This window comes from Pseudophryne corroboree, chromosome 2 (genome assembly GCF_028390025.1).
Source record: "Pseudophryne corroboree isolate aPseCor3 chromosome 2, aPseCor3.hap2, whole genome shotgun sequence".
Taxonomy (NCBI): domain Eukaryota; kingdom Metazoa; phylum Chordata; class Amphibia; order Anura; family Myobatrachidae; genus Pseudophryne; species Pseudophryne corroboree.
The window spans coordinates 26,194,476-26,266,564 of record NC_086445.1 but is presented as its reverse complement, the minus strand read 5'-3'; the positions used below and the strand labels follow the sequence as shown (position 1 = coordinate 26,266,564).

Here is a 72,089-nt window from a genome sequence, read left to right as displayed (position 1 = left end):
TTACACCACACAGTAGTATCCGTTATTTACATTATACTGCACAGTAGTGTCCATTATTCACATTACACCGCGCAGTAGTGTGCGTTATTCACATTACACAGCACAGTAGTGTCCGTTTTTCACATTAAACCGCACAGTAGTGTCTGTTATTCACATTACACCGCACAGTAGTGTCTATTATTCACATTACACCGCACAGTAGTGTCCGTTAATCACATTACACCGCACAGTAGTATCCGTCAGTCACATTACACCGCACAGTAGTGTCCATTATTCACATTAAACCACACAGTAGTGTCCGTTTTTCACGTTACACTGCACAGTAGTATCCATTTTTCACATTATACTGCACAGTAGTGTCCGTTAGGCACATTACACCGCACAGTAGTTTCCGTTATTCACATTACACTGCACAGTAGTGTCCGTTATTCACATTACACTGCACAGTAGTGTCCATTTTTCATGTTGCACAGCACAGTAGTATCCATTTTTCACATTATACCGCACAGTAGTGTCCGTTATTCACATTACACCGCACAGTAGAATCCGTTATTTACATTATACTGCACAGTAGTGTCCATTATTCACATTACACCGCACAGTAGTGTCTGTTATTCATGTTACACAGCACAGTAGTGTCTGTTATTCACATTACACCGCACAGTAGTGTCCGTTATTCACATTACACCGCACAGTAGTGTCCGTTATTCACATTACACCGCACGGTAGTGTCCGTTATTCACATTACAACGCACAGTAGTGTCCGTTATTAACATTACTCCACACAGTAGTATCCATTTTCACATTACACCACACTGTAGTGTCTGTTATTCACATTACATCGCACAGTAGTGTCCATTATTCATGTTACACCGCACAGTATTGTCCGTTATTCATGTTACACCGCACAGTAGTTTCTGTTATTCACATTACACTGCACAGTAGTGTCCGTTATTCACATTATACTACACAGTAGTGTAGTATAGCTGTCCCTGCTATAATCATCCAGAAAATCACTTTTAAATAGAATTGCTTTGGCAGGGATTATTATAGCAGAGAGATAACATATAATAAATACAACCCTCTTTATTTTCCCACTACCCTGCACAGTAGTATTCATTTTTCACATTATACTGCAAAGTAGTGTCCGTTAGGCACATTACACCGCACAGTAGTTTCCATTATTCACATTACACTGCACAGTAGTGTCCGTTATTCACATTACACCGCACAGTAATGTCCGTTTTTCATGTTGCACAGCACAGTAGTATCCGTTTTTCACATTATACCGCACAGTAGTGTCCGTTATTCACATTACACCGCACAGTAGTATCCGTTATTTACATTATACTGCACAGTAGTGTCCATTATTCACATTACACCGCACAGTAGTGTCTGTTATTCATGTTACACAGCGCAGTAGTGACCGTTATTCACATTACACCGCACAGTAGTGTCCGTTATTCACATTACACCGCACAGTAGTGTCCGTTATTCACATTACAATTGTGGAACAGTATCGTTTGAAAAATACGAAATCTATTCTTTTAAAAATGCCATTGTGTCTGAAGAAGACCGTCTAATCTCCTGGGTGAGACAAGAGAAACACGTGTACTAAAAATACGCATGTCGGGGTATTACATAAAAGTGACTGGGCCAGGAAAGAGGTGACAGGGACAGAATAAGGATAGAGGTGACAGGATCAGGAGGGAGAGGCCATGACAGGGATGACAGGGCCAGTGCTAAGATGACAAGGACAGTACAGTGCCGCCAGGAGAGAGGAGACTTGCCGAAGACGGAGGGGACAGGAAAAGAACAGAGTGGACAGCAGAGGTGGGCTACAAGACCAGGAAGGAGTTGAGAGAACCAGGACAGAAGTGGCAGGGACAGGACAGTAGGGACAGGACAGTAGTGGCAGAGATGGGAAAAGGACATAGGTGACAGGTCCAGGAGAGAAGTGACAGGGACAAGATTAAATTGACAGGGCCAGAAAAGGGGTGACAGGGACAGGACAGGGGTGACAGGGACAGGACAGAAGTGACAGGGACAGGACCGTAGTGGCAGGGATGGGACAAGGACATAGGAGACAGATCCAGGAGAGAAGTGACAGGGACAGACTGAAGTGACAAAACCAGGACAGAGGTGACAGGGACAGGAACAGAAGGGACATGAGAGAACGGTGACAGGGCCAGTACAGGGGTGACAGGGACAGTACAGGGGTGACAGGGACAGGACAGAGGTGACAGGGCCAGGACAGGGGTGACAGGGCCAGGACAGGGGTGACAGGGCCAGGACAGGGGTGACAGGGACAGGACAGGGGTGACAGGGACAGGACAGAGGTGACAGGGACAGGATAGAAGTGACAGGGACAGGACATAGGTGACAGGGCCAGGACAGTGGGTACAGGGATGGAACAGAAGGGACATGAGAGAACGGTGACAGGGACAGGACAGGGGTGACAGGGACAGTACAGGGGTGACAGGGCCAGGACAGAGGTGACAGGGCCAGGACAGGGGTGACAGGGCCAGGACAGAGGTGACAGGGCCAGGACAGGGGTGACAGGGCCAGGACAGAAGTGACAGGGACAGGACAGAGGTGACAGGGACAGGACAGAAGTGACAGGGACAGGACATAGGTGACAGGGCCAGGACAGTGGGTACAGGGATGGAACAGAAGGGACATGAGAGAACGGTGACAGGGACAGGACAGGGCTGACAGGGACAGTACAGGGGTGACAGGGCCAGGACAGAACCGAGGGGAAAGGAGAGAGGGGTGTTAGGGACAGGACCAGCACAGAGATTACAGGGACAGCACAGTGGGCAAGAACAGGAATGACAGGGCAGGACAGAGGTGATAGGGCAGGACAGAGGTGACAGGATCAGGAGGGAGAGGCCATGACAGGAATGACAGGGCAGGACAGTGTTGACTTGACCAAGATAGAAGTGACTGACTGGAGTCACTGCTGCCGGCTGCTGCTGTCTCACTCCGACCTGGAGGTACCTGACTCTGTGCTGGGGGCTGGACTGCTCCTGGGATGGCTCTCTCAGGGGTATATTTATATAAAAACCTGAAAACTGCATTTTTCACACTATTGTCATAACATGTAAGAATCTGCGGGATGTATTAAAATCATATTGGTGGAGTTTTAAAAAAAATCTCCTCCATGACTTCAAAACGCATGTTCTTTTGGATTATTACCTCACCTCCCATTACTGTTAAGGGAATTGGCCAATGGGGGTCATTCTGACCCAATCATACACTGCAGTTGTTCACAGCGCAACGATCGGGTCAGAATTGCGCATGCGCCGGCACCGCAGTGCGCCGGCGCATGCCAGGCGGCCGAAGGCCGTAGTTACCTAGCGATTGCCTCTGCCTGATTGACAGGCAGAGGCGTTCGCTGGGCGGGAGGGGGTGACACGGCAGCGTTCAGCCGCCGTTTTCGGGGCGCAGTCTGGCCAATGCAGGCGTGGCTGGTCAATGCGGGGGGCGGGCCGCAGCAGCTGCGTGACATCACACGCAGCCGCTGCGACCCGGGGCAGCGACGAATAACTCCTGGCCAGCCGCAGGAGCTGCACTGGCCGGGAGTTACTCAAGTACAAAAGCATCGCCGCTGATGCTTTTGTACATGTGCGGTGGGGGGGGGGGGCGGACTGACATGCGGGGCGTTCTAGCCCTGTGCTGGGCGTCCCCCCGCATGTCTGGGAAGAAGATCGTAGCTGTGCTAAATTTAGCAATGCTTACGATTAACTCGGAATGACCCCCAATATATCATGGTTCAATAATGATCTTTTTTTGGAAGTGGCTTATGCCATTTTCAGATGGTGTTAGCAGATACTTTCTTCTGAATCTGCACTTCGCTGGACCCTGCAAAGGCAAATTTACTTTTTTTTTAAGTGTAAACAATTTTATGACCCCCCGACCCCTCAACATGTCAGCTCTCCGCAGCACACCCTGATCAGTTGCTGCTAGAACACAGAGCAGAAGATGGCAGAGCTTTAGTGTTCCAGCAATGCAGAGCAACGGGCAGTGCTGTAGCTAACAGCAGTGAGGCTGGGCAGAGTGCAGGTTCTGCCAGCTGGTTCTCCTACCAAAGAGCATATGCACTGTGTGCCAGGCACCAACCTAGTTATAGACAAAAAAAGGAAAACTGTGTATCGGTGCTGTTCACTGTGGATACAAAATCTTCTATCTTCAGCAGTGCTTATATACTGTATCAGAGGAAGGTCCCAATTGGGTCCACACTTACATTAGGATTCTCACCCGTAGGCACCAAAAGGTATCTTTTTAACCCCTTCAATATAGACAGAGAGACGATGAATCACTTAAAAAGTTATAACTTACATAGTATTTCACACTCGCGTTCCCATAAAGGTATTTTTCCGTTGCCCCTGAAAAACAGCTGTCCAAACTCCTGGAACGTTTTTTGAGCAGGATTGGTATTTAATAATAAAATGGTATACAGGTTAAAAGGTCACGGGTACACAGCCCAGCAGAAAACAGCACACATGGAGAACTTCACTAGCGGCACAGTCCGGCTGCAGTCACGGGCTGATGGTAGATGATGTGCCGCGGCGGTACTTGATTCCCGATGTGCTGGTATACTGATGCTGTCCACGGATCACGGCAGGCTCTAACGCGTTTCGGAGATCACTGTCCCCTTTGTCAAAGAGTGCCGTGTGTTCCTAGGTGTCTCATCTTTAACCGTCGGGTCCTCCGACCATGTGATCAATCTGGCCAATCATAGCATTCACACCGCACCAGAGGTATAATTAATCATATACCTCTGGCTACATAGACATCAGATCTCACTTCCGGTGTTAATGAACTATTTCAGACCTGATCTACACGGCTATAGATACATACACTATTATAGACCTATCCATCAAAGACAAATATATATAATAACATGAAAATACATATATAAACATTTAATACATATACAGATGGAGCCCTCCTCATCTATCGCTTTCATAGGAATAATTGAGCCAGGGCAGTCAGACTTAATCCCCTGTGGTAATGACTTAATCCCCTGCTGTATTGTTCTCTCTGTATTGTATTGCAGCTGAGAACAATAGATGAAAGGCTTGTGCTAATAAGCCTTGGTGCACCTAGGTGCAGCAGAGAAGGCTAGATGAGCGAGGCTCCATCTGTATCAATAAAAATATAAAAAGGGGAACTATGAAGTTACAACAATCTGATTATTTAAATAAACGCATGCCGGTAGATTACCAGATTAAGTAGAAAGTATATCTAATATAAAGGGCAGATAAATAATTATAATGCTAACAAACATGATGTGCTTATATTCTCTCATAATTTCATGAATAGAATAGGAGAGAAAAGAAGGATATTAGTGGATGGGTAACAACAACCCAGATAACAGAAAATATGGTTAAATGACAAAGGGCCCGATTCAGGCCTGATCCCTAGGCTACGTTTTCGCACAGCGGGCGATCAGGTCTGAACTGCGCATGTGTATGCACCGCAATGCGCAGGTGCGTCGGTTCGCAGTGACCGGGAGTGCCGGTCAGCGAAAAGATAGTGCGAGAAAAGCGATCGCATGGGTGTTTGCAAGGTGACTGACAGGAAGAGGCCATTTGTGGGTGGCAACTGACCGTTTCAGGGAGTGTACAGAAAAACGCAGGAGGGACCAGGCGTATGGAGGGAGGGTTTCTGACGTCAGCTCCGGCCCCGATCATCACACTGGAAGAGTAAGTCCTGGGCTGTGCAGAGGCTGCACAAACTTCTGTTTGTGCAGCTCTCCTGCACGTACAATCGCACCCCTGCACAGCGATTTCCCCACAGCGGTTGGGGTTAGGTTGTGGGGGAGGGAGGATTAGGTTTAGGCTGTTAGGGGAAGTTTAAGGTTAGGCTGCAGTGCGGGAGTTAGGGTTAGGCTGTCGGGGAGGGATTGTTAGGTTTAGGCTGTTGGGGGAAGGTTAGGGTTAGGCTGCAGTGGGAGGGGGGAATTCAAGGATAGGCTGTGTGGGAGGGAGGGTTAGGTTAAGGCTGCTGGGATTGAAGGTTGGGGTTAGGCTGTGGGGGAGGAAGGATTAGGTTTAGGATGCTGGGATGGAAGGTTGGGGTTAGACTGTGGGGGAGGAAGGGTTAGGTTTAGGATGTTGGGGGAAGATTAGGGTAAGGCTGCAGTGGGTTGGAGGTTAGGGTAAGGCTGTGGGATAGGGAGGGTTAAGGTTAGGCTGCACTGGGGGGGGTTGGGTTAGGCTGTGGGGGAGGGAGGGTTAGGTTTAAGCTGCTGGGATGGAAGGTTAGGGTTAGGCTGTGGGGGAGGAAAGGTAATGTTTAGGATGTTGGGGGAAGGTTAGGCTGTAGTGGGGGGGTTATGGTTAGGCTGTTGGGGAGGGAAAGTTAGGTTTAGGCTGCTGGGATGGAAGGTTTTGGTTAGGCTGTGGGGAAGGAATAGTTAGGTTTAGGCTGTTGGGGGAAGGTTAGGGTTAGGCTGCAGTGAAGTGGAGGTTAGGGTTAGGTTGTGGGGTAGGGAGGGTTAGGTTTAGGCTGCTGGGATGGAAGGTTGGGGTTAGGCTGTGGGGGAGGAAGGGTTAGGTTTAGGCTGCTGGGATGGAAGTTAGGCTGTGGGGGAAGAAGGGTTAAGTTTAGGCTGTTGGGAAAAGGTTAGGGTTAGGCTGACTTGGGGGGGGGGGTTGGGGGGGTTAGGGTTAGGCTGTGGGGGAGGGAGGGTTAGGTTTAGACTGTTGAGGGAAGGTTAGGCTGAAGTGGGAGGGAGGTTAGGGTTAGGCTGTGGGGGAGGGAGGGTTAGGTTTAGGCTGCTGGGATGGAAGGTTGGGGTTAGGCTCTGGGGGAGAAAGGGTTAAGTTTAGTCTGCTGGGATGGAATGTTGGGGTTAGGCTGTGGGGAAGGAAGGGTTACATTTAGGGTGTTGGGAGAAGCTTAGGGTTAGGCTGCAGTGGAGGGGAGGTTAGGGTTAGGCTGTGGGGGAGGGAGGGTTAGGTTTAGGCTGCTGGGATGAAGGTTGGGGTTAGGCTGTGGGAAAGGAATGGTTAGGTTTAGGCTGCTGGGATGGAAGGTTCGGGTTAGGCTGTGGGGGTGGAAGGGTTACGTTTAGGCTGCTGGGATGGAAGGTTGTGGTTAGGCTGTGGGTGAGGAAGGGTTAGGTTTAGGCTGCTAGAATGGAAGGTTGGGGTTAGGCTGTGGGGGAGGAAGGGTTAGGTTTATGCTGTTGGGGGAAGGTTAGGGTTATTCTGCAGTGGGGGGAGGTTAGGGTTAGGCTGTGGGGGAGGAAGGGTTAGGTTTTGGCTGCTGGTATGGAAGGTTAGGGTTAGGCTGCAGTGGGGGGGTTAGGGTTAGGCTGTGGGGGAGGGAGGGTTAGGTTTAGGCTGCAGGTATGGAAGGTTAGGGTTAGGCTGCAGTGGGGGGGTTAGGGTTAGGCTGTGGGTGAGGAAGGGTTAGGTTTAGGCTGCTAGGATGGAAGGTTGGGGTTAGGCTGTGGGGGAGGAAGGGTTAGGTTTATGCTGTTGGGGGAAGGTTAGGGTTATTCTGCAGTGGGGGGAGGTTAGGGTTAGGCTGTGGGGGAGGAAGGGTTAGGTTTTGGCTGCTGGTATGGAAGGTTAGGGTTAGGCTGCAGTGGGGGGGTTAGGGTTAGGCTGTGGGGGAGGGAGGGTTAGGTTTAGGCTGCAGGTATGGAAGGTTAGGGTTAGGCTGCAGTGGGGGGGGTTAGGGTTAGGCTGTGGGGGAGGGAGGGTTAGGTTTAGGCTGCTGGGATGGAAGGTTGGGGTTAGGCTGCAGTGGGGGGGTTAGGGTTAGGCTGTGGGGGAGGGAGGGTTAGGTTTATGCTGTTGGGCGAAGGTTAGGGTTATTCTGCAGTAAGGGGAGGTTAGGGTTAGGCTGTGGGTGAGGAAGGGTTAAGTTTAGGCTGCTGGTATGGAAGGTTAGGGTTAGGCTGCAGTGGGGGGAGGTTAGGGTTAGGCTGTGGGGGAGGAAGGGTTAGGTTTAGGCTGCTAGGATGGAAGGTTGGGGTTAGGCTGTGGGGGAGGAAGGGTTAGGTTTATGCTGTTGGGGGAAGGTTAGGGTTATACTGCAGTGGGGGGAGGTAAGGGTTAGGCTGTCGGGGAGGGAGGGTTAGGTTTAGGCTGCTGGGATGGAAGGTTGGGGTTAGGCTGCGGGGGTTAGGGAGGGTTAGGTTTAGGCTGCGAGAAAGGTGGGTTAGGGGGGTTGAGTCAAAGTTCGCTTCCTCAATTAGTCTATTTTGGTATTTTAATCACCAGGATGCGACTGTCAGTATTTAGACAGCCGGCATCCCAACCGCCGACATCCCAATACTAACCCAATAAGACAATTGTTTAGTATAATATTTGCTGTTATATTGATGTACTGTACTGTATTGTTAACTTCAACATATAATAAAAAACCTTTGTATCTCTCCTGTTATGGTACACCCGTATATATTAGAGATGTGCGTGACCCCCGTGTATTGGGTTTGGATCTGTATTAACTTCATGTTTTAGTTTTGGTTATGCCAAAACTGCCCTCACGTGTGTTGTATTTTGTATTTTATTTTTACATTTACAAAAACAGCTAAAATCACATAATTTGGGCCCTTTTTTGTTCCTACAGTATTATTAACCTCAATAACATTAATTTCTATTGATTTCCACTCAGTTTTGACCACCTCACAGCTCACAATGGGGGTCATTCCGAGTTGTTCGCTCGCTAGCTGCTTTTAGCAGCATTGCACACGCTAGGCCGCCGCCCTCTGGGAGTGTATCTTAGCTTAGCTCTAAATATCGATAGACAAAGCCTTTTAATGGAAAAAATAAAAGACAGGAATAATGAGAATCTCAATTGGTCTTTTATTAGTAAATATAACTCGCATCATAAAGAGATTGAATCAGTTTTTAGAAGGAACTGGAAACTCCTTAAACAGGATCCAGTTATTGGTCAAAACTCCCTGTGAACCCCAGTTTTATATATAGGCGTGCTCCATCTTTAAAGGATAAACTTGTTAATAGTGCCATAGATGAAGTCAAGAGGACGAGCATTAGAACTATTGGATTCCACAGATGTGGACTCTGTACTATATGTAAATTAGTCAAAGGTCCAAGCAAAATTAAAGAGTTTTGTGTTAAGGACAAATCCTATCCAATAAAAGAGTTTTTGACCTGTAACACAAAAAATGTTGTATACGGTCTTGAGTGTAGATGTGGCCTTGTTTACATAGGGAAGACTAGCCGTAATTTAAAAGTAAGGTTGGCGGAACACACTTACAACATTAGAAAAGGATTGGAGAGTCACACTGTGTCCGCACATTTTAAGAAGGTCCACAACTGTAATCCTGCTGCTATTAAGGCTTTCTGGGGTATAGAAGGCATCTCCTCATCTTGGAAAAATAAAGATGTTGAAAGTAGACTAGCAAAATCCGAGATGAAGTGGATTTTTATGTTAAAAACTCTAACTCCAGAAGGTTTAAATGGGGAATTTGAATTGAAGTGGTTCCTTTAATTTTATATTCCTGCTGCTATTTTTAAATTCTTTATTATTATTTTTGCTGTATTGCTGCTATCTTGTATTTTTGCTGCTATCTTGAATGTTCTGGCTGCTAATTTTTTAAAATGTGAATTTTATAGTAGTATATTGATATTATATATTTTTTTTTCTTTGATTACATGTGGAAATACATTTACTTGGACTGATTTGGACTACTAAATGTCCGATTTGGGAGTGTGGAACTCTAATACCATTCTATGGACTCCCGTTTGTGAATATCCGTATTTGGAACGCACAGTGAACTTCCGGATCTTAGCGGTGGAACGCATCACAACTTCCGCTTCCGGTCAACGCCACTTCCGGTTGCGGACGTGCGTCCGGCTGTTTGGGGCGGAGAAAGCTGCCCACATGGACATTATTGTGTCATTAAATCTAGGTATAAATATATTCTCTTTTGCTGTACACCTTTATGCTCCTGAGGAAGGACCAGAGCGTCCGAAACGCGTTGAGCAATTGGTGTTCTCTTCTGACTGTGGGTGACCTGACACTGGACTTCATTTATCCTATCCGGCTTTCGTGGTATCCGGAACCACGAGCGGAGCCCTTACCATCTGGGAGGGTAACTTTGGAATACCAGTCACGCCAGCACCCCCTTCACTTTTACCCTGAGTGGTGATATGCTTTTTTAATCTGTATAAATTGTGAGTTTTCCTTGTAAATAAAGTCTTGGTCCCCTAAAAAGTTGATCTGCACCATGATCTGTTTCTGTTTGTCAAGTTAAGGATTTTGACCATAGGATCAAAGGTTGCACGGACAACGGGACCCTTACAACACAGGACTCATTACACCTGGAATTGATAAGGATATTTCATGTAAGGCCTATTGGTAGTTGCGCCACTATTCAATTTTCTTTTATAATGTCTATTTTCTTGGAATTTTTGTGAAGGTTCCTTATTACGTAGTTGGCTGCATTATACCTAGCAGCGCATTTATTCATTCATTGTTTTCTGTTGTATCTTAGCTTAGCAGAATAGCGAACGAAAGGATAGCAGATTTGCTATTACATATTTCTTTCCAGTTTCTGAGTAGCTCCGGACCTACTCACAGATTGCGATCTGCTCAGTCCGTTTAGTTCCTGGTTTGACGTCACAAACACGCCCTGCGCTCGGCCAGACACTCCCCCGTTTCTCCAGCCACTTCCGCGTTTTTCCCTGGCACGCCTGCGTTTTTTGCAAACGCCGTGAAAACGCTGAGTTGCCGCCCAGAAACACCCACTTCCTGTCAATCACACTACGATCACTCGAGCGTTGAAAAAACTTTGCTCGAGCTTGTGTAAATCTATTAAGTTTTTAGTTAAATTACTAAGCGCATGCGCTGTGCGTACCATGCGCATGCGCAGTTACCAGCAAATCGCAGCATAGCGAAAATCGTCAATGAGCGAACAACTCGGAATGACCCCATTATTGTTTTCATCCAGTTTAGGCCAAATGGTTGCATCGAGGTAGCTGGGTGACTAAGCCGAGCGACAGCAGTGGGTGGTACAAACATGTGGCGCTTAAACTTCCAACATGGCACATCTAGGAAACAGAATGGCACTGCAGTGGCAGACAGGGTGGCAGTTTAATCAACTATATGACTCCATAGAAAGTAACCTAGAATGTTTTCATTAATCAAGAACTACAGTAGCTCAGAGGGCAGTACAGGGAAATGGAGGTGGAGTATATAGTGGAAGGTAGGTAAAAGAATGATTGATTGATTGATTGATTGATTGATAATAAAAAAAAATTGAGAAGTGGACTATATCGACCTTCTGTGTTGCAGCAAGTCACGAGAAAAAGGGCCATAAAAGAATACGTATGATTGATTGATTGATTGATTGATTGATTGATTAAAATTAACATGTGTGAGGCATAGATCAAGGGCTGTAGGCTGTTCTACAAGGGGGAGACATAAAATATAAGAATGATTGATCGATTGATTAATTAAAATGAATGTGTGTGGGACTAGATCAAGAGCAGTAGGTTGTTCTGCAGGGGGGGAGACCATAAAATACATGAATGATCGATTGATTGATTGATTGATTGATTGATTGATTGACTGACTGATTGATTCATTCATTCATTAAAATTAACATGTGAGGTACCGCATAATTTCTTGTTAAAAATGTGTTGCAAATTAGTAATGCGAAGACCACAATGCACCCCAAAATTATAGCCCATTATAAAAAGAAAAGTGGTGCAAGACAACATTATCCTCCACTTTTATGCAGGACATGCACAGTTTAAGAAACCAAGCACTTCAGTGTTAGGGACTGCCACTTTTGTGTTTGAAGTGCTTGGTTTGTTTATGCCCCCACAAACCAATTTTTTGGAAGGACTACCTCTGATCACTAATGAGGATGTTGATGATGAGGGTATTAATTACAAGTTATTATAATTTTGCAAAAAAAATTCATGGACTCACTGCAAATGACATAACAGTGATGAAGTGCCTAGATGGTTAACATCCCTACGTCTACTAACTTTGGCGTCACAAATGTAGCAGATGCCTTCACAAACATTGTCAGGATTTGGGTAAAAATAATCCCACACCCAAGAGGTGGCTTTTTTGGTTTTATGCCAGTGTAGCAGATAGACTAGAAGTAGTTACAAGAAATTATATTTCTTTTAAGTGTATGTATAAAACAATTGTATTCTATGGACCTAGGTGTGACCAGATGTTGTGTAAAAAAAAATGGCTGAAATGCTGTGTCCTGCATATGACCTATCTACATGCCTGAAAGAAGAACAGTTTATGGCAGTGGTTCTCAAACTTTTTTGAATCACGGCACCCTAGAGTATCAGAATTTTTGTTCACTGCACCCCTAGGCCAAAAATTTCTTATTGATAAATTTTGAAAGAAATATTAAATTAAGTAGACTGTGTTTATATGTCATCCTTAGGCTCAATTGTGGGGTGAGGGACAAGATTTGCTTCTGTTTGTCACCATATTTTATGACTGACAGCCACCAGCACTTATTTTTCCTATTATACTGACCATAAATAATTTGAATTGGCCCTGGACCATCAATCCAAGGCACCCCTGCAAGTGTCCCGAGGCACCCCAGGGAGCCACGGCACACAGTTTGGGAACCACTGGTTTATGGGGGTTTTTAAGTGAAAGAAGTGAGATAACGTTCTTATACCAGCCATAAAGATTTGTTTGTGTAAGATAGCTGCTCAGTCGTGGCCAGTCCAACAATTAAATCTCAAAAAAGGTTATGACATAGGGTAGAGAAGTGTCCCAAGGTTCACTGGGGCACCTCTAAAAGGAATTTTGTGTCCATTTGGACTGTCCCAGCCCCCTATCTACTGAGAGATAGTTAGGTAGGATTGACTGACTCACTCATTATTCTGCAGCAACAAGAGAGTAAATAAAAAGAAGGGTGGGGAACCTAGAAGCTGTATGAGGATAAGTGTGAAGTACTGTACAGCCAGCTTCATGCATGCATTACCTGAAGTAAAGTCCTGGAAATTAGTTATGAGTTGAAAGTTCTAATGTGACTCCTTTCATGATAAAAGATTCTAAATTACGTGATGTTAGGACTCTGGGTTTGTTTGTTTGTTTGTTTGTTTGTTTGTTTTATTTCCATGTTTGTTATTTTCATCAAATCTGCCCATATTTGTAATATTCCATTTTTGTAACAAAACTTTGGAACTTTTTTGTGGATTAAAATACACTTTAATCTAGCATGTTTCCCGAGTCTCTCTTTCTGTTTTTTTCTGGAATAAAATAAACTTTTATCTAGCATGTTCTCTGTGTCTCTTCTGGAACTCACAAGCTTCATAATTTACCTATGTGTAAGTAAGTATGAAACATTAATATTTGGGCGGAAAACATAAAGACCCCATTAAAGTATATTTGACCAAAGTATATGTGACCAAAGTGTGCACACGTCATGACCTAGCTGTAATAGTTTGCAGTATCTGAGTGCAGGCTAGTATTGTGACACCCAGGCATCACAATGGCTTTCTTTTTATCATGGGCAATAACTGCTGCCACTGGTTGCTGATTTACACAAACATCATCAACATCCTCATCATCCTCATTAGTGTCAGATAGTACAAAAATATGCTCATCCTGTTCTATTTCCACAGTAGCAGCCTCAATTTCTACTATGTGATCATCACCATCTTTACTTGTAATGCTTATCCTCCCATGTGCACATAGTGCAGAAATGGTGGAAGGTGACTTCTCTATAAGTGCAGCCTGAGAAATGTCATGTAGCTAATGTGGACACCCCTCGACTCTCCTCAGGGATTTGTGAACACACAATTTGTTCTTTAGCCTTAGTCAGGGGTTTTTGGGCACTGACTTGTCAGTTTTTAATGTGACACCTCTACCCCTTTTTTAACAGTGTGAAAGATTTTGATTGAAGGAGCACTTTCCTAAACTTTTTACCCCCTAGATCACCTTTAGTAAATGTTGCAGTACTATCATGATTCGCAGCAGCCACAGCACTAGTACTTGGTTGCTGAAGGGTTAACTCTTCTGTGCTTTGTAAATATTACTTTTTATATGATCAATTTCCTTATAATAGTTACAGTGCAAAAGTGAATATTTCTACTTCCCTAATGAAGGGTTAAAACATGCTATATGAACTGTTATGTGTTTGCATAGATACGTACTACCCTGTGCCGGGTACCTTTGTCTGCTCATACAAATACCAGGCTTGTATGAGCCTGGTTTTCAAGGGCAGTTCCATACCAGATCAAACCTGTTATTTCTACTTCTGTGTGTTACCAAATGTCCTGTGTTACAGACTTTGATAAATGTTTTGAGAAACTTGTAGAAAACCCATATATGGACATCCGCCTTATACATTCTGCCTGGTAACTACTAACGAGCCAATAAGAGTGTAACAACATGTCAGTTACACCCATATACGTTGTCTTTTATACTTTTGTTAAACGAACAATAAACAGTGTGAATCTTTGCTGCTTGTGTTGTGCATGTGACTTGTGGCTAAAGGTTTACACTCACGGACGTCTGAGAGGCCATCACATCGAGGGTTAAAGAATAGAGGGGCAATCCTTTCAAGTGGGGGCTCCGTCCGCGATTCAGTGGTCGTCCCCGGATGGTAAGATAGAGAATTTATTGTCTGTCTTTGCCATACGGGATTGCGGTCATACACTGAAGCTGAATCCGTGTCAGTGTTCTGGGAACACGTGACCAAACATCTTTAATGTCTGGGACTTAAAGATACGTCTGAGAAGGGACCAGGGGTCCAAGCGCAATTCTCCAAAGACGTTAGTATCTGGGATACTTAAAATAGACCTGGGAGTCTATACATAACGTGACATTAGTATCTGGGATACTTAAAATAGACCTGGGAGTCTATACGTAACGTAGAGAATACCTCGATTTGATCGTCTATATATTCTTGTATGTTTGTAGTGAGATAAGTTCTTATATTTGGTCAGACGGCTGGTAAGTTTTCGTCTGCCAGATATCTTTACTCAAACACTTTTCCTGCTTCCTGTTTAAAACGCTGTATTTTTCTGACATCTTGTACGAATGGTAAGTATCGTACACGTCAAAAGATTTCATGTTCTCACTATACAGATAATATTGTGATATTGTCAATGACTAATTAACTGGTTAGCTGATGCATGTATAGTAGAGTGTTGTAAATTTTAGATATTTTCTTTTAAAGTTGTACTGATGATTTATATTACTGTCTGACAATGGGCTCTAGTCAGAGTAAAAAAAACTACATATCCCCCGCCCCTCCCTGGTGAGACATGCAAGATGTATGTCGCCCGCAACTCTACCTCAGAGTATTACTTAGTTAACCCATGGGTGGATAATTTAGCGGGATGGACAGAGAAAGCAGGACAGGACCCATTCCTACGGGAAGGCAGTAATTACCCTTTCTATATGGAGGATTAAAAATGTCAGTTCCCAACAGCACAGAAGCGAAGAAGTGAGAAACTGTAAATCTTTGAAAACCCTCTCCCTCCCCCTTACATTCCAATATATCCTGCGCTCGGAGACACAGATCTCTTGGCAGCAGTAACCCTTTCACACCAGATGGGATCGCCTCCAGCTCCACTGCTAGAAAATGCGTCCACTAGCTCTATCCCTAACGCACCAGTAACCCAGAGTTTAGATAATAGTAAAACACTGTCCCAAGCCCACCATTACCCCCGATGGCTGTATATCCTATTTGCGCAAAGCTTACAAAGGACGCAGCTATACACATATGAAGGAAGTCTTTAAAACCCGTGCTCCTTTGCCTGTGTTTTTTTGCCTGTCGCTGTAGCTTGTAAACAGAAACCTTCGGAGTCTGTTACTGAGTTTTGGAAAAGGTTTAAGGACTGCTGGACAGATGACGCTGGCTTACCTTTGCTTAACTCAGAAAGCTTACTCATTTCCACCTTCATTAACAACCTTCTACCTTCTGTCATAGTCTCTGTTAAGCAAAACGTCTCTTCCTGGACTTCTGATAGTACGATAGATTTAAAAAAGAAAAACATTTATATGAGAAAGAGGCTGCAGGGTGTTTTTGATGTAAAGAAACCTGCACTCACTCATAACTATCAGAACTCCAGACGCTTTGACAGACAGAACCAACCCCGCAGTCAGGGAAAGATTCACCTCTGCTGCCACTTATTATAAATGGAAGTAAAGTTCCCTTTTTTGTGGACAGCGGTGCAACAACCAGTGTTTTGTGTTCTGACCTATATGATGGTGATTTGGAAAAGACTGCTCCTTCAATGGGAGTCAATGGGATACCCACCAATGCCTGACTTAGCTCAAGTAAACCCCGCTCTTTGGTCGGAAGGTCCATATGACACTGGCCTAATCTCATGCACATCATATAAGGCCAATCTCAAACCCGACTCACAACCTGTTTATAGAAGGTCTCATACAGCAATTCTTACAACAGGGTATTCTCAGACATATTGTATCACCATACTGTACTCCTGTGAACCCTGTTGCCAAAGCTGATGGCAGTATAAGATTTGTACAGGATCTCAGAGCGATCAATCAGTTAATTGTCCCAATTGCACTAATTGTTCCAGATGTAAACTCACTCATTTCTGCAATCCCTGCAGATGCTGCGTTCTTCTCTGTAATTGATTTGAAGAATGCCTTTTTCAGCATACCTGTAGATTCACAGACACAATTACTTTTTGCCTTTTCTTTTGAGGGTAAACAACTTACCTGGTGCAGATTATTGACGCACCTGTTGTCTCCAGGCCACATTGGGGCCCTGGCAACCTCACCATGGTTCAGTCCTGCTACAGTATGCAGATGATCTGCTGCTCTGTAGTCAAACTGAGGAGGCCTGCCGAGAGGATGGTGTTTCATTACTAAACTGGCTTTGTGAATGTGGACACAAGGTGTCCAAAACAAAAATGCAATGGTGTAAAAAGCATGTTGATTACTTAGGTTTTGTACTCACTCAGGGAGAGAGGAAAATCAGTCCACAACGCATACAGTCTGTATTGGGCCTGGTCACCCCAACTACCCAGAAGGAACTACTGTCCTTCCTGGGTATGGTAAACTACTGCAGACAGTGGATTTCTGATTGCTCCTATTATGATAACATTTTGAGACAAGCCACACTGAAGGACAAACCTAAAACTGTACAATGGTCACAAGAAATGTTAACTGCATATGAAAGTTTAAAATGTATGTTGATGAAAAGTCCGGCACTTGGCCTCCCCAATTATGTACTACCTTTCCATCTATATGCAAGGGACAATTGTAAAACCATGGCGGGGGTGCTCACACAGTTTCATGGAGGGAAGTTGCGCCCCGTGGCATTTTTTTCCAAAGTCATGCCAGTGTCTGTGCAAGGTATGCCTGCCTGCCTCAGGGCTTTGGCAGCCTGTGCAATGGTTGCAGAAATGGCCACTACCCTCACTTTAGGCCACATCACAGTACTCCACACCACACATGATGTCCTGGCAATACTTAAAGGCTTACACACACAGCACATGTCAGCACAACGCCTTAGTGGATATGAAGTACTCCTTTTGAGTAACCCTACCCTTACCATTAAGTACACTGCTAGTTCTTCTGGCCCTGCACCCATTCTCAATGCCCTTTTAGGCTTGAAAGGTCCCGAGGATGAACCACCCAACCTACATGACTGTGCTGCTTCCATTGAAGCTGAAACTTCTCCCAGACTTGACATGTCTCCCGTTCCCATACCAGGCGCAGACATAGTTTTTGTTGACGGCTCCTGCAGTAGGCCCAATGACAATACATACCAAGCTGACTATGCCATTGTCACCCTCCCTGACACTGTATTGGAAGCCCTGCCAATACCTTATCAGTCCGCGCAAGCTGCAGAACTCATTGCACTCACTAGAGCATGTCAGCTCTACCAGAACAAGCCTGTTACCATTTGCACTGACTCCCACGGCGTTGTTCATGACCATGGGGTCATTTGGCAACGCCATGGCTTTCTCGGGGCAGATGGTACGGGTATCTCGCATGCGCAGCTCATCTCTGATCTGTTACATGCCATTACCCTCCCTTCTGACATTGCCATTATCCACTGCAAGGCACATACTGGCGGCAAGGATAATATCTCCCTTGGCAACGCCCTTGCAGACACTACTGCTAAACAAGCCTACTGCCCATTCTCACATGGCAGTCATGGCCCCTCCCTCCCTTGACAACGTCCATCTGCTCACTCAACTTCAAGCTGCTGCGACTAATACTGATCTCTCCGACTGGACTTACCCAATTCTGCAGAAAAAATCCTAAATCAGGATTAATCTGCAAAGAGGGGAAACCCTGTATACCCCAGTCCAGTGCCCCTTTGCTCGTTGCCCAGTGCCGTGGTGTTGGTCACCGTGGTGAAGCCACAACACTCCTCCTACTAACCAATGATTTTTATGTTACTAATGCCAAATCACTTGTGGACCAGTATGTTAGCAGATGCATCACTTGCCTCAGGAATAACCCTAACAACCCCAATAAAGCGAAACACCAGCATCTTGAATACCCCACCACCCCTTTTACACACTTACAAATTGATTTTACCCATATCCCTGGTACAGGTAAACAAGAATATGCCCTGGTCATTGTAGATATGTTCTCTCGCTGGCCAGAAGTATTCCTAACTAAGTCAGAGGATGCCAAGACAGTAGCAAGAATCCTAACACAGAAAATCATCCCTAGATGGGGGTGCCCCCTGCAAATAAATAGTGATAAAGGCTCAGCCTTTACAGCCAAAATCACACAGGCCTTAGTAAAAGCTCTACAGGTGGAGTGGAAGTTTCACATCCCGTACCACCTGCAGAGTTCAGGGGTCGTAGGAAGAATGAATAGGACCCTCAAAGACAAACTAAGGAAGGCCACAGGAGGTACCTTCCACAAATGGAAGCAGGTCCTTCCCATTGTCCTAGCAGAAATCAGAATACCCCACAGAAAACTCTAGGATACTCACCCTTTGAAATACTAATGGGTAGACCCTTTTCCTACACCCTGGGCTAAGAAACCACTAGTAATACAGGAAGGAGATCTAGAACTCATCAGAGAAGAGTATGTCAGGTCCCTGATAACAAAACTGAATGAAATTGAACATGAGGTTGTTTGTAAAAACCCTTTGAATCCACAGGAACCTACACACCCCTTTAAAGTCGGAGACAGAGTCGTGGTGAAGGTGCTCCCCAGGAACAAGAGCCCAGGAGACTTCACCTATGGTCCAGAGACAGAGGTCGTAGCAGTTACCCGAACAGCAGTCCTGACAGAGGAAAGTCCTACCTGGATCCATACATCCCGAGTAAAAAAGGTTCCTAGACCAGACCTAGAGAGGGAAGCAAGTGATTCCAGTGAGGTACGAACCGGGGCAGACAGCCCTGACCTCCCACCTAGCGAAGACAGAAGAACAGAAAACAATGAAGAACCTGCCCCCTATCTCTATCCTGGGGACTATCTCGATAGCCCTACTGGCCCTCATTCACCTCACAATATGTGAAGTCGACATCACACAAACAGATGGGGTCCCCACCTTGTGGTACAATTCCTCCAATACACACGTAGCCACATACATCCTTGATTATTTCATGTTCCCTAAACTTGCTGACAACAAACAAACCTTTAAAGCCCCATATTGCCACTTCTAAAGATATGGTGGCTATTACTAACCCTACCTTTGAAGACACCCTAGCTATTGAAACTGGTTTCTCTGACATTAATTTTTGGTTGGAATGGATGAAGTATAGTGCTAACAAACACAATAAAAGCAACTGTTATGTCTGTGGCAAATCTAGGCCCCACCTAGGTACAGTGCCCCTTAATATACCCCTAGAACAGGAAAATTGTTTTTTCAGCCTTTTTAATGACACCAAAACAAATGACAGTCAGTGCGAAATGTGGAAAAGGGAATATCCCATATTGTCAAAAAATCCCAACCCAGGAAGCACCATAACCATATATCCTGGAAACTATACCTGTTATACATCTAACACCACCACAGGGAGAAATTTAAAAACCTTCCCACCAGGGTATTGTGCAAATAAAAGAACAACTGTTTTAGTCAACCAAACTAGATCATTAGGCGACATTTATTACATATGTGGGGATATGAAGCTTAGAATTAAATTAGACACACCATGGTATGGTGAGTGTGCCCTGGCCAAAGTCATAATGCCACTCCTAATGATCACCGATGACCCCACTCCTCCCTCTAATACTCCTGCTAATCGAAAGAAAAGAGCACTCCCAGGAGGTAGCTTTGACCCCCACGTATACATTGATGCTATAGGGGTCCCAAGAGGTGTTCCAAATGAGTTCAAAGCTAGAGATGAGGTGGCTGCGGGTTTTGAGTCATTGTTTCCTATAGTAACTGTAAATAAAAACGTAGCCTGGATTAATTATATATATTATAATCAACAAAGATTTGTTAATGATACCAAAGATGCTCTTAAAGGTATAGCTGAACAGCTAGAAGCCACTTCCCAAATGACATTCCAAAATAGAATGGCCCTTGACATGATTCTAGCAGAAAAAGGCGGTACATGTGTTTACATTAGTAAGGTGGAAGGCTGTTGTACATATATTCCTGACAACACTGGTCCCAATGGTAAGGTTACTTTAGCCATAAACAAGTTAGAAACCTTATCCATAGAACTTAAGAAAAATTCAGGTATTGACAACCCATGGAGCCAATATTTTGGGTGGTTTGAAAATTGGAAACAGGCTCTTGTGCAAATAAGCATATTCATACTTGTAACTTTAATTCTTGTAGGCATTATAGTTTATTGTGTAATTCCCTGTGGAAAGAAACTTACCTCCAAAGGCATTGTTAAGGCCCTGATGTACTATGATATAACCACCAGTCCTGTCACCTCCTCTGATAGTAAGGGACCCGACGATTATGTCCAATATCTTAAGAACTGGAGGAACAAGAAAGGAGCCTCACCCAAGAATCATGTTATATAACAATCATGATTCTAAGAGGGGATTGAAGGGTTAACTCTTCTGTGCTTTGTAAATATTACTTTTTATATGATCAATTTCCTTATAATAGTTACAGTGCAAAAGTGAATATTTCTACTTCCCTAATGAAGGGTTAAAACATGCTATATGAACTGTTATGTGTTTGCATAGATACGTACTACCCTGTGCCAGGTACCTTTGTCTGCTCATACAAATACCAGGCTTGTATGAGCCTGGTATTCAAGGGCAGTTCCATACCAGATCAAACCTGTTATTTCTACTTCTGTGTGTTACCAAATGTCCTGTGTTACAGACTTTGATAAATGTTTTGAGAAACTTGTAGAAAACCCATATATGGACATCCGCCTTATACATTCTGCCTGGTAACTACTAACGAGCCAATAAGAGTGTAACAACATGTCAGTTACACCCATATACGTTGTCTTTTATACTTTTGTTAAACGAACAATAAACAGTGTGAATCTTTGCTGCTTGTGTTGTGCATGTTACTTGTGGCTAAAGGTTTACACTCACGGACGTCTGAGAGGCCATCACATCGAGGGTTAAAGAATAGAGGGGCAATCCTTTCAGTTGCTGCTCCTGCTCTTCTATCAACTGATCGTGATACATATCGACTTAGTGATTATATATTACTATAACATAGTAACATAGTTTCTGAAGTTGAAAAAAGACAATTTATCTATCGAGTTCAACCTATTAGTGGTCTCCTACACTGTATTATTTTTAGGACAATTTTATCTGTTGTGAATGTTGGCCGTTATGTTTATTCCTTTTTTTTTAACTGTAGCGTGTGATCTACCCACCATAACCCTGTATATCTTTATCCATTAGGAATTTATCTAGCCCATTCTTAAAAGTAATGACTCAGTTCGCCATTATTATTCTCTCAGGCAGGGAATTTCAAATACATATTGGGGGTCATTCCGAGTTGATCGTAGCTGTGCTAAATTTAGCACAGTTACGATCAGGCACTCAGACATACGGGGGGATGCCCAGCACAGGGCTGGTCCGCCCCGCACATCAGTGCCGCCCCCCCCAGCAGAAGTGCAAAAGCATCGCACAGTGGCGATGCTTTTGCATTTGAGGAGTAACTCCCAGCCAGCGCAGCTCCTGCGGCTGGCTGGGAGAACCTCTTCGCTGCCCGGGTCGCAGCGGCTGCATGTGATGTCACGCAGCTACCGAGGCCCCCCAATGGTCCGGCCACGCCTACATTGGTTAAACCGCGCCCCCTAAACGGTGGCTTAATGCCACCATCCAGCCCCTTCCCGTCAATCAGGCAGAGGCAATCGCTAGGGAACAACGGTCTTCGGCCGTACAGCATGCGCCGGCGCGGAATGACCCCCATTGTCCTTACAGTGAAGAAACCTTTACTTCTCTGTGTGCGAAATCCCCTCTCTGTCCACGTGTCCTCTATGTTGATCTTACAAAAAACAAATCCCCCCAAGCTCTGTGTATTGTTCCTTTATATATTTTTAAATGTTAATCATGTACCCTCTTAATCTCCTCTTTTCCAGTGTAAACATACCTAGATTAGCAAGCCTTTCCTTGTATTCTAGCATCTTCATCCCCTTAATCAATTTGGCCGCCCGTCTCTTAACCTTTTCTAGTTTCAGGATATCGCTATCTAGTTCCAGGATATCCTATAATTTTACTGTCAATCACTGACAGTTTGCTGCTGATCTGCTGCCGATCTGTATCCAATTTCGCAGACCTGTACTACACATGCATAGTAAGAGTTTGGCGTATGAGCAAAATACCAAATATTGGTACCATGCAACATGCGTGCACCTCCAACATCATTTAAATAACGTACATGTTCACCTGAGACAGGCCATTCCTCATCACCTCAGGGTTTCTGGTGTCTGCATGTGGCTTCTGGCATCTGTGTGCTGGTCTTCACCTGGGGAATAGTGGCTTGCTTAAGCTTTATTGCATAGGCAACCACTGCAACAGGACTTCCCATACTGACTACTTTTCTGGGTGTCAGCTCTTATATTGTATCTTCACCTGGTGGTTGGCCTGGTTAAGCTATTTTATAATGGTCACCGCTTCCCAGGCCTTCTGCCATCTTCTGAGTCTTCTTTCCTCTTCAGTCTTCAGGAGCTCTTCACTGGTCTCTCCACCAACAAACCTAGGCTGTCAGACTTGTGCTGGGCCAAGAGGCGGGACAAATGGGCAGCTTGGCACTATTGGCTCATCGTGGCCATCTTGGATTTGTGCTCTGGTGAGCTGTTATTGGCTCGCTAAAGGCACCACTTTCAAAATGCCCAGCTGTGTTTGGTAGGGCCTGAATCTCTTCAGATCCAGACCCACCATCTGCCTCATGGGGTGTTGATGGTGAGCTATCGCCGCTGGACCCACACTGTCACTGGGCCCTGTTGCCATGGTTGGGGGAGGATTCAGGAATGCCAACATGCAGAAGATTGTCAGGCCCCACTGCATCAGTGGACTGGGCCTGAATATCCTCAGCCTGCCACGCTGCTTGGGTTTTCACAAGGACCCCGATACATTTCCCCATTTTCCTTAATTGTTGTTACTATGATGGTATAATACCAAATAAAGGGTTCATTTGTTGTTCCAATAAGAGACCAAAATTAGACCTCTGGGAACGCTGAGGTAAAGCTGCTGTTGGGGGCTCCATAGACAGGTATGGGTGTACAGCTGTCTTCACAGCTGGCTGAGAAGTGATGGATTCTGGGCTTTGGGGGATCCATTCATCTCTCATTACTTTCATCGATGGTACATATATCATGGGGGTATTTGCTGCCAGGTTTTCCTTTGGAAATAGACACAGTCTCTACATGCTGCGGTGGAGTAACTGGGAATGTCCTGTGTAAAGAAGTAATAGAGAACACGAATGGCGCCAATAGCAACAAGCAGCAACCCCTTTGCACCAGTGGTAATCCCTTGTACCAATATGAAATAGTGAACAGATAAAGTAAGTGCAATAGGATGCGCTAAGTGCGGAAATGGGTGGACAGATCTAATTATCCCTTGTGTGTAATATTAAAAGTTGATACTTCCCTTAATATCACCTATATGCATACACTTCTTGAATCCGTTCCACATGTGAAAAAAATAAAAAAATGCATATAGTGTAGTATATTTTAAACAGGACAAAATTTAATACAATCAATTGTCAGATTCATACATAAAAAATGCACAAAAAATGCAGATTAAATTCCTAAAAACACTTTTTCACCCAAATGTAGGGTAATAAAGGTGGAAGATTACCAGATGAAAGTGATCAGTGAGCGTATCAGATGTAACCTTAGGGTAACTGGCTCCGGAACCGGGTTCCCTCGTCCACGTCCCAATCGTCTGGTCAGCCTTACACCTGTTGATAATTCAATGCATACACCACTCTCCCGCTGCTACGCGTTTCGGGAATGTCCCTTCATCAGGCAGTGAGAGTGGAGTGAAAAGACTTCCTTTTTATACCTTCAACCTAGATTATTTCCGGGTCAGGAGTCATATATTACTTCCGGGTCAGGAGTCACATATCTTCTCTCCAGGACCAGATTCAAATCCTGAATCTGGTCCTGGAAAGAAGATATGTGACTCCTGACCCGGAAGTAATATATGACTCCTGACCCGGAAGTAATCTAGGTTGAAGGTATAAAAAGGAAGTCTTTTCACTCCACTCTCACTGCCTGATGAAGGGACATTCCCGAAACGCGTAGCAGCGGGAGAGTGGTGTATGCATTGAATTATCAACAGGTGTAAGGCTGACCAGACGATTGGGACGTGGACGAGGGAACCCGGTTCCGGAGCCAGTTACCCTAAGGTTACATCTGATACGCTCACTGATCACTTTCATCTGGTAATCTTCCACCTTTATTACCCTACATTTGGGTGAAAAAGTGTTTTTAGGAATTTAATCTGCATTTTTTGTGCATTTTTTATGTATGAATCTGACAATTGATTGTATTAAATTTTGTCCTGTTTAAAATATACTACACTCTATGCATTTTTTTATTTTTTTCACATGTGGAACGGATTCAAGAAGTGTATGCATATAGGTGATATTAAGGGAAGTATCAACTTTTAATATTACACACAAGGGATAATTAGATCTGTCCACCCATTTCCGCACTTAGCGCATCCTATTGCACTTACTTTATCTGGGAATGTCCTGTGCCTTTGCCATCCCTCATCTCATACTCGGAACATACTGGGGAAATCCATCTCTGAATTATAGAAGGTACAACCTCGCAATGATCACTGGTTTTCCTCTCAGAGCATTTTTTTACATGGACCAGAACCCATTAGTCATTGTGTAATGGTTCAGCAATAGATAATGGGCCCAGATAAATGGTCTGCTAGATCTGATCCAGTGCGAAGCTGGTATGAGAGCTCCTGCACCAACTCAAAAGGAGTCCAGCTGTATGCTTCTTCAGTCCAAGTCTGCCAGCCCTTTATCGACTCTCCAAAACAGAAAATAATAGGGCGTATACCTTGAAGTGGAATGGACCCGGTTATTATAGGTACAAACCAACTCAGGAATCACTTGGGCCTATGCCACTTCTGCCCGACCTCCATAGTTTGTGTCATTTGGAGAAAGGTCTGATTCAATGACTCGCAGGCCCCATTCCCTTGCTAATGGTATCTCATGGTTCTTGATTGTACTATGTCATGAACATGGCACAGCTCCTCATGACCCATGCCTGGAAGCAGGCTTCTTGATAAGAGTAGATGTGGTCTGGGCAGCCACATAGAGTCTGAAATATTGGCTTACAATGGTCTGGGCAGTGTATTCCACAGTTTGATCTATTGTGGACACCACTACCGTGAACTTGGTGAAGTGGTCAGTCATGACCAACACTTACTGGCAGAGTCACAAACAAATGGATTCCAAATTTAGGTCACCAAACATCGTTTCATGATCCACTGAAATGTGGCCACTGCATTGGACAAGTCAAAGGGCAGCTTACAAAATTCAAACAGCCCCATCGGCATTATGAAGGTTGTCTTCTACCTATTCTTCTTAGTCACCAGATTATGCCAGTATGCACTAGCCAGATCTATGGTGGAAGGTGCCAGGCCCATCTAAGTGCTGCCAATGATTCTTCTATATGTGGGAAAGGATACACATCATGGATGGTACATTGGTTCAGCTGCCCATGATCAACACAGAAGTAGTGTTGCACAGCAGTGGAAGATAAGGACATGGCCTTATGGCAATATCTCACCCAATGGTAGCTTGTATACAGTAAAAAGCATGGGAGATATCAGGGCCAGAACTAGAGGTGTGAGACTGGTGAGGTGGCACAGAGTGCTGTGGTTGGCACCATTGCTGTACCACAGCCCTTGCTACTGGCTAGAAATAGGCTACTGTATCTCATCTGTGTGTGAGGTGTATCCTTTAGTACATGCAACATATTCATTTTGATCAAACTGCAGCTTAGTAAATATGACCCTTTGCCTTTTTGCCAGCTAAAAAAAAAAAAAAAAAATCTGTTGCTTTATTTCAGTCAGTTTGCAATGACATAGAAGCCTTGTGAGAGCAAATCCCAGAGGAAGAATTCCTACCTGAAATATGCCTATAAGAAGAGGGACGGAAATCACTGGATATCCAGATATCACAGAGCACAGTCACTGCGCAGTCACTTACCTGCAGCCATCCTCACATAGGACTGACGCTTCCTTTTATTCACATGACACAAAACTCAGTATTAGCATTATAGAAAAGTATTAGTAATTATGTCTCTGATGGAATATGAGGCAGGAATGAAGGGGGAAAACCTGTCTGGGTTCAGTCCGTCTTTTGTGTTCCTGGGACTGTTGGACATTGAGAATTATAGATACCTATACTTTGTCTTAGCCCTCAGCCTGTATATAATCACCATGTTGCTCTGCGGCCTGATTGTGTATGTAATCTGGGCTGAGGAAAGTCTCCATGAGCCAATGTATATTTTCATAGGTAACCTGATTCTCAATGGTGCGTGTGGAAACACAATTATCTTCCCCCAATTTATAATGAACCTGCTGTTGGGATCCTCCACAATCTCATTTCCGCAGTGTCTCGCACAGATATTCTGTGTCCAGAGCTTTTCTACGGTTGAAATATTCACGTTTACCACCATGGCCTATGACCGGTATTTGGCCGTGGCTAACCCCCTGAGATACTCTTCCTTGATGACAAATGTAAAAGCTCTGACATATATATTTATCATTTGGATCGTTGTCTTTATACTGGTCCTGGTTCCTGTGATACTGACGGCAAAGCTCCAGTTCTGTGGGGTGAATATTAATAAAATTTTCTGTGACAATATGTCCCTGGTCAGATTGGCCTGCGGAAGTTCCTCAGTGAATGACATCTTTGGACTTATTGAAACATTATTTGTCATTTTGTCTGCCATAATAGTTATTATATACTGCTATATGAGGACGCTGCTGATCTGCCTGAAGGTCTCCGGAGCAGCTTCTCTGAAAGCCGCCCATACGCTGGTGACCCACATAGTCACATTCTCTGTATTTATGACAGCATCACTATTCGTCTTTCTAAGGTACAGACTGAATGGTGGCGCAGTGTCTGTCACCGCTCATGTGATACTGTCCATCACCGGACTTCTCACGTCTGTCATTGTGAACCCGATTGTGTATGGGGTAAGGACGGAGGCTCTAAAGCTAAAACTAATCCATAATATAAAGGAAATGCACATACTGAAGAGACTTTCTGAGCCAAAGTAACTGCAGCTTCTGTGTGCACGGCTCTGGGCTGTAATGAGTACTTGGCACTTGTGACAAGATATTCTTTGAGTGTTTGCTGGCTGATCAAGGACCTCGGCTTATTCAAAAACAGTTTATGGTGGAACAGTCCAATGATGGCCACATACAGTGAAGCTGCAGGACTGGATGTTATTTATTAAATGTAACATAATGATTAAAAGATTTTATAGAAAAAAAAAACCATTTTCTTTATTCTTCCCATACATAAAAGCAGCTCTTAACCATCCAGGGGTGCCGGAGATAGTCCAGGGCTTCAGCCCAGGTCTTGGGTGACCTGAAGTGGTGGACACCTTTATTGCAGGATCCCCACATATCCAGGAATCCCTGGCCAGGCTGTCTAGTTTTTGGGATGAATGGTTTGGCCTGGGGGATCCCACCAAGTGTATCCCCTGCTTGTGGAGCCTGGTGCTGGTTCATTAAAGAATGGGGGACCTCTACATGTTTTGGTTCCCATATTTTTGGAACCAGGAGCAGCTCAAAGAGCCCCGTGCTGGTTATGTTTTTTTGGGACACACCATGTTGGGGGTTTATTTTCTGATTTTTTTAACCATTTAATTACTTTAGCATGGAGAAACCTGTACGGATCTCACTGATCTGTGCAGGCTTCTGTCAAAACTCGCACCTTGTAATGAAACTCGCATTTCAACTCTCCAACTCGCAGGCTCTTACATATAGGAGGTAATTCCAAGTTGATCGCAGCAGGACATTTTTTAGCAATTGGGCAAAACCATGTGCACTGCAGGGGGGTCAGATATAACATTTGCAGAGAGAGTTAGATTTGGGTGTGGTGAGTTCAATCTGCAATCTAATTTGCAGTGTAAAAATAAAGCAGCCTATATTTACCCTGCACAGAAACAAAATAACCCACCCAAATCTAACTTTCTCTGCAAATGTTATATCTGTCCCCCCTGCAGTGCACATGGTTTTGCCCAATTGCTATAAAATTTCCTGCTGCGATCAACTTGGAATTACCCCCATAGTACAAACTCGCAGTTAGTTTGTACTCACACATTCACTCACACCATATAACATTCCACCCTTAGGGGCAGTTTCCATTAAGTGAAGTAACTATGCACCGTACTCACAGGGGCAGATTTCTGATCGCAGTTTATGGAGGTGGGTGAAGAAATCCGTTGCCGTGACTGGCTGGTAGATGCACAGTGCGAGTTGTATCTGACAATTAGGGATTATCCTGGATTGCTGGTCCTGTATTCTGCTAATGCTGTGATAGTGGATGTATGACAGTCCATACCCACATCCCTGACTGGTGTATGACTGGAGAGTAAATGGGCAGAATGTTATATGTATGTAATAATGTGTACAGTACTGGTGACTGAGAAGGGCTCTAATGTTCATGTGTTTTTCATATTAAATGATTCTATTATGTATAGAGATGTATGAGATTAGAGAGGGGGATTCAGCTGATACAATATAGTAATACGGTATACGCTTCGCACGCACACACCACTCACACTGCACTAGTGACGCTGGGCTGTGACTTTAGCCGCTCAGGAACTCATTTTACACACGTACAAAGTGTCAGATGAAGCTCAGCAGAACTTAGTATGACATAAAGCTGAGGCTGCTGCATCATTGGCTTCCTATAGAGAGTCACAGCAATCACACACACGTGTTCTATAAAACGCACAGTCTCGTGTAGTGGTTTTGGTGCATCGTATGGTGACCAAGGGCCTAATTCAGACCTGATTGCTGCTGTATGTATATGCACGGACCACTGCAATACTGTGCGAACGCATCGCACATGTGTGACCAGGATCAAGAACAAAAAGTGCAACAGTGCACAAAAGAGGTGTTTACTATTTGGCATCGCAGAGGAGCGATGCGTATGCATAGCAGCGATTCGCAGCGCAGGATTGGGCAGCTTGTCATACATGTGTGTAGCGATTGCTAGTTAGCAAACAAATGCAGAAAGGTGGGGGGGTTTATCCTCACCTAAAGGTAAAATAAAAACCTAAGGAATCAAAATGTGATTGTAAAGTTAAGTGATAAAACACTGCAAATTGAAGAGTTTGACAATCTAATTTCTCAATGACATTCAGCAATTAACGCACTAAACATATCATCAAAATATGTTTGCTGTCCTATTTGCACAACACACTCAATACTGGAGATGTGCGGGTTCAGATCTCAGAGATCCGAACCCCCCCACCAAACTTCACGATCTAAGACGGGATCCGAGTCCAGCTCGGGACTTCCCACCAGACTCGGACCACAGTACCAGGCAAAACGTCATCATCCCGCTGTTGGAGTCTCTCGGGTAATTGGATTCCATATAAGGAGCTGCGTGTTGCCACCATTTTCACTTTGGACTTAGAGAGTGAGGGAGGGAGACAGACATCTGTCTCTCTGTGGGTGGCGGCGTCTGGTGGGGCCTGTGTGTACTCTTTAGGGGTGCTGTCCTGTGTGTTGTTATGGGTGCTGTACATGGGTGTTGCTGTCCTGTGTGTACAGATGCACTGTCCTATATGTTGTAGTGGGGTATTGAATAAATAAAGGTACACTGGCCCTGTCTTGTATCCTGTAAAAATACAGGGGTGTTGTTAAAATACAGAGGGGCTGGCCCTGACCTGTAAGCTGTAGAAAGAAATACAGAGGTGCTGTGAAAATACAGGGGTCTGTGTCCCTGTTTTGTATTGTGTAAAAATACAGGGGTGTTGTTAAAATACAGGGGTGTTGTGAAAATACAGGGGTGCTGTAAAAAACACACGGGTGCTGTGTCCCTGTCTTGTGTTATTTAAAAATACAGGATTGTTGTTAAAATACAGGGGTGCTAGCCCTGTCCTGTATGCTGAAAAATACAGGGGTGTTGTTAAAACAAAGGTACACTGGCTCTGTCCTGTATGCTGTAAAAATGCAGGGTTGCTGCGAAAATACAGGGCATCTGTGTCCCTGTCTTGTATGCTGTGAAAATACAGGGGTTTTGTTGAAATATAGGTGTGCTGTCCCTGTCCTGTATGCTGAAAAATACAGGGTTGTTGTAAAAATAACGATACACAGGCCCTGCCCTGTATGCTGTAAACATACAGGGGTGTTGTTAAAATAAAGGTACACTGGTCCTGTCCTGTATGCTATACAAATATAGGGGTGCTGTGAAAATACAAGGATTATGTGTCCCTGTTTTGTATGCTGTAAAATTACAGGGCTGTTGTTAAAATAAAGGTACACTGGCCCTGTCCTGTATGCTGTAATAATACAGGGGTGCTGTTACCCTGTCTTGTATGCTGTAAAAATAAAGGGGTGTTGTTTAAAACAAGCTACACTGGCCCTGTTTTGTATGCTGTAAAAATACAGGGGTGTTGTTAAAATAAAGGTATACTGGCCCTGTCCTGTATGCTGTAAAAATACTGGGGTGTTGATAAAATATAGGTACACTGGCCTGTCCGGTATGCTATAAAAATACAGAGGTGTTGTTAAAATAAAGGAACTCTGGCCCTGTACTGTATGCTTTAAAAATACAGAAGTGCTCTGAAAATTCAGTGGTGCTGTGTCCCTGTCTTGTATGCTGCAAAAACAAAGGGGTTTTGTTAAAATAAAGGTACACTGGCCTTGGCATGCATGCTGTAAAAATACAGGGGTGCTGTTCAAATAAAGGTACACTGGCCCTGTCCTGTATGCTGTAAAAATACAGGGGTTCTGTGAAAATACAGGGGTGTTGTGTACCTGTCTTTTATGCTGTAAAAATACAGAGGTGTTGTAAAAACAAAGGTACATTGGCCCTGTCCTGTATGCTGTAAAAATTCAGGGGTGTTGTTAAAACACAGGGGTGCTGGCACTGTCTTGTACGCTGTAAAAATACAGAAGTATTGTTAAAATAACGGTACACTGCCCCTGTCCTGAATGCTGTAAAAATAAAGGGGTGCTATTACCCTTAACACAAAGGTACACTTGCCCTGTCTTGTATGCTGTAAAAATACAGGGGTGTTGTTAAAAAAAGGTAATCTGGCCCTGTCCTGTATGCTGTAAAAATACTTGGGTGCTGTGAAAATATAGGTATACTTGCCTGTCTGGTATGTTGGAAAAAATAAAGAGGTGTTGTTAAAACAAGGAACACTGGCCATGTCCTGTATGCTGTAAAAATACAGGGGTGTCATTAAAATAAAGGTACACTAGCCCTGACCTGTATGCTGTAAAAAAACAGGGTTGTTGCTAAAATACAGGGGTACAGTGAAAAAACAAGGGCGCTATGTCCCTGTTTTGTATGCTGTAAAAATACAGGGGTTTTGTTGAAATATAGGGGTGCTGTCCCTGTCCTGTATGCTGAAAAAATACAGGGGTGTTGTTAAAATTGAAGCACACTGGCCCTGCCATGTGTGCTGTAAACGTACAGGGGTGTTGTTAAAATAAAGGTACAAATGCCCTGTCCTGTATGCTATAAAAATATAGCGGTTCTGTGAAAATTCAGGGGTGCTGTGTCCCTGTTGTGTGTGCTGTGAAAAAACAGGGGTGTTGTTAAAATGAAGGTACACTGGCCCTGTCCTTTATTCTGTAAAAATTCCGGGGTGCTATTACCCTGTCTTGTATGCTGTAAAAATACAGGGGTGTTGTTAAAACAAACTTACACTGGCCCTGTATTGTATGCTGTAAAAATACAGGAGTGTTGTTAAAATAAAAGTACACTGGCCCTGTCCTGTATGGTGTAAAAATACAGAGGTGCTCTGAAAATTCAGTGGGGCTGTATCCCTATCTTGTATTCTGCAAAAACACAGGGGTGTTGTTAAAAAATAGGTACACTGGCCCTGTCATGTATGCTGTAAAAATACAGGGGTGTTGTTAAAATAAAGGTACACTGGCCCTGTTCTGTATGCCGTAAAAATACAGGGGTGCTGGTCCTGTCCTGTATGCTGTAAAAATACAGGGGTGCTGTTACCCTGTCTTGTATTCTGTAATAATACAGGGGTGTTGTTAAAACAAAGGTACACTGGCCCTGTCTTGTATTCTGTAAACATACAGGGGTGTTTTTAAAACAAAGGTACACTGGCCCTGTCCTGTATGCTGTAAAAATACAGAAGTGTTGTTAAAATAAAGGTACACTGGCCCTGTCCTGTATGAAGTAAAAATGCAGGAGTGTTGTTAAAATAGAGGTACATTGGCAATGTCCTGTATGCTGTAAAAATGCAGGGGTTCTGTGACAATACAGGGGTGCTGTGTCCCTGTCTTGTATGCTGTAAAAATACAGGGGATTTGGTGAAATATAGGTACACTGGCCCTGTCCTTTATGCTGTAATAATACAGGGGTGCTGTTACCCTGTCTTGTATGCTGTAAAATAAAGGGGTGTTGTTAAAAATAAGGCACACTGGCCCTGTTCTGTGTGCTTTAAACATACAGGGGTGTTGTTAAAATAAAGGTACATTGGCCCTGTCCTGTATGCTATAAAAATATAGGGGTTCTGTGAAAATTCAGGGGTGCTGTGTCCCTGTTTTGAGTGCTGTGAAAAAACAGGGGTGTTGTTAAAATGAAGGTACACTGGCCTGTCCTTTGTTCTGTTAAAATTCTGGGGTGCTTTTACCCTGTCTTGTATGCTGTAAAAATACAGGGGTGTTGTTAAAACAAACTTACACTGGCCCTGTATTGTATGCTGTAAAAATACAGGAGTGTTGCTAAAAACAAGCTACACTGGCCCCATTGTGTATGCTGTAAAAATACAGAGGTGTTAAAATAAAGGTACACTGGCCCTGCCCTGTATGGTGTAAAAAAACAGAGGTGCTCTGAAAATTCAGTGGTGCTGTATCCCTATCTTGTATTCTGCAAAAACACAGGGGTGTTGTTAAAATATAGGTACACTGGCCCTGTCATGTATGCTGTAAAAATACAGGGGTGTTGTTAAAATAAAGGTACACTGGCCCTGTCCTGTATGCTGTAAAAATACACGGGTGTTGTTAAAATAAATGTACACTGGCCCTGTCCTGTATGCCGTAAAAATACAGGGGTGCTGTTACCCTGTCTTGTATTCTGTAATAATACAGGGGTGTTGTTAAAACAAAGGTACACTGGCCCTCTCTTGTATTCTGTAAACATACAGGGGTGTTTTTAAAACAAAGGTACACTGGCCCTCTCTTGTATTCTGTAAACATACAGGGGTGTTTTTAAAACAAAGGTACACTGGCCCTCTCTTGTATTCTGTAAAAATGCAGGAGTGTTGTTAAAATAGAAGTACACTGGCCATGTCCTGTATGCTGTAAAAATGCAGGGGTTCTGTGAAAATCCAGGGGTGCTGTGTCCCTATCTTGTATGCTGTAAAAATACAGGGGATTTGGTGAAATATAGGTACACTGGCCCTGTCCTGTATGCTGTACTAATACAGGGGTGCTGTTACCCTGTCTTGTATGCTGTAAAATAAAGGGGTGTTGTTAAAAACAAGGTACACTGGCCATGTTTTGTGTGCTGTAAAAATACAGGGGTGTAGTAAAAAAAAAAAAAGGCAAATTGGCCCTGTTGTGTATGCTGCAAAAATACTGGGGTGCTGTGAAAATGAATTTACATTGGACTGTCTGGTATGTTGGAAAAATACAGGGGCGCTGTTATCCTGTCTTGTATGCTGTAAAAATACAGGGGTGTTGTTAAAATAATGGTACACTGGCTCTGTCCGGTATGCTGTAAAAATACTGGGGTGAGTCCACAGGTGCTCATGAAAAATAAATAAAACATACATAGTGTATTATGTCTAAAACATTCATATAGATTTAGGTAGAATCTTTGAAAGAGTCTCGTACCAAAATGATAGGTCTACCGTATTAAAAGCAGACAACCACGCTTTGTAGGAGCTGGAATATCACCAGTCTGGATTCCTTCCACTCAAAATCCTCTCATCAATGGAGTAAACCTGAAAAGAGAGAAACAAAGCCTCCAATAGTGTAACATCATTTTAATCATAAAACATCACCATAAACTCAGGGGATATGGATGGTCTCTCACCAATCGGAGTGGTCTGCCAAGTAAGTAGACAAAACAGCATGGGTAAAGATGGTAATATCAGGTGTCCCTGGAACCCGCCTTCCAACTCCAGTGGTGGTATCCCAAACGTCTCCCCAAAAAGAACAAATCCTCCTGTCAACGCGTTTCGACATGCTCTGGTGTCTTTATCAAGGCATAATGAGGATTTAAAACTTCCACATATATATACCCCTCCCAATCCAGCACTGAGACCCACCTATTTCCAGACATGGATCCACTGCACACTAATGTCCCTATCCCAAAAGGTTGTCACACCCCTTCCCCAAGTCCACTCCATTCCTTTCTGGGTTTAAGAAACTCCTGCCTTGAAAAGAGCATGTCATATCCGGAAGTCATCATCGTCGCCCGGAAGAAGTCATCCCTCCAGGGCCGACGCGTCATTACCGGAAGTAGTTTACAGGCGTGCGGAAGTCGTCATCCGCCTACTGCACCCAGATGTCATTGGTGCGTGGCTTCGCTCATCCTCCCGGAAGTGTGCCATCCTCCTACTAGTGTTTCTCCTCTGCAGCGGGAGAGTTTAACACATTCATGACTCATCACTGTATTGTCGGCAATATTGGAGTGGTTTTGTGTAAAGATACAAGTCCCTGTTTTGTTAAAAATTCCTCAAAAGAAGGGAAAGAAAGAAAAAATAAGTGTCTCAATTGGAACAATTAAATAACATCACCTTTTCCTCATAAAAACACTATACTTATACTTAAAACAGGTCATGATCTAAAACAATAAATTTCACCATCTAATCTCCTTAAATGTCATAAAAACCATTTCAACTCGAAATCCTTATTTAGTCCCTTGGGAACAAGGGTGCTACAGTTAAAAATCATGGTCATTTCATTCCGTGCCAGTTTAGATGCTAAATCATTCCCTCTGGTATCTCCCGTAATATGCTTTAAGCCATAAAAATTCCTTATTTGAGATTAATCACATTTATGGACATCTTTAAAGTGCAAAGAAAGGGCATGTGTTTCCATGCCCTTCGCAATGTTCCTCAAGTGTTCCCCCAACCTAACTTTAAGGGGTCTACTTGTACGTCCAATGTAAAATGTACTGCACGTACACTCAATGCAGTAAACTACATTGGACGTATGACAAGTAATAAATTCCGATATCTTTTCCTTTTTGCCATTAATATTGACCTCTGTAATTTTCATGCTGAAAGTGTTTCTTACTTTTTTACAACCCATACATGCCCCACACCTAAAAAAAGCCAGTGGTTAAAATTCTGGAGCTTTTAGGCGATGTTGGACATAAACTCTGTACTAGTTTTGCCTTAAGGTTCGGAGCTCGTCTAATTATGCATGTTGGATTTACTGGTAGGTCTTCTCCTATTACTGGGTCTTTCTTCAAGACCTGCCAGTGTTTTTTAAAAATCCGTTGGACTTTATTATGTTTTGAGGAAAAATTTGTGGTGAAAGCCCATTTGAATCTCTCATTCCTTTTATCATCACTTTTACCAATAGGTTTATCCAAAATAGCTTCCCTATCCAAATCTAAGGCGTCTTGAAGTGCCTGTTTGGTTTTAATCTTATCGTAACCACATTTATTGAAACGCTGTTCCATTTCCTTGGCTTGCACCGGAAAGACTTCTGATAAGGAAGTACTACAGAACTGCAGACATTATTGGTAGAATTGTTGAGAAGGATTATTGCTGCACTCAGATCTTCTGCATAAACGTGTCACGTTTGTTGTGTACCCGCCATACGGGTAGTGTTTCCCTCACCTAACTTACCTCTTCCATGTTCAAATAAACTGGTGTCAGTGAGGCCGGAAGTATCATCGCACAGTTTTGGTCCGTGTATCTTAATACCCCCGTTACTATCTGGCGAACCTGAAGCAGGAGCCATCTACCAGGTGACTCAGCAGAAGTGCCGGGAAGATCAAGAAAGGTCAGTGAGTAACCCCTATACCGTGAACCATACTTACCAGTGTACTACACAAGTAGGCCAAAGTAATGTAGTGTAGGTGTTTATTCATAATGATTAGAAATAGGTCGATCCTTGCTTTAGTTTTTTTCTATATTTTTGTGTATGTTTTGTGTCTAAAAGATGATGACCATAATATTAGAGACTGTATCAGAAACTTGTAAAGACTGTTTTTTTGGAAACTTCACAAACATATGTTGAATATTTGTGCTCAATATATATATATATATATATATTTCTCTGACGTCCTAGTGGATGCTGGGAACTCCGTAAGGACCATGGGGAATAGACGGGCTCCGCAGGAGACTGGGCACTCTAAAAGAAAGATTAGGTAATATCTGGTGTGCACTGGCTCCTCCCTCTTTGCCCCTCCTCCAGACCCCAGTTAGAATCTGTGCCCGGCCAGAGCTGGATGCTCCTAGTGGGCTCTCCTGAGCTTGCTAGAAAAGAAAGTATTTGTTAGGTTTTTTATTTTCAGTGAGATCTGCTGGCAACAGACTCACTGCTATGTGGGACTGAGGGGAGAGAAGCAAACCTACCTGCTTGCAGCTAGCTTGTGCTTCTTAGGCTACTGGACACCATTAGCTCCAGAGGGTTCGAACACAGGGCCTGACCTCGATCGTCCGTTCCCGGAGCCGCGCCGCCGTCCCCCTTGCAGAGCCAGAAGACAGAAGAGAAGCGATGAAATCGGCGGCAGAAGACTCCTGTCTTCATTAAGGTAGCGCACAGGACTGCAGCTGTGCGCCATTGCTCCCACAGCATACCACACACTCCGGTCACTGTAGGGTGCAGGGCGTTGGGGGGGGGGGGGGCTCCCGGGGCAGCAATTATAATACCTTTTGGCATAAAATACACATAATACAGTCTGAAAACTGTATATGTGTAAAAACCCCCGCCATTAAGTACATAAAACGCGGGACAGAAGCCTGCCGCTGAGGGGGCGGGGCCTTCTTCCTCGGCACACCAGCGCCATTTTCCCTTCACAGCTCCGCTGGAAGCAGCTCCCCAGGCTCTCCCCTGCAGTATCCTGATACAAGAAGGGTAAAAAAGAGAGGGGGGCACATAAATTTAGGCGCAAATAAGATATTTAAGCAGCTATTGGGTAAATCACTTTTTATAGTGTAAATCCTTCTGTTATATAGCGCTGTGGTGTGTGCTGGCATACTCTCTCTATGTCACCCCAAAGGACTTTGTGGGGTCCTGTCCTCAGTCTGAGCATTCCCTATGTGTGTGCGGTGTGTCGGTACGGCTGTGTCGACATGTTTGATGAGGAGGGTTACGTGGAGGCGGAGCAGGGGCAGATAAGTGTGGTGTCGCCCCCGACGGGGCCGACACCTGATTGGATGGATATATGGAAGGTCTTAACCGACAGTGTCAACTCCTTACATAAAAGGTTCGATGACGCAGCAGCCTTGGGACAGCCGGGGTCTCAGCCCGCGCCTGCCCAGGCGACTCAGAAGCCGTCAGGGGCTCATAAACGCCCGCTAGCTCTGATGGTAGACACAGATGTCGACACGGAGTCTGACTCCAGTGTAGATGAGGATGAGACAAATGTACAGTCTACAAAAGCCATCCGATGCATGATTACTGCAATGAAAGATGTATTGCACATTTCTGATATTAACCCGGTTACCACCAAGAGGGGTATTATGTTTGGGGAGAAAAAGCAGCCAGTGACTTTTCCCCCATCTGATGAATTAAATGATTTGTGTGAAGAAGCCTGGAGTTCCCCTGATAAGAAACTAGTGATTTGTAAGAGGTTACTGATGGCGTACCCTTTCCCGCCAACGGATAGGTTACGTTGGGAAACATCCCCTAGGGTGGACAAGGCGCTAACACGCTTATCTAAAAGGGTGGCACTGCCGTCTCAGGATACGGCCGCCCTAAAGGATCCTGCGGATAGAAAGCAGGAAGCTATCCTGAAGTCTGTGTATACACACTCTGGTACTCTACTGAGACCTGCTATTGCTTCAGCCTGGATGTGTAGTGCTGCAGCAGCATGGACTGATACCCTGTCAGACAACATTGATTGCCTGACAGGGATACTGTTTTGCTAACCATCGAACATATAAAAGACGTTGTCTTATATATGCGGGATGCCCAGAGGGACATTTGCCTGCTGGCATCTAGAATTAATGCAATGTCCATTTCTGCCAGGAGAGTATTATGGACTCGGCAGTGGACAGGTGATGCTGATTCTAAAAAACACATGGAGGTTTTGCCTTATAAGGGTGAGGAATTGTTTGGGGACGGTCTCTCTGACCTCTAATCCACAGCAACTGCTTTGAAGTCCACTTTTTTACCTCAGGTTCCCTCACAGCCTAAGAAAGCACCGTATTATCAAATGCAGTCCTTTCGGCCTCAGAAAGGCAAGCGGGTCAGAGGAGCATCCTTTCTGGCCAGAGGCAAGGGTAGAGGAAAGAAGCTGCACCAGGCAGCCAGTTCCCAGGAACAAAAATCCTCCCCTGCTTCCACTAAGTCCACCGCATGACGTTGGGGCTCCACAGGCGGAGCCAGGTGCGGTGGGGGCGCGTCTCCGAAACTTCAGCAACCAGTGGGTTCGCTCACAAGTGGATCTCTGGGCGGTACAAATTGTATCTCAGGGATACAAGCTGGAGTTCGAGACGACTCCCCCTCGCCGTTACCTCAAATCAGCCTTGCCAGCTGCTCCCAGGGAAAGGGAGGTAGTACTGGCGGCAATTCACAAGCTGTACCTCCAGCAGGTGATAATCAAGGTCCCCCTCCTTCAACAGGGCAGGGGTTACTATTCCACAATGTTTGTGGTACCGAAACCGGACGGTTCGGTGAGACCCATTCTGAATTTAAAATCCTTGAACACTTATATAAAGAAGTTCAAGTTCAAAATGGAATCGCTCAGGGCGGTTATTGCAAGCCTGGAAGAGGGGGATTTTATGGTGTCGCTGGACATCAAGGATGCTTACTTGCATGTCCCCATTTACCCACCTCACCAGGAATGCCTCAGGTTTGTGGTACAGGACTGTCATTACCAATTCCAGACGTTGCCGTTTGGTCTCTCCACGGCACCGAGAATATTTACCAAGGTAATGGCCGAAATGATGGTACTCCTTCGGAAGAAGGGAGTTATAATTATCCCGTACTTGGACGATCTCCTCATAAAGGCGAGGTCCAGAGAGCAGTTGTTGGTCAGCGTAGCACTCTCTCAGGAAGTGTTGCAACAGCACGGCTGGATTCTGAATATCCCAAAGTCGCAGCTGATTCCTGCGATGCGTCTGCTTTTCCTGGGCATGATTCTGGACACAGAACAGAAGAAGGTGTTTCTCCCGGTGGAGAAGGCCCAGGAATTGTCATCTCTGGTCAGGGACCTCCTGAAACCAAAACAGGTGTCGGTGCATCACTGCACGCGAGTCCTGGGAAAGATGGTAGCTTCTTACGAAGCAATTCCCTTTGGCAGGTTCCATGCAAGGATCTTTCAGTGGAATCTGTTGGAAAAATGGTCCGGATCACATCTTCAGATGCATCGGTTGATCACCTTGTCCCCAAGGGCCAGGGTGTCTCTGCTGTGGTGGCTGCAGAGTGCTCATCTTCTCGAGGGCCGCAGGTTCGGCATACAGGACTGGGTCCTGGTGACCACGGATGCAAGCCTCCGAGGATGGGGGGCAGTCACTCAGGGAAGAAACTTCCAAGGACAGTGGTCAAGTCTGGAGACTTCACTACACATAAATATACTGGAACTAAGGGCCATTTACAACGCCCCTGCTTCAAAACCACCCAGTACTGATTCAATCAGACAACATCACGGCGGTCGCCCATGTAAACCGACAGGGCGGCACGAGAAGCAGGATGGCAATGGCAGAAGCCACAAGGATTCTTCGATGGGCGGAGAATCACGTGCTAGCACTGTCAGCAGTGTTAATTCCGGGAGTGGACAACTGGGAAGCAGACTTCCTCAGCAGGCACAACCTCCACCCGGGAGAGTGGGGACTTCATCAAGAAGTCTTCGAGCAGATTGCAAATCGGTGGGAACGGCCACAGGTGGACATGATGGCGTCCCACCTAAACAAAAAGCTAAAAAAATATTGCACCAGGTCAAGGGACCCTCAGGCGATAGCTGTGGACGCACTGGTAACTCCGTGGATGTTCCAATCGGTATATGTGTTCCCTCCTCTTCCTCTCATACCCAAGGTACTGAGAATAATAAGAAAAAGAAGAGTGAGAACAATACTCATCGTTCCGGATTGGCCAAGAAGGACTTGGTACCCAGAACTACAAGAGATGATCACAGAGGACCCATGGCCTCTGCCTCTCAGACAGGACCTGTTACAGCAGGGGCCCTGTCTGTTCCAAGACTTACCGCGGCTGCGTTTGACGGCATGGCGGTTGAACGCCGGATCCTAACGGAAAAGGGCATTCCAGATGAAGTGATTCCTACGCTGATAAAAGCTAGGAAGGATGTGACAGCAAAGCATTATCACCGCATATGGCGAAAATATGTCGCTTGGTGTGAGGCCAGGAAGGCCCCAAAAGAGGAATTCCAGCTGGGTCGATTTCTGCACTTCCTACAGTCAGGGGTGACTATGGGCCTAAAATTGGGGTCCATAAAGGTCCAGATTTCGGCCCTATCTATTTTCTTTCAAAAAGAACTGGCTTCACTGCCTGAAGTTCAGACGTTTGTTAAGGGAGTGCTGCATATTCAGCCCCCTTTTGTGCCTCCAGTGGCACCTTGGGATCTTAACGTTGTGTTAGATTTCCTGAAATCACACTGGTTTGTGCCACTTAGGACCGTGGAGCTAAAGTATCTCACGTGGAAGGTGGTCATGCTGTTGGCCTTAGCTTCAACTAGGCGGGTGTCAGAATTGGCGGCTTTATCCTGTAAAAGCCCTTATCTGATCTTCCATATGGACAGGGCAGAATTGAGGACTCGTCCCCAATTTCTCCCAAAGGTGGTATCATCGTTTCATTTGAACCAACCTATTGTGGTGCCTGCGGCTACTCGGGACTTGGAGGATTCCAAGTTGCTGGACGTAGTCCGGGCTTTGGAAATTTATGTTTCCAGGACGGCTGGAGTCAGGAAAACTGACTCGCTGTTTATCCTGCATGCGCCCAACAAGCTGGGTGCTCCTGCTTCTAAGCAGACTATTGCTCGCTGGATCTGTAACACGATTCAGCAAGCTCATTCTGCAGCTGGATTGCCGCATCCAAAATCAGTAAAAGCCCATTCCACAAGGAAGGTGGGCTCTTCTTGGGCGGCTGCCCGAGGGGTCTCGGCTTTACAACTTTGCCGAGCTGCTACTTGGTCGGGTTCAAACACATTTGCAAAATTCTACAAGTTTGATACCCTAGCTGAGGAGGACCTGGAGTTCTCTCATTCGGTGCTGCAGAGTCACCCGCACTCTCCCGCCCGTTTGGGAGCTTTGGTATAATCCCCATGGTCCTTACGGAGTTCCCAGCATCCACTAGGACGTCAGAGAAAATAAGAATTTACTCACCGGTAATTCTATTTCTCGTAGTCCGTAGTGGATGCTGGGCGCCCGTCCCAAGTGCGGACTCTCTGCAATACATGTATATAGTTATTGCTTCACTAAAGGGTTATTGTTATGAGCCAAGGAGGCTCTGTTGTAGTTCATACTGTTAACTGGGTATGGTTATTACAAGTTGTACAGTGTGATTGGTGTGGCTGGTATGAGTCTTACCCTGGATTCCAAATCCTTTCCTTGTTGTGTCAGCTCTCCGGGCACAGTTTCCCTAACTGAGGTCTGGAGGAGGGGCATAGAGGGAGGAGCCAGTGCACACCAGATAGTACCTAATCTTTCTTTTAGAGTGCCCAGTCTCCTGCGGAGCCCGTCTATTCCCCATGGTCCTTACGGAGTTCCCAGCATCCACTACAGACTACGAGAAATAGAATTACCGGTGAGTAAATTCTTATATTTTTTTTTAGATGGGATGACTTCAAGTGCCGGTTGAAAGGAAAGATATCTGCACGGTGGCGCCATGCGAGAGGAACAGCTGGGGGCAGACTTCCTGAGAGTCTGGAGTACTCCACCTTGGTGGAGCTTGCCTTGGGCTGTGTGGCCGATGAGAAGGTGGCAGACGTGTCCGAGATGGAAACAGACATGCCTGCATTTGAAGCTCTGCATGCCAAGCCATGTAATTATGTTAGCAATATGTAACGCAATTTAATGTCATTCCGAATGGCATTACTCATTTTTTCCCCCCAAACATAATTACAGAAAAGATGGTGCAACTCCCCCAGCCTGGGGAGGGTGTGTCTGATTCTATGTCTGAGGGTGGCCCGGACTCGTCACCACACCGGGAAGACACTGAAGCCCCCCCCACCCCCTGCCCCAAACAAACCATCCAGGAGCTTCTGTTGGAAATACGCCAACAAGGCCAAAGAGCTGAGCAATTCCAGCAACAGATGCTCCTGAACTAGCGAGCGGTGGGCCCAGGTGCGACAAAATGCTTTGCCCCCCCCCCCCCCCCCATCCCATCCAAGTCCACCCCCTCACCCCTGGAGAGGATCTGGTGAGGGGGACCTGCTCAGGGCCAGAGAAATGAATACCTAGCAACAGTGCCGTAACTAGACATTTTAGCACTGTGTGCAAGAAACGGCATCGGAGCCCCACCCCTGCATGCAAAACAGGGGCCGTGCACGCCGTAGGCGCACGCAAAAATTCATAGGGGCGTGGCTTCGTGGGGAAGGGGTGTGGCCACAAAATAATACCAATTCATAAAACGGTGCACAGTAGTCTCCATTATTCAAATTACGCCGCACAGTAGCACCACTACATCAGGTAGAGACCCTTTTACACCTTACGGCAGACAGATTCCCCTTTTTACACATTACAGCAGACAGCGTCCCCTTTTTACACATTACGGCAGACAGCGTCCTCTTTTTACACATAGCAGCAGACAGCGTGCCCTTTTTACACATAACGGCAGACAGCGTGCCCTTGTTACACATAGCGGCAGACAGCGTGCCCTTGTTACACATAGCAGCAGACAGCGTGCAATTTTTACACATAACGGCAGACAGCGTGCCCTTGTTACACATAGCAGCAGACAGCGTGCCCTTTTTACACATAGCGGCAGACAGCGTGCACTTTTTACACATAACGGCAGACAGCGTCCCCTTTTTACACATAACGGCAGACAGCGTGCCCTTGTTACACATAGTGGCAGACAGCGTACAATTTTTACACATAACGGCAGACAGCGTGCCCTTGTTAAACATAGCGGCAGGCAGCGTACACTTTTTACACATAACAGCAGACAGGGTCCCTTTTTACACATTACGGCAGACAGCGTGCCCTTGTTACACATAACGGCAGACAGCGTGCCCTTGTTACACATAGCAGCAGACAGCGTGCCCTTTTTACACATAGCGGCAGACAGCATGCACTTTTTACACATAACGGCAGACAGCGTGCCCTTTTTACACATAACGGCAGACAGCGTGCCCTTGTTACACATAGTGGCAGACAGCGTACACTTTTTACACATAACGGCAGACAGCGTCCCTTTGTACACATTACAGCAGACAGCGTGCCCTTGTTACACATTAGGGCAGGCAGATTCCCCCTTTTTACTCATTGCGGCAGGCAGATTCCCCCTTTTTAGACATTACGTCAGGCAGATTCCCCTTTTTTACACATTGCGGCAGGCAGATTCCCCTTTTTACACATTGCGGCAAAGATTCCCCCTTTTTACACATTACGGCAGGCAGATTCCCCCTTTTTACACATTGCGGAAGGCAGATTCCCCCTTTTTACACATTGCGGCAGGCAGATCCCCTTTTTTACACATTGCGGCAGGCAGATCCCCTTTTTTACACATTGCGGCAGACAGTCCCCCTTTTTGCACATGGAAAGAAAGAAAGAAAGAAAGAAAGAAAGAAAGAAAGAAAGAAAGAAAGAAAGAAAGAAAGAAAGAAAGAAAGAAGAATTATACTTACCTTCTCCGCTGGCTCAGGCTCCTCGGTGCAGCTTCTGGTCACGATTCCCGGGCAGGAGAGAAGGAGGAGGAGGGAGGTGGAGGAGGGAGCCGCAGCAGCGCTGTGTTATTCGTTGAGGCGCTGCTGCTGCTGCCCCTCTGCTTCATTATAGGCTGTTCTCGGAAGACATCCTATAGTGAAGCAGAGGGACAGCAGCAGCAGCGCCTCAACCAGTAGTAAAGCGCTGCTGCGGCTCCCTCCTCCACCTCCCTCCTCCTCCTTCTCCCCCGTACCGCTGCGCTCCTCTCCTCTCTGTCCGGGCGGCTGTGTGCTGCGGGCAGCGGTTGCCCGCAGTACACAGCGGCATGTAATGAGTCAGTTTGACTCATTACACGCTTTGGGCCCCTGGACAGTTGCGGGCCCAAGTGCAACGCACTGGTTGCACTGGCGGTAGTTCCGCCTCTGCTCCTGGAGATGCATGAGCTCACCTCCACTATTAGCAATGGCATACATGAGGTAACCACCCTTCTAGGCCCGTTGCCCAAGGCATACAGGCCATCACATCCCTCCACACTCAGACTCTCAGGGAGTCTACCTTATGTGCCCCACAACTCACCAGAACCCCCCCTTCATCCGGCAGAAGAAAAAAGGCCTACAATGAAATTTCTCACCAAATGTATTCCCAATAGTTCCTGCCCCCATATTTTTGTTGGTTTATGGAATTAGAATGTGCAGCTCCTTCCTGTAAAATAGGTATTGTGTTGGCTGAGATTGGCTACCTGGCACTGTGAGATGCTCCTCTGCACATCCAGGTGCTTGATGTTGTGTTTGTGTTGTAAAAATATATGAATGTTTTTTTTTTTCTTTGTACAAAGAAATTGTTATTATCATTTCTTGTTGCTAATTATGCAATAATGTGTTCTTTTGCCGAAAAAACAAAGGCAAATAAATTACTTTTTTGTTCACCCAGTTACTACTGTACTATATATATTGTTTGTCCTTTTACTGTAGCACGAGTGATGTACATTATGCCAAGTGCCAACACTTGCAGCATGCAAGTAATGGTGCAATATGAGTAACACAAGTAAAGTATTCTTTTAGAAAACATGGCATGTAGGTGGGAGAGGTGCATACAGAAAGTCTATTTAGATTGCACACAGCAGTTTGACAACCAGCACAAATCAATGTTAAAACAAAAACAGGGATTTAAAAATGAGTTAATCTGTTGTAAGAGTGTAATTTTTAGAATGTTGTTCTTAGACACACATGTATAATAATTACAGACGAGCGGGTTCGGTTCTCAGAGAACAGAACCCTACCGGACTTCATGCTCCGAGCCCGGATCCGAGTCAGGCTCGGGTTTTCCTGCCAGACTAGGAAACCAGAACGAGGCAAAACGTCATCATCCCGCTGTCGGATTCTCACGGGATTTGGATTTCATATAAGGAGCCGCGAGTCGCCGCCATTTTCACTCCGGCATTGGAGAGTGTAGAGAGAGGATGTGTCTCCGTCCTCAGTGTCCTCAGTGTCCGTGTCTTGTTCTGCATCTGTCCAGTCACAGTGGTTGTGTCCTCTTGCTGCCATATGCCCAGGACCTCTGTTTAGGGTGCTGTGTTGTGCTGCATCAGTTCAGTGGTGGTGTATTGTATTGCATCAGACCAGTGGTAGTGTCTTGTGCATCAGCCATCAGTCATTCCTGTAACCAGTCACAGGGAAATACTCTGCAGCCATATGTCCAGTGCTGCTGTATAATAATAACAAGTCCCTTACAGTATTGCTGTGTTGTCCCGCATCAGACCAGTGGTAGTGTCCTGGCCATCAGTCATTCCAGTGACCAGTCACAGTGGTATCCCCTGCTGCCATATGTCCAGTGCTGCTGTATAATAATAACAAGTCCCTTACAGTGTTGCTGTGTTGTCCTGCATCAGACCAATGGCAGTGTCCTGTGCATTAACCATCAGTCAGTCCAGTGACCAGTCACAGTGGTATCTTCTGCTGACATATGTCCAGTGCTCCTGTGCCGCATATTGTGTTATATAACTACAGAAAAATAATTAAGAACAAAAATTTGGAGGATAAAATAGGGAAAGATCAAGAACCACTTCCTCCTACTGCTGCTGCCACTAGCCATGACATAGATGATGAAATGCCATCAACGTCATCTGCCAAGGCCGATGCCCAATGTGATAGTAGACGTCATGTAAAATCAAAAAAGCCAAAGTTCAGTAAAAAGACCCAAGAAAATAAATTTAAATGGTCTGAGGAGAAACGTAAACTTGCCAATATGCCATTTACGACATGGAGTGGCAAGGAACGGCTGAGGTCCTGACCTATGTTCATGACTAGTGGTTCAGCTTCACATGACGATGGAACTTTGTAGTGATGAGCGAGGTTCGGTTTTACTCGGTTTTACTCGGTTTTACTCGGTTCTCAAAACGGCATCTTATTGGCTATCCAAAACACGTGACATCCGTGAGCCAATAAGATGCCGTTTTGAGAACCGAGTAAAACCGAGTAAAACCGAGTAAAACCGAATCCGCTCATCACTAGATGGAAGCCCTCATCCTCTCGCTAGAAAAATTAAACGAGTTAAGCTGGAAAAAGCACAGAAAAGAACTGTGCATTCTGAGATGGTATCACAAATCCCCAAGGAGAGTCCAAGCGTGTCAGCGGTTGTGATGCCTGACCTTCCCAACACTGGACGAGAAGAGGTGGCTCCTTGCACCATTTGCACACCCCCTACAAGGGCTGGAAGGAGCACCAACAGTCCAGTTTCTGATATTTAAATTGAAGATGTCACTGTTGAAGTACAGACATATATATTGGTAGATGCTCAATTAGCTTAGTGATATCATTCAGGTGCTCGAAAGGGAGGGGTATTTCTGAGCAAGAAAAAAAGGCATTTTGTTTCCCCCAGCACCCTGAATGATAACAGTAACCAGATATAAATCCCACATGATAACAGAATTCAGAGATCTTCGTTACACATATTTGAGCAAATGTGTGGTTAAACCCCAAAGCCGCATCAAGGCGTCTCTGTATATTTGGGGTCCCTAGCGCTATTTCTAGGTGCAGGGTGTGGCACCCCAAAAAACCAGCATAAGCCAGAAAGCCCAGCGTAGCATACCAGTGAAAAAACTATAGTGTTAATAAATTGGTATTTAGGAAGCCGAGGCTATAGAGAGCCTCGGCTTCCTAAATTTATTAACACTATAGTTTTTTCACTGGTATGCTTATGTTGGTGTTTTGGGGTGCCACACCCTGCACCTAGATATAGCGCTAGGGACCCCAAATATACAGAGATGCCTTTATGCGGCTTTGGGGCTTAACCACACATTTGAGCAAATATGTTTAACAAAGATCTCTGAATTCTATTATTATGTGGGATTTATATCTGGTTACTGTTATCATTCAGGGTGCTTGAGGAAACAAAATGCCTTTTTTTCTTGCTCAGAAATACCCCTCCCTTTCGAGCACCTGAATGATATCACTAAGCTAATTGAGCATCTACCATTATATATGTCTGTTGTGAGAGGCAGAGAGGTTCCTGCATTAGGAGGAGGTGCAGGCCCTGACATGCCACATGGAGCATTATGGGGTTGCTCCAAGGTAGGTAGCTCTGAGCTTAGACATATTGTAGTAAGGAGCCATTATCATGTGGCTCCTTGCTGGTTAATATTAGACCCAGATTGGGGTAATTGAGATGTGAGGTGTGGTGCCTCTGGACTGGCTGAGCTGGATGGCTTTAGTGTGGCATACCTTTACATTCTATTAACACTTTTCACTTATTAATTTCTAAACACTATTTCTCTATTTTAATTGCATTTCATTTTTGTATCACTTTCTCTATTGCTTCGGCTTCCTAAATACTAGTTTATTAACACTATAGTTTTTTCACTGGTATGCTACGCTGGGCTTTCTGGCTTATGCTGGTGTTTTGGGGTGCCACACCCTGCACCTAGATATAGCGCTAGGGACCCCAAATATACAGAGACGCCTTGATGCGGCTTTGGGGCTTAACCACACATTTGCGCAAATATGTGTAACGAAGATCTCTGAATTCTATTATTATGTGGGATTTATATCTGGTAACTATTATCATTCAGGGTGCTGGGGGAAACAAAATGCCTTTTTCTCTTACTGTTGAAGTACACCTGGATGAGGATATGGGTGTTGCTGGCGCTGAGGAGGAAGTTGACAAAGAGGATTCTGATGGTGATGTGGTTTGTTTAAATGAGGCACCAGGGAAGACACCTGTTGTCCGTGGGATGAAGAAGCCCATTGTGATGCCTTGGCAAAATACCAAAAAAGCCACCTCTTTGGTGTGGAATTATTTCTCAAAAAATCCGAACAACAGGTGTCAAGCCATGTGTTGCCTCTGTCAATCTGTAATAAGTAGGGCTTAAGGATGTTAACCACATAGGAACATACTCCCTTATACAGATGGGTCCACGTTTATCTGGACCTTTAGTAGGATTTACTGAGACTGTCCAGTCGGACCTAATCCTCTGCTGTAATGACTTAATCCCCTGCTGAATTGTTCTCTGTATTGTATTGCAGCTGAGAACAACAGATGAAGGGTTTATGCTAATAAGTCATGTTGTGCCTAGGCGCAAAAAACTAGTCAAGATAACCATGGACCCATCTGTACGTCGCCTGCAGTGCATTCATCATAAGTCAGTGTCAAGTTGTGAAACTTTGGGTAAGAGCGTAAGCAGTCCACTGACACCTAAATCCCTTCTGACTCTTGTACCTAAGCTCCTGCAAGCCACACCACCAACTCCCTCAATGTCAATTTCTTCCTCAGCCATGAACGTCAGTAGTCCTGCAGGCCATGTCCCTGGCAAGACTGATGAGTCCTCTCCTAACCGGGATTCTTCGGGGAGGATCCTTGAGTGGTATGCCTACTGCTGCTGTTGCTGCCGCCGCCGCCGCTGCTGTTGTTACTGCTGGGAGTAGATCGTCATCCCAGAGGGGAAGTCGGAAGACCACTTGTACTACTTCCAGTAAGCAATTGACTGTCCAACAGTCCTTTGCGAGGAAGATGAAATATCACAGCAGTCATCCTGCTGCAAAGTGGATAACTGAGGCCTTGACACTTATGTTGGTGTTAGACGTGCGTCCGGTATCCGCCATTACTGCAGTGGGATTTAGACAATACCGAGAATGTACAGAGACGCCAGAAAAAGTGTCACCAGTGTCCTAAAAAAATGCGGTTGTATCCAGTGTCCACTTAACAACGGACATGTGGACAAGTGGAACAGGGCAGACTCAGGACTATATGACTGTGACAGCCCACTGGGTAGATGTATTTACTCCCGCAGCAAGAACAGCAGCAGCGGCACCAGTAGCAGCATCTCGCAAATCCAAACTCGTTCCTAGGCAGGCTACGCTGTGTATCACCGCTTTCCGTAAGAGACACACCGCTTACAACCTCTTACGGAAACTGAGGGACATCATCGTGCATTGGCTTACCCCACTTAGACTCTCCTGAGGATTTGTGATATCGGACAACGCCATCAATATTGTGCGTGCATTACATCTGGGCAAATTCCAGCACGTCCCATGTTTTGCACATACAATTAATTTGGTGGTGCAGAATTTTTAGAAAAATGACACAGGAGATGCTGTCGGTGGCCCAAAATATTGCAAGAAATTGAAGGAGGAGCTAAGATGGAGCGATTCCGCTAAGTATGTGGGACTTGTGGATGGAGCCCTTCATTCATTTTGCCAGGATTCAAGGGTGGTCAATCTGTTGAAATCAGAGCACTACATTTTGGCCACCGTGCTCGATCCTAGGTTTAAAACCTACGTTGTATTTCTCTTTCCGGCAGACACAAGTCTGCAGAGGTGCAAAGACCTGCTGGTGAGTAAATTGTCAACTCAAGCGGAACGTGACCCGTCAACAGCTCCTCCTTCAATTTCTCCCGCCACTTGGGCTGCAAGCAAAAGGATAAGATTTCCGAGCCCACCCGCTGGCGGTGATGCAGGGTAGTCAGGAGCGAAAGCTGACATCTGGTCCGGACTGAAGGAACTGCCAACGATTACTGACATGTCTACTGTCACTGTGTATGATTCTGTCACCATTTAAAGAATGGTGGATGATTATATGAGTGACAGCATCCAAGTAGGCGCGTCAGACAGTCCGTACGTATACTGGCAGTAAAAAGAGGCAATTTGGATGCCCTTGCACAAACTGGCTTTATTTTACCTAAGTTGCCCCCCTCCAGTGTGTACTCCGAAAGAGTGTTTAGTGCAGCCGGTAACCTTGTCAGCGATCGGCGTAGGAGGTTACTTCCAGAAAATGTGGAAAAGATGATGTTCATCAAAATGAATTAAAAATTTCTCCAGGAAGACTTTGACCAGCAATTGTCTATGTAAATTACACAGGGACCTGTTATGGTGGATTCCAGTGGGGACAAATTAATACTCTGTGAGGAGGGGGATGTACAAAGTGAAAGGGGTGAGAAATCGGAGGATGAGGTGGACATCTTGCCTCTGTAGAGCCAGTTTGTGCAAGGATAGATTGTTTCTTTTTTGGTGGGGGCCCAAACAAATCATTCATTTCAGCCACAGTCGTGTGGCAGACCCTGTAGCTGAAATGATTGGTTTGTTAAAGTGTGCATGTCCTGTTTATACAACATAAGGGTGGGTGGGAGGGCCCAAGGACAATTCCATCTTGCACCTCTTTTTCTTCTTTGCATCATGTGCTGTTTGGGGACTATTTTTTTTAAAGTGCCATCCTGTTTTACACTTCCGTATATGTCCAGTGGTACTGCAATATAATTCCAGTGATATTGCCAAATAATTCCAGTGATATTGCTGTATAATTCCAGTGGGAATTGTTTGTGTCACTTGGCTTAGTCATACAGCTACCTCATTGCACCTCTTCTACATCTTTGCATCATGTGCTGTTTGGGGCCTTTTTTTATATCTGCCCTCCTGTCTGCCATTGCAGTGCCACTCCTAGATTGGCTAAGGTGTTTGTGCCGCACACCTGTGTCGCTTAGCTTAGTCATACAGCGACCTCTGTGCAACTTTTAGGCCTAAAAACAATATTGTGAGGTGTGAGGTATTCAGAATAGACTGAAATTTAGTGGAAATGATTGTTATTGAGGTTAATAATACCGTAGTATCAAAATTACCCCCAAATTACGTGATTTTAGATGTTATTTTTTTTTAAATCATCCAGATCCAAAACCAAAACACTAAAGTGGAATTAGAACCAAAACCAAAACACAAAACATGAAAAGTGCCAGCCACACATCTCTAATAATAGTAGTAGTTGTAACAAAAGTAAAGTTTGTGTGTTGCACATATCCAGAGAATGACAGGCGACATAACATTTCATAGAGATCTAAAGTGTAATGAAGTTTTGAGGTACTGTATGTGTATTTAAGATCGATGACAAGACACCTGTGTGCAGTGACAGAGAACCCCGCCTGCAGCCCATGGCATACACCCCCGCTACACGCCCAACTTCACGCCCATTCTCGCTAGTCTGTGAAGGCTTACCCCCTCAACGCCCCCGGCACACTTTTTCGTTACCTGTATCCATTCAGATTTTTCTTTCGTATGTCTGCACATTTTTTACTCGTGTCCAGCACATGCGCAGTAGTCATTTAGCGCATGCGCAGTGATCTAAAAATTGCTACTTGCGATGTGATTTGCAGCAGCAATCAGGTCTGAATCACCCCTTTAGGGCGCACATGCGCAACAGCCATTTCCACGGAGGGTTTTGGGAGAACTCTCTGCCAGCTACTAATGAGGTAAGTAGCCCATGAGAAAATGATTATGATAAAAGGGCCAAAGTATCATAGTTTATTTCTGGCTTTATCCCCGTAATCAACAGTTTTCAGGTGTATCCGCGAATATTAAGTAACACCTGAATGTAAGAAGGAGAGACCGCAACAGATGTCTCCGATACCTGCTGTGATCCCTCCATTGCCGCCTGCAGCTGCTTCCCCCATAGATTTCTCCCTCCCTGGAAGTTGCCGCTGCGTATGTGTGGTCTTAGCTGACCACACTGCTTTCAGAGCCACTGTTCCTGCACGTGCTGGATAATAAATCCAGCTGATAGGATTGCACATTGCAATGCGATCCTGTGTGGTAAGATCCCCGCAGATCACATTCAATATGCGATCTATGATAAATGGGCCCCAACGACTCACTGCCAGCACTGCTTAATGGGGTATTCAATTGAAGTCGGAAACTGCCGTCTTGTCGGAAAGAAGGGGTTAGGTTGGAAGGGGTTTTGACCTATTCAATGCTGCCCCCTTTTTTCCGACAAGTCGGGAAATCTGACTTGTCGGAAACCTGTCGGGAAGCACGCAGATCTGTAGCTTAAGCCGCTGTTCCATGGCCCTCATTCCTAGTTGATCGCTCGCTAGCAGTTTTTAGCAGCTGTTCAAACGCATAGTCGCCGTCCACGGGGGAGTGTATTTTCGCTTTGCAGGAGTGCGAACGCCTGTGCAGCAGAGCGGCTGCAAACACATTTTGTGCAGAACAATACCAGCCCTGTAGTTACTTATTCTGTGCTATTGCTGCGACGAATGACACGGTAGTGACGTCAGACACCCGCCCAGCAAACGCCCAGACACGCCTGCATTTTCCCAAACACTCACAGAAAACGGTCAGTTGCCACCCAGAAACTCCCACTTCTAGTCAATCTCCTTGCGACCACCAGTGCGACTGAAAGCGTCGCTAGAACCTGTGCAAAACCACAATGCTCTTTGTACCCGTACGCCGCGCGTGCAAATTGCGGTGCATACGCATGCACAGTTTAGCCATATTTTTAATGATCGCTACGCAGTGAACAACAGCAGCTAGCGATCAACTCGGAATGAGGGCCCATGTGTATTGTCGGAAGCGTGGCCAAACCCAACAAGTTTTAGCCCCGTTTCCGACAATGACAATCCAACTTTAAAAAAAGTCAGACATGAATTGAATACACCCCTTAGTGTCTCTCCAGTCACATTATTGCAGGACAATGGGGGATAGCTGGAGAAAAATCTGCCTGAGGGCAGAGTCAAGCGGTCACATGACCTTTAGCTCAGAGAGCAGACGCTCGGCCCCTCTCTCCTCTTTAGAATGAGCGAAGGGATTTTTTTTTCACTTTACCTTGTTCCAGCGATAATCAGAAAGCTTGCTCAGCTGTTGCAGGTGGCATGCCTCCTGATGAACAAATAATATATCCAGTGGTGGTTTTGTAGCGTTAAGCAGAGCGGTTCCGAACATTTATTAGTTTATAATAACCTTCAGTTTCATGCAGAATTTATTCCCGAGGTCACTTCTAACTTGTCTCATATACAGTATGTAGTGATCTGATGAGTAGACCAAAGTACAAACTAGTGATGAGCACCGGAAATTTTTCGGGTTTTGTGTTTTGGTTTTGGGTTCAGTTCCGCGGCCGTGTTTTGGGTTCACCAAATTTTTTTTGTCGGATTCGGGTGTGTTTTGGATTCGGGTGTTTTTTTCAAAAAACCCTAAAAAACTGCTTAAATCATAGAATTTGGGGGTCATTTTGATCCAAAAGTATTATTAACCTTAATAACCATAATTTCCACTCATTTTCAGTCTATTCTGAACACCTCACACCTCACAATATTATTTTTAGTCCTAAAATTTGCACCGAGGTCGCTGGATGACTAAGCTCAGCGACCCAAGTGGCCGACACAAACACCTGGCCCATCTAGGAGTGGCACTGCAGTGTCACGCAGGATGGCCCTTCCAAAAAACACCCCCCAAACAGCACATGACGCAAAGAAAAAAGAGGCGCAATGAGGTAGCTGTGTGACTAAGATAAGCGACCCAAGTGGCCGACACAAACACCTGGCCCATCTAGGAGTGGCACTGCAGTGTCACGCAGGATGGCCCTTCCAAAAAACACCCCCCAAACAGCACATGACGCAAAGAAAAAAAGAGGCGCAATGAGGTAGCTGTGTGACTAAGATAAGTGACCCAAGTGGCCGACACAAACACCTGGCCCATCTAGGAGTGGCACTGCAGTGTCACGCAGGATGGCCCTTCCAAAAAACACCCCCCAAACAGCACATGACGCAAAGAAAAAAAGAGGCGCAATGAGGTAGCTGTGTGACTAAGATAAGCGACCCAAGTGGCCGACACAAACACCTGGCCCATCTAGGAGTGGCACTGCAGTGTCACGCAGGATGGCCCTTCAAAAAACTACTCCCCAAACAGCACATGACGCAAAGAAGAAAAAAAAGAGGCGCAATGAGGTAGCTGTGTGACTAAGATAAGCGACCCTAGTGGCCGACACAAACACCTGGCCCATCTAGGAGTGGCACTGCAGTGTCACGCAGGATGGCCCTTCCAAAAAACACCCCCCAAACAGCACATGACGCAAAGAAAAAAAGAGGCGCAATGAGGTAGCTGTGTGACTAAGATAAGCGACCCAAGTGGCCGACACAAACACCTGGCCCATCTAGGAGTGGCACTGCAGTGTCACGCAGGATGGCCCTTCCAAAAAACACCCCCCAAACAGCACATGACGCAAAGAAAAAAAGAGGCGCAATGAGGTAGCTGTGTGACTAAGATAAGCGACCCAAGTGGCCGACACAAACACCTGGCCCATCTAGGAGTGGCACTGCAGTGTCACGCAGGATGGCCCTTCCAAAAAACACCCCCCAAACAGCACATGACGCAAAGAAAAAAAGAGGCGCAATGAGGTAGCTGTGTGACTAAGATAAGCGACCCAAGTGGCCGACACAAACACCTGGCCCATCTAGGAGTGGCACTGCAGTGTCACGCAGGATGACCCTTCCAAAAACTACTCCCCAAACAGCACATGACGCAAAGAAAAATGAAAGAAAAAAGAGGTGCAAGATGGAATTGTCCTTGGGCCCTCCCACCCACCCTTATGTTGTATAAACAGGACATGCACACTTTAACCAACCCATCATTTCAGTGACAGGGTCTGCCACACGACTGTGACTGAAATGACGGATTGGTTTGGACCCCCACCAAAAAAGAAGCAATTAATCTCTCCTTGCACAAACTGGCTCTACAGAGGCAAGATGTCCACCTCATCATCATCCTCCGATATATCACCGTGTACATCCCCCTCCTCACAGATTATCAATTCGTCCCCTCTGGAATCCACCATCTCAGCTCCCTGTGTACTTTGTGGAGGTAATTGCTGCTGGTCAATGTCTCCACGGAGGAATTGATTATAATTCATTTTAATGAACATCATCTTCTCCACATTTTCTGGATGTAACCTCGTACGCCGATTGCTGACAAGGTGAGCGGCGGCACTAAACACTCTTTCGGAGTACACACTTGTGGGAGGGCAACTTAGGTAGAATAAAGCCAGTTTGTGCAAGGGCCTCCAAATTGCCTCTTTTTCCTGCCAGTATAAGTACGGACTGTCTGACGTGCCTACTTGGATGCGGTCACTCATATAATCCTCCACCATTCTTTCAATGGGGAGAGAATCATATGCAGTGACAGTAGACGTCATGTCCGTAATCGTTGTCAGGTCCTTCAGTCCGGACCAGATGTCAGCATCAGCAGTCGCTCCAGACTGCCCTGCATCACCGCCAGCGGGTGGGCTCAGAATTTTTAGCCTTTTCCTCGCACCCCCAGTTGCGGGAGAATGTGAAGGAGGAGATATTGACAGGTCGCGTTCCGCTTGACTTGACAATTTTGTCACCAGCAGTTCTTTGAACCCCAGCAGACTTGTGTCTGCCGGAAAGAGAGATCCAAGGTAGGTTTTAAATCTAGGATCGAGCACGGAGGACGAAATGTAGTGCTCTGATTTCAACAGATTGACCACCCGTGAATCCTTGTTAAGCAAATTAAGGGCTCCATCCACAAGTCCCACATGCCTAGCGGAATCGCTCTGTGTTAGCTCCTCCTTCAATGTCTCCAGCTTCTTCTGCAAAAGCCTGATGAGGGGAATGACCTGACTCAGGCTGGCAGTGTCTGAACTGACTTCACGTGTGGCAAGTTCAAAAGGTTGCAGAACCTTGCACAACGTTGAAATCATTCTCCACTGCGCTTGAGACAGGTGCATTCCACCTCCTATATCGTGCTCAGTTGTATAGGCTTGAATGGTCTTTTGCTGCTCCTCCAACCTCTGAAGCATATAGAGGGTTGAATTAAACCTCGTTACCACTTCTTGCTTCAGATGATGGCAGGGCAGGTTCAGGCGTTTTTGGTGGTGTTCCAGTCTTCTGTACGTGGTGCCTGTACGCCGAAAGTGTCCCGCAATTCTTCAGGCCACCGACAGCATCTCTTGCACGCCCCTCTCGTTTTTTAAATAATTCTGCACCACCAAATTCAAGGTATGTGCAAAACATGGGACGTGCTGGAATTTGCCCATATTTAATGCACACACAATATTGCTGGCGTTGTCCGATGCCACAAATCCACAGGAGAGTCCAATTGGGGTAAGCCATTCTGCGATGATCTTCCTCAGTTGCCGTAAGAGGTTTTTAGCTGTGTGCGTATTCTGGAAAGCGGTGATACAAAGCGTAGCATGCCTAGGAAAGAGTTGGCGTTTGCGAGATGCTGCTACTGGTGCCGCCGCTGCTGTTCTTGCGGCGGGAGTCCATACATCTACCCAGTGGGCTGTCACAGTCATATAGTCCTGAGCCTGCCCTGCTCCACTTGTCCACATGTCCGTGGTTAAGTGGACATTGGGTACAACTGCATTTTTTAGGACACTGGTGAGTCTTTTTCTGAGGTCTGTGTACATTTTCGGTATCGCCTGCCTAGAGAAATGGAACCTAGATGGTATTTGGTACCGGGGACACAGTACCTCCAACAAGTCTCTAGTTGGCTCTGCAGTAATGATGGATACCGGAACCACGTTTCTCACCGCCCAGGATGCCAAGGCCTCAGTTATCCGCTTTGCAGCAGGATGACTGCTGTGATATTTCATCTTCCTCGCAAAGGACTGTTGGACAGTCAATTGCTTGGTGGAAGTAGTAAAAGTGGTCTTACGAGTACGACTTCCCCTCTGGGATGACCATCGACTCCCAGCAGCAACAACAGCAGCGCCAGCAGCAGTAGGCGTTACACGCAAGGATGCATCGGAGGAATCCCAGGCAGGAGAGGACTCGTCAGAATTGCCAGTGACATGGCCTGCAGGACTATTGGCATTCCTGGGGAAAGAGGAAATTGACACTGAGGGAGTTGGTGGGGTGGTTTGCGTGAGCTTGGTTACAAGAGGAAGGGATTTACTGGTCAGTGGACTGCTTCCGCTGTCGCCCAAAGTTTTTGAACTTGTCACTGACTTATGATGAATGCGCTGCAGGTGACGTATAAGGGAGGATGTTCCGAGGTGGTTAACGTCCTTACCCCTACTTATTACAGCTTGACAAAGGCAACACATGGCTTGACAAATGTTGTCCGCATTTCTGTTGAAATACTTCCACACCGAAGAGCTGATTTTTTTGGTATGTTCTCCAGGCATGTCAATGGCCCTATTCCTCCCACGGACAACAGGTGTCTCCCCGGGTGCCTGACTTAAACAAACCACCTCACCATCAGAATCCTCCTGGTCAATTTCCTCCCCAGCGCCAGCAACACCCATATCCTCCTCATCCTGGTGTACTTCAACACTGACATCTTCAATCTGACTATCAGGAACTGGACTCCGGGTGCTCCTTCCAGCACTTTCAGGGGGCGTGCAAATGGTGGTAGGCGCATGCTCTTCACGTCCAGTGTTGGGAAGGTCAGGCATCGCAAACGACACAATTGGACTCTCCTTGTGGATTTGTGATTTCGAAAAACGCACAGTTCTTTGCTGTGCTTTAGCCAGCTTGAGTCTTTTCATTTTTCTAGCGAGAGGCTGAGTGCTTCCATCCTCATGTGAAGCTGAACCACTAGCCATGAACATAGGCCAGGGCCTCAGCCGTTCCTTGCCACTCCGTGTGGTAAATGGCATATTGGCAAGTTTACGCTTCTCCTCCGACAATTTTATTTTAGATTTTTGAGTCCTTTTTTTACTGATATTTGGTGTTTTGGATTTTACATGCTCTGTACTATGACATTGGGCATCGGCCTTGGCAGACGACTTTGATGGCATTTCATCGTCTCGGCCATGAATAGTGGCAGCAGCTTCAGCACGAGGTGGAAGTCGACCTTGATCTTTCCCTATTTTTGGAACCTCAACATTTTTGTTCTCCATATTTTAATAGGCACACCTAAAAGGCACCTCAGGTAAACAATGGAGATGGATCGATACTAGTATACTTATGGATGGACGAGCGACTGCCGACACAGAGGTAGCTACAGCCGTGGACTACCGTACTGCGTCTGCTGCTAATATAGACTAGATGATAATGATATAAAAAATATATATATATCACTACTGCAGCCGGACAGGTATATATTATATAATGACGGACCTGCTGGACACTGTCAGCACTGCAGACTCCTAAAGTAAGCTACTAGTATCAAGAAGATAGAAAAAAAAAAACACCACAGGTAGGTGGTATACAATTATGGATGGACGAGCGACTGCCGACACAGAGGTAGCTACAGCCGTGGACTACCGTACTGCGTCTGCTGCTAATATAGACTGCATGATAATGATATAAAAATTATATATATATCACTACTGCAGCCGGACAGGTATATATTATATAATGACGGACCTGCTGGACACTGTCAGCACTGCAGACTCCTAAAGTAAGCTACTAGTATCAAGAAGATAGAAAAAAACAAAACACCACAGGTAGGTGGTATACAATTATGGATGGACGAGCGACTGCCGACACAGAGGTAGCTACAGCCGTGGACTACCGTACTGCGTCTGCTGCTAATATAGACTGGATGATAATGATATAAAAAATATATATATATCACTACTGCAGCTGGACAGGTATATATTATATAATGACGGACCTGCTGGACACTGTCAGCACTGCAGACTCCTAAAGTAAGCTACTAGTATCAAGAAGATAGAAAAAAAAACACCACAGGTAGGTGGTATACAATTATGGATGGACGAGCGACTGCCGACACAGAGGTAGCTACAGCCGTGGACTACCGTACTGCGTCTGCTGCTAATATAGACTGGATGATAATGATATAAAAAATATATATATATCACTACTGCAGCCGGACAGGTATATATTATATAATGACGGACCTGCTGGACACTGTCAGCACTGCAGACTCCTAAAGTAAGCTACTAGTATCAAGAAGATAGAAAAAAAAAACCACAGGTAGGTGGTATACAGTTATGGATGGACGAGCGACTGCCGACACAGAGGTAGCTACAGCCGTGGACTACCGTACTGCGTCTGCTGCTAATATAGACTGGATGATAATGATATAAAAAATATATATATATCACTACTGCAGCCGGACAGGTATATATTATATAATGACGGACCTGCTGGACACTGTCAGCACTGCAGACTCCTAAAGTAAGCTACTAGTATCAAGAAGATAGAAAAAAACAAAACACCACAGGTAGGTGGTATACAATTATGGATGGACGAGCGACTGCCGACACAGAGGTAGCTACAGCCGTGGACTACCGTACTGCGTCTGCTGCTAATATAGACTGGATGATAATGATATAAAAAATATATATATATCACTACTGCAGCTGGACAGGTATATATTATATAATGACGGACCTGCTGGACACTGTCAGCACTGCAGACTCCTAAAGTAAGCTACTAGTATCAAGAAGATAGAAAAAAAAAACACCACAGGTAGGTGGTATACAATTATGGATGGATGAGCGACTGCCAACACAGAGGTAGCTACAGCCGTGGACTACCGTACTGCGTCTGCTGCTAATATAGACTGGATGATAATGATATAAAAAATATATGTATATATCACTACTGCTGCCGGACAGGTATATATTATATAATGACGGACCTGCTGGACACTGTCAGCACTGCAGACTCCTAAAGTAAGCTACTAGTATCAAGAAGATAGAAAAAAAAAACACAACAGGTAGGTGGTATACAATTATGGATGGACGAGCGACTGCCGACACAGAGGTAGCTACAGCCGTGGACTACCGTACTGCGTCTGCTGCTAATATAGACTGGATGATAATGATATAAAATATATATATATATATATCACTACTGCAGCCGGACAGGTATATATTATATAATGACGGACCTGCTGGACACTGTCAGCACTGCAGACTCCTAAAGTAAGCTACTAGTATCAAGAAGATAGAAAAAAAAAAACACAACAGGTAGGTGGTATACAATTATGGATGGACGAGCGACTGCCGACACAGAGGTAGCTACAGCCGTGGACTACCGTACTGCATCTGCTGCTAATATAGACTGGATGATAATGATATAAAAAATATATATATATCACTACTGCAGCCGGACAGGTATATATTATATAATGACGGACCTGCTGGACACTGTCAGCACTGCAGACTCCTAAAGTTAACTACTAGTATGAAGAAGATAGAAAAAAAAAACCAACCACAGGTAGGTATACAATTATGGACGAGCGACTGCCGACACAGAGGTAGCTACAGCCGTGGACTACCGTACTGCGTCTGCTGCTAGTATAGACTGGATGATAATGATATAAAAAATATATATTTATCACTACTGCAGGACAGGTATATATTATATAATGACGGACCTGCTGGACACTGTCAGCAGAATGCGTTTATAGAATAAAAACACCACACGACGAGTGTTTAACTTTTTCAGGCAGACAATCACAATATACTGGTGGTCACTGGTCACTGGTCAGTCACACTGGCAGTGGCACTCTGGCAGCAAAAGTGTGCACTGTTAAATATATGTACTCCTGCTATAACTGCTCCCCAGTCTCCCCCACAATTAAGCTGTGTGAGCACTGAGCACTCAGCACAGTCAGATATACATAGATGATGCAGCACACTGAGGCTGAGCACAGATATGGTATACTCTTACTGTGTCACTGTGTATCGTTTTTTTTCAGGCAGAGAACGGATTATATTAAATAATAATAAAACTGCACTGGTGGTCACTGGTCAGTCACTAGTAAACTCTGCACTCTCTGAGTACTCCTAAGCTCCAGTAAATCAAGTGTCTCACTCTCACTCTCTCTCTTCTAATCTAAATGGAGAGGACGCCAGCCACGTCCTCTCCCTATGAATCTCAATGCACGTGTGAAAATGGCGGCGACGCGCGGCTCCTTATATAGAATCCGAGTCTCGCGATAGAATACGAGCCTCGCGAGAATCCGACAGCGGGATGATGACGTTCGGGCGCGCTCGGGTTAGCCGAGCAAGGCGGGAAGATCCGAGTCTGCCTCGGACCCGTGTAAAAAGCGTGAAGTTCGGGGGGGTTCGGTTTCCGAGAAACCGAACCCGCTCATCACTAGTACAAACACCGCATAGAATAGAATTCCCCAAAGTCTCACACTCTCCAAAGAGTAATTCCTGGCTCATGAGAGATCAGGCGCTGCTAGTAGGCATTAGATACAGTAGGTGTCCCGCTGCCTCAGATGTAGTTTATAATACAAGTAAATATGTAGAACTTACTGCCCTCAGCATTTGCCTAAATTGCCTATCCCTAGGGCCGGCTCTGTGTAGAGTATTTCAGTGCTTTCACTTGTTGAAAATATGAGGGACAGTGGATAACGTCTATATATACCCATATGTAGTTTGGATTACTGAAGTCTGCGGTCTTTTACAAAATAAATATCGAAGAGCCCTTTCACACGTACATAAACAGTGTATTTGGATCAATTTGAGATTGTACTTGTACGCAAAAAATACATGAGAAAGGGATAAATATTAATATTAGAGATGAGCGGGTTCGGTTTCTTTGAATCCGAACCCGCACGAACTTCACTTTTTTTTTCACGGGTCCGAGCGACTCGGATCTTCCCACCTTGCTCGGTTAACCCGAGCGCGCCCGAACGTCATCATGACGCTGTCGGATTCTCGCGAGACTCGGATTCTATATAAGGAGCCGCGCGTCGCCGCCATTTTCACACGTGCATTGAGATTGATAGGGAGAGGACGTGGCTGGCGTCCTCTCCATTTAGATTAGATTTAGAAGAGAGAGAGAGAGAGAGATTGCTGTGATACTGTAGATTAGAAGAGAGTGCAGACAGAGTTTAGTGACTGACGACCACAGTGACCAGTGACCACCAGAGACAGTGCAGTTGTTTGTTTTATTTAATATATCCGTTCTCTGCCTGAAAAAAACGATACACAGTCACACAGTGACTCAGTCTGTGTGCACTGCTCAGCCCAGTGTGCTGCACATCAATGTATTGTATATAAAGCTTATAATTGTGGGGGAGACTGGGGAGCACTGCAGGTTGTTATAGCAGGAGCCAGGAGTACATGATAAATAATATTATATTAAAATTAAACAGTGCACACTTTTGCTGCAGGAGTGCCACTGCCAGTGTGACTAGTGGTGACCAGTGCCTGACCACCAGTATATTAGTAGTATTGTATACTATCTCTTTATCAACCAGTCTATATTAGCAGCAGACACAGTACAGTGCGGTAGTTCACGGCTGTGGCTACCTCTGTGTCGGCACTCGGCAGGCAGTCCGTCCATCCATAATTGTATTATAATATATACCACCTAACCGTGGTTTTTTTTTCATTCTTTATACCGTCGTCATACTAGTTGTTACGAGTATACTACTATCTCTTTATCAACCAGTGTACAGTGCGGTAGTTCACGGCTGTGGCTACCTCTGTGTCGGCACTCGGCAGGCAGTCCGTCCATCCATAATTGTATTATAATATATACCACCTAACCGTGGTTTTTTTTTCATTCTTTATACCGTCGTCATACTAGTTGTTACGAGTATACTACTATCTCTTTATCAACCAGTGTACAGTGCGGTAGTTCACGGCTGTGGCTACCTCTGTGTCGGCACTCGGCAGGCAGTCCGTCCAACCATAATTGTATTATAATATATACCACCTAACCGTGGTTTTTTTTTCATTCTTTATACCGTCGTCATACTAGTTGTTACGAGTATACTACTATCTCTTTATCAACCAGTGTACAGTGCGGTAGTTCACGGCTGTGGCTACCTCTGTGTCGGCACTCGGCAGGCAGTCCGTCCAACCATAATTGTATTATAATATATACCACCTAACCGTGGTTTTTTTTTCATTCTTTATACCGTCGTCATACTAGTTGTTACGAGTATACTACTATCTCTTTATCAACCAGTGTACAGTGCGGTAGTTCACGGCTGTGGCTACCTCTGTGTCGGCACTCGGCAGGCAGTCCGTCCATCCATAATTGTATTATATACCACCTAACCGTGGTTTTTTTATACCACCTAACCGTGGCAGTCCGTCCATAATTGTATACTAGTATCCAATCCATCCATCTCCATTGTTTACCTGAGGTGCCTTTTAGTTCTGCCTATAAAATATGGAGAACAAAAAAGTTGAGGTTCCAAAATTAGGGAAAGATCAAGATCCACTTCCACCTCGTGCTGAAGCTGCTGCCACTAGTCATGGCCGAGACGATGAAATGCCAGCAACGTCGTCTGCCAAGGCCGATGCCCAATGTCATAGTACAGAGCATGTCAAATCCAAAACACCAAATATCAGAAAAAAAAGGACTCCAAAACCAAAAATAAAATTGTCGGAGGAGAAGCGTAAACTTGCCAATATGCCATTTACCACACGGAGTGGCAAGGAACGGCTGAGGCCCTGGCCTATGTTCATGGCTAGTGGTTCAGCTTCACATGAGGATGGAAGCACTCAGCCTCTCGCTAGAAAACTGAAAAGACTCAAGCTGGCAAAAGCACCGCAAAGAACTGTGCGTTCTTTGAAATCCCAAATCCACAAGGAGAGTCCAATTGTGTCGGTTGCGATGCCTGACCTTCCCAACACTGGACGTGAAGAGCATGCGCCTTCCACCATTTGCACGCCCCCTGCAAGTGCTGGAAGGAGCACCCGCAGTCCAGTTCCTGATAGTCAGATTGAAGATGTCAGTGTTGAAGTACACCAGGATGAGGAGGATATGGGTGTTGCTGGCGCTGGGGAGGAAATTGACCAGGAGGATTCTGATGGTGAGGTGGTTTGTTTAAGTCAGGCACCCGGGGAGACACCTGTTGTCCGTAGGAGGAATATGGCCGTTGACATGCCAGGTGAAAATACCAAAAAAATCAGCTCTTCGGTGTGGAGGTATTTCACCAGAAATGCGGACAACAGGTGTCAAGCCGTGTGTTCCCTTTGTCAAGCTGTAATAAGTAGGGGTAAGGACGTTAACCACCTCGGAACATCCTCCCTTATACGTCACCTGCAGCGCATTCATAATAAGTCAGTGACAAGTTCAAAAACTTTGGGTGACAGCGGAAGCAGTCCACTGACCAGTAAATCCCTTCCTCTTGTAACCAAGCTCACGCAAACCACCCCACCAACTCCCTCAGTGTCAATTTCCTCCTTCCCCAGGAATGCCAATAGTCCTGCAGGCCATGTCACTGGCAAGTCTGACGAGTCCTCTCCTGCCTGGGATTCCTCCGATGCATCCTTGTGTGTAACGCCTACTGCTGCTGGCGCTGCTGTTGTTGCCGCTGGGAGTCGATGGTCATCCCAGAGGGGAAGTCGTAAGCCCACTTGTACTACTTCCAGTAAGCAATTGACTGTTCAACAGTCCTTTGCGAGGAAGATGAAATATCACAGCAGTCATCCTACTGCAAAGCGGATAACTGAGTCCTTGACTACTATGTTGGTGTTAGACGTGCGTCCGGTATCCGCCGTTAGTTCACAGGGAACTAGACAATTTATTGAGGCAGTGTGCCCCCGTTACCAAATACCATCTAGGTTCCACTTCTCTAGGCAGGCGATACCGAGAATGTACACGGACGTCAGAAAAAGACTCACCAGTGTCCTAAAAAATGCAGTTGTACCCAATGTCCACTTAACCACGGACATGTGGACAAGTGGAGCAGGGCAGGGTCAGGACTATATGACTGTGACAGCCCACTGGGTAGATGTATGGACTCCCGCCGCAAGAACAGCAGCGGCGGCACCAGTAGCAGCATCTCGCAAACGCCAACTCTTTCCTAGGCAGGCTACGCTTTGTATCACCGCTTTCCAGAATACGCACACAGCTGAAAACCTCTTACGGCAACTGAGGAAGATCATCGCGGAATGGCTTACCCCAATTGGACTCTCCTGTGGATTTGTGGCATCGGACAACGCCAGCAATATTGTGTGTGCATTAAATATGGGCAAATTCCAGCACGTCCCATGTTTTGCACATACCTTGAATTTGGTGGTGCAGAATTTTTTAAAAAACGACAGGGGCGTGCAAGAGATGCTGTCGGTGGCCAGAAAAATTGCGGGACACTTTCGGCGTACAGGCACCACGTACAGAAGACTGGAGCACCACCAAAAACTACTGAACCTGCCCTGCCATCATCTGAAGCAAGAAGTGGTAACGAGGTGGAATTCAACCCTCTATATGCTTCAGAGGTTGGAGGAGCAGCAAAAGGCCATTCAAGCCTATACAATTGAGCACGATATAGGAGATGGAATGCACCTGTCTCAAGTGCAGTGGAGAATGATTTCAACGTTGTGCAAGGTTCTGATGCCCTTTGAACTTGCCACACGTGAAGTCAGTTCAGACACTGCCAGCCTGAGTCAGGTCATTCCCCTCATCAGGCTTTTGCAGAAGAAGCTGGAGGCATTGAAGAAGGAGCTAACACGGAGCGATTCCGCTAGGCATGTGGGACTTGTGGATGCAGCCCTTAATTCGCTTAACAAGGATTCACGGGTGGTCAATCTGTTGAAATCAGAGCACTACATTTTGGCCACCGTGCTCGATCCTAGATTTAAAGCCTACCTTGGATCTCTCTTTCCGGCAGACACAGGTCTGCTGGGGTTGAAAGACCTGCTGGTGACAAAATTGTCAAGTCAAGCGGAACGCGACCTGTCAACATCTCCTCCTTCACATTCTCCCGCAACTGGGGGTGCGAGGAAAAGGCTCAGAATTCCGAGCCCACCCGCTGGCGGTGATGCAGGGCAGTCTGGAGCGACTGCTGATGCTGACATCTGGTCCGGACTGAAGGACCTGACAACGATTACGGACATGTCGTCTACTGTCACTGCATATGATTCTCTCAACATTGATAGAATGGTGGAGGATTATATGAGTGACCGCATCCAAGTAGGCACGTCACACAGTCCGTACTTATACTGGCAGGAAAAAGAGGCAATTTGGAGGCCCTTGCACAAACTGGCTTTATTCTACCTAAGTTGCCCTCCCACAAGTGTGTACTCCGAAAGAGTGTTTAGTGCCGCCGCTCACCTTGTCAGCAATCGGCGTACGAGGTTACATCCAGAAAATGTGGAGAAGATGATGTTCATTAAAATGAATTATAATCAATTCCTCCGCGGAGACATTGACCAGCAGCAATTGCCTCCACAAAGTACACAGGGAGCTGAGATGGTGGATTCCAGTGGGGACGAATTGATAATCTGTGAGGAGGGGGATGTACACGGTGATATATCGGAGGGTGAAGATGAGGTGGACATCTTGCCTCTGTAGAGCCAGTTTGTGCAAGGAGAGATTAATTGCTTCTTTTTTGGGGGGGGTCCAAACCAACCCGTCATATCAGTCACAGTCGTGTGGCAGACCCTGTCACTGAAATGATGGGTTGGTTAAAGTGTGCATGTCCTGTTTTGTTTATACAACATAAGGGTGGGTGGGAGGGCCCAAGGATAATTCCATCTTGCACCTCTTTTTTCTTTTCTTTTTCTTTGCATCATGTGCTGATTGGGGAGGGTTTTTTGGAAGGGACATCCTGCGTGACACTGCAGTGCCACTCCTAGATGGGCCCGGTGTTTGTGTCGGCCACTAGGGTCGCTAATCTTACTCACACAGCTACCTCATTGCGCCTCTTTTTTTCTTTGCGTCATGTGCTGTTTGGGGAGGGTTTTTTGGAAGGGACATCCTGCGTGACACTGCAGTGCCACTCCTAGATGTGCCCGGTGTTTGTGTCGGCCACTAGGGTCGCTAATCTTACTCACACAGCTACCTCATTGCGCCTCTTTTTTTCTTTGCGTCATGTGCTGTTTGGGGAGGGTTTTTTGGAAGGGACATCCTGCGTGACACTGCAGTGCCACTCCTTGATGTGTCCGGTGTTTGTGTCGGCCACTAGGGTCGCTAATCTTACTCACACAGTCAGCTACCTCATTGCGCCTCTTTTTTTCTTTGCGTCATGTGCTGTTTGGGGAGGGTTTTTTGGAAGGGCCATCCTGCGTGACACTGCAGTGCCACTCCTAGATGGGCCCGGTGTTTGTGTCGGCCACTAGGGTCGCTAATCTTACTCACACAGCTACCTCATTGCGCCTCTTTTTTTCTTTGCGTCATGTGCTGTTTGGGGAGGGTTTTTTGGAAGGGACATCCTGCGTGACACTGCAGTGCCACTCCTAGATGGGCCCGGTGTTTGTGTCGGCCACTAGGGTCGCTTATCTTACTCACACAGCGACCTCGGTGCAAATTTTAGGACTAAAAATAATATTGTGAGGTGTGAGGTATTCAGAATAGACTGAAAATGAGTGTAAATTATGGTTTTTGAGGTTAATAATACTTTGGGATCAAAATGACCCCCAAATTCTATGATTTAAGCTGTTTTTTAGTGTTTTTGGAAAAAAACACCCGAATCCAAAACACACCCGAATCCGACAAAAATAATTCGGTGAGGTTTTGCCAAAACGCGTTCGAACCCAAAACACGGCCGCGGAACCGAACCCAAAACCAAAACACAGAACCCGAAAAATTTCAGGCGCTCATCTCTAATTAATATAGTCAGTTATATCGTCAGTACTGTCAGTAGCGGATCTTGCCACGGGCAAGCAGGACTTTTGCCCGGGGCGCCGCCATCCGGAGGGCGCCGCACCAGGGCAAGATCCGCTACTGCTGTGTGCCCCCCGCTGCCCGCTGCCCCCCTGCTGCCGCTGGGAAGGGAAACTAGACGCGTACGCGTCTAGTTTCCCTTCGTGGAGAGGTCCTTTACTGTGCGGTGCGCGATGACGTCATCGCGCACCGCACAGCAAAGGTCCTTTCCACGAAGGGAACTAGACACTACGCGTCTAGTTTCCCTTCGTGGAGAGGACCTTTGCTGTGCGGTGCGCGATGACGTCATTGCGCACCGCACATCCTTTCAGTCTGTACAGGGGGCGTAAATGACCACGCCCCCTGTACGAAGCCACGCCCCCTAATGCCGTCCGGGGTGCCAGATGCCCCGGAACAGGCCCTGAGTACTGTAGAGCTTCAGGAATCTGTGTGATGCTGAGTGATGGGACCATTATAAGAAGGTTGCAGATACCAATCACTTATCATGGTTATAATAATGTTAAGTGATACTATAAATGTGTCCTCATACACTATTACCGCAGTCACACCAAACAGCCCTTCCCTCCAATATCCATCTTTGTTGCCATACGATGCATCAAAACCGCTACACGAGACTGCGCTGATTAGATTGACATGACACATCTGTGTGTGATTGGCTCTGACTCGCTGTAGGAAACCAATGATGCAGCAGCCGCAGATTTGTTTCACACTAAGGCCCAGATTTATCAAGCCTTGGAGAGAGATCAATTGCATGGTGATAAAGTATCAACCAATCAGCTCCTGACTGCCATGTCACAGGCTGTGTTTGGAGAATGACAGTTAGGAGCTGATTGGTTGGTACTTTATCACCGTGCAATCTATTACTCGCCAAGGCTTGATGAATCTGGGTCTGCGTTCCGCTGAGCTTCATCTGACACTTTGTACGTGTGTAAAATGAGTTCCTGAGCGGCTAAAGTCCCAGCCCGGCGTCACTAGTACAGTGTGAGTGGTGTGTGCGTGCGAAGCGTATACCGTATTACTATATTGTATCAGCTGAATACCCCTCTCTAATCTCATACATCTCTATACATAATAGAATCATTTAATATGAAAAACACATGAACATTAGAGCCCTTCTCAGTCACCAGACCTGTACACATTATTACATACATATAACATTCTGCCCATTTACTCTCCAGTCATACAACAGTCAGGGATGGGTATGTACTGTCACACATCCACTATCACAGCATTAGCAGAATACAGGACCAGCAATCCTGGATAATCCCTAATTGTCAGATACAACTCGCACTGTGCATCTACCAGCCAGTCACAGTAACGGATTTCTGCCCTCACCTCCACAGGCTGCGATCAGAAATCAGCCGCTGTGAGTTACCGTACATAGGGCCTAATTCAGACCTGATCAATGTACTGCAAATTACACTGTCCTGCGATCAGAAAATCGCCACCCAGGGGTAGTGATAATTTGCCCCGTGAAAGTGTGCAATTGCATGAGTTCGCTGTACAAAAAAATCCCCTCAGTCAGCGGACAGCTGCAAAACCGTTCGCATCACACTCACCATCTAATGTTTTCCCATTCTGTGCAGTCTGTGCGTAGCTCAATACTTACTCCTCCAGTGCGAATAAATCAGGCTGATCGGGGCCGGAGCTGACGTCACACACCCGCCCTGAAAACGCTTGGGAACGCCTGCGTTTTTCCAGACACTCCCAGAAAACGGGCAGTTACCACGCACAAACGTCTGCTTCCTGACAATCACCTTGCAAACGGCCATGCAATCTAAATTTGCGCACCATCTTGTCGCTGTTTCAACCAGAATTGGGCTCCATTAGTTGGGGACACACTTAACGGGGCCCCCCGGACACAGCATTCATCCCCCAAAACTAGTCAGCCCAGGTCAGGGATTTCTGGGAAAGTGGGGACCCTGCAATAAAGGTGTCCACCGCTTCAGGGCACCCAAGGCCTTGGCTGAAGCCCAGGGCTATCCCCGACACCCCTGGATGGTGGGTGCCAAGATGATAGCAATTTGGAAAGGTCCCAGAAAGTCTCCCTCGCACCTCGGAAGAATAGGGTTGTATACTTCTATGTTAGTATTATATTCATATACCAGGGCCGAAACTAGGATTTTCATCACCCGGGGCAAGGCGGTAATTTGTCGCCCCCCCCCCAAAAAAAAAAACAAAAAAAACAAACAAACATGCAAACAAACACTGTCAGACTAAAATAATCATGTTATCGAAAAATGTGAAAAAGGGGATACTATATTCCCCTATGTGCCCCAAATGCCCTAAGCATCACATGCCCCCCCAGCAGCGTGTTCCACTACATTGTCCCCTGTGTGTCCCCATACAATGCACTGTATCACTGCACTACATTCCCATATCTACTGCATTACATCACTCGTACAACATCCCCTACATGCTGAACTACATCACCACACTACAGCGTGTCTTCTCAATGGTGTGTAGGCGGCAGCTTGTTATCGGTCGGTGCTGGCCAGGCAGCAGGGATCATAGCCTGCCTAAAAACACAGCACCAACAGCTCACCTCTATAGCTTGCATAGTTCACTGCATGCTAGTCGCAGCACTGCATGGCAAAGAAGAGAGTTTAAGACAGTAGCCAGCATAGGAGAGATCCCAGGTACTGGAGCTCACCCGCACAGCGTCAGAGCCAACTGTGGGCAGACAGGTGGGTCAGAGACATTGCCCCGGGAGCAGTCTGCTGTCTCACTGGAGCAGCACAGCAATGCTGGTTAAAAAAAAAACCTGTTCCTCTGTAACTCCTCGGCACCCCCTCAATTCCTGCACCCGCCCCCCCCTAGTTACGGCCCTGCATATGCTTTAGCTAGAGATTGTGATGTGTTAATATGGAATTGAATGGTTCACTCGGCAAATGATTCCTTATTAATAGCTGGTTTTATGTATCGTAAGAATAAAGAAAATGTTTTTTTTCTCTAAAATCTTTTAATAATGATGTTACATTTAATAAATAACATCCAGTCCTGATGCTTCCCTGTATGTGGCCATCATGGGATTGTTGTACCATAAACTGTTATTGAATAGGCCGAGGTCCTTGACCAGCCAGCAAACACTCAAAGAATATCTTGTCACAAGTGCCAGATACTCATTACAGCCCAGAGCCGTGCACACAGATGCTGCAGTTACTTTGGCTCAGAAAGTCTCCTCAGTATGTGCATTTCCTTTATATTATAGATTAGTTTTAGCTTTAGAGCCTCCGTCCTTACCCCGTACACAATCGGGTTCACAATGACAGATGTGAGAAGTCCGGTGATGGACAATATCACATGAGCGGTGACAGAGACTGCGCCACCATTCAGTCTGTACCTTAGAAAGACGAATAGTGATGCTGTCATAAATACAGAGAATGTGACTATGTGGGTCACCAGCGTATGGGCGGCTTTCAGGGAAGCTGCTCCGGAGACCTTCAGGCAGATCAGTAGCGTCCTTATATAGCAGTATATAATAATTAGCAGAGAACACAAAACCAAAAATAATGTTTCAATAAGTCCAAAGATGTCATTCACTGAGGAACTTCCGCAGGCCAGTCTGACCAGGGACATATTGTCACAGAAAATGTTATTAATATTCACCCCACAGAACTGGAGCTTTGCCGTCAGGATCACAGGAATCAGGACCAGTATAAAGACAACGATCCAAAATATAAATATATAAGTCAGAGCTTTTACATTTGTCATCAAGGAAGAGTATCTCAGGGGATGACAGACGGCCAAATACCGGTCATAGGCCATGGTGGTAAAAGTGAATATTTCAACCCCGGAAAAACTTTGTA

At 45.7% G+C, this 72,089-nt stretch overlaps 2 protein-coding genes across 2 annotated transcripts in view; one reads left to right on the top strand and one right to left on the bottom strand.

The window, feature by feature from the left end:
- Window positions 1–26,631: 26,631 nt before the first annotated feature.
- On the top strand, window positions 26,632–49,044 carry LOC134989466 (olfactory receptor 5AC2-like). Its single transcript, XM_063950611.1, has 3 exons — window positions 26,632–27,617; window positions 42,473–42,681; window positions 49,028–49,044. The coding sequence occupies exons 1-3, from the start codon at window positions 26,632–26,634 to the stop codon at window positions 49,042–49,044; spliced, it is 1,212 nt and encodes a 403-aa protein (XP_063806681.1).
- Window positions 49,045–71,439: 22,395 nt separating this feature from the next.
- Window positions 71,440–72,089, bottom strand: part of LOC134989450 (olfactory receptor 1496-like) — a 990-nt gene continuing 340 nt past the window's right edge. Inside the window, exon 1 of the mRNA XM_063950610.1 lies at window positions 71,440–72,089. This exon is cut by the window's right edge and continues 340 nt beyond it. Within this exon, the coding sequence (XP_063806680.1) occupies window positions 71,440–72,089 (650 nt within the window).

Excerpts from the sequence above, each read along its gene's own strand:
- LOC134989466 (XM_063950611.1), top strand. The coding sequence starts at position 26,632 with ATGTCTCTGATGGAATATGAGGCAGGAATGAAGGGGGAAAACCTGTCT. Across the intron at positions 27,618-42,472 it reads AAGAGACTTTCTGAGCCAAA|ATGGGATGACTTCAAGTGCC; the intron begins GTAACTGCAGCT and ends ATTTTTTTTTAG.